Source organism: Enhydra lutris, unplaced genomic scaffold (genome assembly GCF_002288905.1).
Source record: "Enhydra lutris kenyoni isolate GAN:26980312 unplaced genomic scaffold, ASM228890v2 scaffoldscaffold17, whole genome shotgun sequence".
Classification (NCBI taxonomy): domain Eukaryota; kingdom Metazoa; phylum Chordata; class Mammalia; order Carnivora; family Mustelidae; genus Enhydra; species Enhydra lutris.
The window spans coordinates 45,837,154-45,909,242 of record NW_019154101.1 but is presented as its reverse complement, the minus strand read 5'-3'; the positions used below and the strand labels follow the sequence as shown (position 1 = coordinate 45,909,242).

The following is a 72,089-nucleotide window of genomic DNA, read 5'->3' as shown; positions in this document are numbered from 1 at the left end:
AATTGTGTAAACATTAAGATACCAAGAGTCAATATTCCCATCACTTCCTCCATGAAACTCAGGTGATCACCAAAGGCCTACAGAGAATTTCTGGCGTTCAATTTCTTTGACCTCCCCAAACAGCGCTTTCACACAGTCTAACCTGATATGAAGTGGGAATACAAGCAGCAGGTGAATAATTCAAACTAGTTGCTCAGAGTACATTTTTCCACTTGGAGAAAATCATCATAGGATTGGACACTGCTTCTAGACACAACATGATCTTTTCAGATCATGACCAAAAGGGGGAAAAATAGAAGTTGAAAGAAACAGTAGTTTGAGGATCACCTGGGAAGAAGACGTATCAGGTATGTGACAGAGCTGAGCCTCAACAGCAGGGTGCTCTGATGTAGACAATGATCCCATGATGCATCTTGTAAGAGGAGGTGGGACAGACCCTAAATGCAATATTCTGACAGCTCATGCCAAAGACTTCAAAATCTGGGAGAACCATAAGCAACAGAAATAAAAGGTCTTCCCGAGGCTATTAAATCAAAGCAAAGTGATGACCATTGAGGTTAGTAGGAATGTTATTTAACTTACATGTCACTTTTACTATTACTTTGAATCTTAAGCTAACATAACTTTATTGTAAGGTTTCTGTAAGAATTAAGTGAAATCATGTACTTATAGGACCTTGCATTCAGTCACTGCTATAAAGTATCAGTTCGCTTCACACTCTCTCCTGGCTTCTCAGGGTTTGATCACAGATCTTGTTAAGTGAGGGAGAAGTCTTAAAAGTACAGCCTAGAATGATCACTTGAATAGCCACTAGCAGGTCTGTGTCAAATGGTACCATTCAAATGTAAAGACTGTAACACTCTTCTTCCTCTTCTTTTTTTTTTTAAGATTTGATTTATTTATTTGACAGAGATTACAAGTAGGCAGAGACAGGCAGAGAGAGAGAGGGGGAAAAGCAGGCTCCCCGCTGAGCAGAGACCCTCCCCACCCCCATGCGGGACTCGATCCCAGAACCCTGGGATCATGACCTGAGCTGAAGGCAGCAGCGTAACCCACTGAGCCACCCAGGCGCCCCCGTAACACTCTTCTTTAGGATACCATGAAAGATTGTTTGCTCCCCTCCTTCCTCAACCAACATAAATTCTCAACAACAGTAACTTGGCTTCTACCCAGCACTGATCTAAACTAGTCTGATGAATGTCACCAATGACCTCCTCGGTTTCAAATTCAATGTAAATTTTGGAGTGCTGTGTAACACTGGCTTCTTCTTGGTGTTCTCTCTTCCCTCGCTCTTCTGCTGCTTCTCTTTCCTGGTTGATTTCTTCCTCCTTCCATCTTCCTTTTTTCTGGCTTCCCTTTTAAATGCCAATGCTCCCAGAGCTCTTAGTTCATTTTCATGAGTTTCTCCACAGCTTTCTCCAAACTCAGGACTTCCACTTCTACCTATATACATTCCTATCACCAGTACCACCATTCAGGTTGTATGCTCCAGCCTCTGGCCTGTAAATCCAACTGCCAAATGAGTAGATCCACTAGAGTGTCCTAAAGACACTTCAAATTAAACATGGCTCTTAACTCCCAACCCACTGTGTTCCCATGGCATTCTGCTGATGACTTACCTTTGCATTTATCACACTATACTTCTGGGGTTTGAAGAATACATTATTATTTTATTGAAGACGGTACTGTTTCTTGTTCAAATTAGAATTCCTGCCTCAAAGCACGGGCACATAGTAGGAATATATACTAAATATGAGTAATCAAGTACAAGTCTTGTTACTCTGATGCCTTTAATCTGACACAGAGCATCTCCATTCTGCAAGGAGTGTTTTTTTCTTTTCTTGACACCTTGGCAGGTCTGGGTTATGTTTTGGTTACTGGCTTGCTTTGTTTTCAACTTTCTGATTGTTGCTGGGTGATTTTCTTGGAACTCTCTCCTGGTTGCTATGCTTCACACACTCTGAGATTTCCACTTGCAGCTAAATGGTCACATTTTTTATCAGCCTCTTGAATGGAACAGGGTCTCAGAGAGGCTCAAATGCAACAACACATGTATTTGTGGGCTCTACCCAGTAGAGAAGGAGTTCGGAAGGAGTCTCCTTACCTCTGTCCGGAGTCACCCATCATGTCATATTTCACCATCTGCTTCCTCAGAAAGGATTTTTCTTTCTCACTGTTTAACCCTCCAGTGTGAATGTATATTCCAATAGTAATGAATCTATAAACTTAAGTAAGAGGTTCGTTAACTTCAAAATAAAGATTTTTCTAACTTTTGTGGGAAAAGTCTTTTTGTTGTTTTTCTTTTGAACTTTAAAACAGATATTCTATAACTGAACTTTTGTTTGTCTACCTGTTTTTAATGGAAACCTTCTACTGAAATCAGAACTGGGGAGAGACATCCAAATTATTTGCTTATAGTATAGCAATTATTGCTATTATTATATATATTATTATATATATAATTATTGTTATATAATTATATATAACATAATACAATAATAAAATATATAATAAATAATATAATATAAAATAAATATATTATATTATTATATATAATTATTGTATATATTATTATTAAGAATTATTGCTTATAGTATTATGCTATATATAGATTATGTTATGGTAAACCTTCTTTATCTAGAAATGTTGGGAACTATGATATTCTGATTAATTGAATACTGTAGTGAATCCATCCAAAAATATTTCTAAATGCTTTCTCAACCCTGTTCTAGACATCAAGAGAAAATCAGAAGAATTTTAAAATACATTTGGGGGTGAAAAGTCTAAGACAGATGTAATAATTTGTGAACAACTTAAAACAATAGTAGTAAACCAGATAAATCCTTAAATAGGCTCCTGAAATGGGCAAAAATAGTACTATATCCCACGAGTCAATTTATTCTCCCATTCACCAACACGAGTATTCAAGATTTCTTCATTCTCCTCAAAAAATTCAGATTCAGTGCTGTGGCCACCACTCCTGCCACTCCTAACTTCACCACTCTCCACCTTCACTCCTTCCCACCTTCCCTGCTCTCATGGTCCCTTCTCACTTTTCAAGGCTAGCAGCATGGCATCTCTTTCTTTGACTCTCTTCTGCCTCCCTCTTCACTTCTGTTTAAATTTAGATGTAATTCCCATACTATAAAATTCACTATTTTAAAGCATAAAATTCAGTGGTTGTTAGTATATTTATGAAGTTGTATAAGTATCACTGCTAATTCCAGAACTTTTCCATCACCCCCCAAAAAACATCTTGCACCCCTCAGCAGTCATTCTTCATCCTTCTTTCCTTCAGCTCCTGGCAACCACTAATTTACTTTGCGTCTCTATGGATTTGTCTATTATAGAAATATAAATGGAAACATGCAATAGGTAGCCTTTTGTGTGTGGTTTCTTTCACTCAAGTTCATCCATGTGGTATCACCACTTCAAGGTTCTTCCCTATGGTGGCATGTATCAGTACTTCATCCTCTTTATGGCTGAAAAATACTCCATCGTATGGATATACCACACATTGTTTATCCATCGATAACTGTTGATGGATATTTGGGATGCTTTCACCTTTTGGTGAAATAAATACTCATGTACAACTTTTTCTATGAACATGAGTTTTTAGTTCTCTTGGGTATAGTTCCAGGGTAAATCACATTGTAACACTATATTTAACCTTTTGGGGAACTGCAAACAGTATCTAAAGTGGCTGAGCCATTTTATCCTCCCACCAGCAGTGTAAGAGATTTCCAGTTTCTCCAAATACTCACTAACACTTGTTCTTTTCTTTTTTTATTTCTATAGCCATCCTAATGGCTGTGAAGTAGTATGTCATTGTGATTTTTTTTTTTTTTTTTTTTTTTGTCATTGTGATTTTGATTTGTATTTTCCTAAGGACTAATGATGATGAGTATCTTTTCATATGCTTTTTGGCCATTCATATTTCTACTTTGGAGAAATGTCCACTCAAATCTTTTGCCTTTTTCTAATTATTGCTGAATTTAAAAATTTTTTATATATATTCTGGATACTAGATCCTTGTCAGATTAATGATAAGAAAATATTTTCTCCCATACTGTGGGTGTATTTTCACTTTTCTTGATAGTTGCTTTGATGCAAAAAAAACTTTCTAATTTTTTTAAAAGATCTTATTTTTAAGTAATCTCTCCACCCAGTGTGGGGCTCAAACTCACAACATTGATATCACTAGCCATCAGGAAAATACAAATCAAAACTACAATGAGATGCCACCTTACACCAGTTAAATGGCAAAAATTAACGAGACGGAAAACAACCAATGTTGGCAAGGATTTGGAGAAGGGGAAACCCTCTTACACTGTTGGTGGGAATACAAGGTGGTAGAACCACTCTGGAAAACAGTATGGAGATTCCTCAAGATGTTAAAAACAGAGTTACCTTACAACCCAGCAATTGCACTATTTGGTATTTACACCAAAGATACAGATACAGTGAAAAGAAGGGGCACCTGCACCCCAGTGTTCATAGCAGCAATGTCCACAGTAGCCAAACTGTGGAAGGAGCCGAGAGGTTCTTCAACAGATGAATGGATAAAGAAGATGTGGTACATATACACAGTGGAATACCATTCAGCCATCAGAAAGGAAGAATACCCACCATTTGCATCTACATGGATGGAACTGGAGGGGATTATGCTAAGTGAAGTCAACCAGAGAAAGACAATTATTATATGGTTTCACTCATATGCGGAACATAAGTAATAGCATGGAGGAACATAGGCAAAGAGAGGGAAATCTGAAGGGGGAGAAACCAGAGAGGGAGACAGAAACATGACAGACTGTGAACCCTGTGAAACAATCTGAGGGTTTCAGAGGTGAGGGGGGTGGGGGATTGGGTAACTGGGTGATGGGAGTGCATGTGTTGTGATGAACACTGGACGTTATATGCAACTAATGAGTCACTGAACACTGCATCAAAAACTAATGATGTACTGTACAGTGGCTAACTGAACATTAAAAAAAAAAAAGAGCTGCATCCAGGCTGAGCCATCCAGGCACCCCAAAAAGTTTTTAATTTTGATGAAGTCCAATATAGCTATTTTATCTTTGGTTGCTTGTGGTTTTGGTGTTGTCTAAGAAGCCATTGCCTAGTCAAAGGTCATAAAGATTTACACCTATGTTTTCTTCTAAGAGTTTTATAGTTTCAGATACTACATATACATTTGATTCATTTTGAATTAATTTTTGCATATTGTGTGAGAAAGTGGTCCAGACTCATTCTGCATGTGGATATCAATAATGCTGTCAAACAATAGTGCTGTCCCCGCACTATTTGTTGAAAAGACTATTTCTTACTCCATTTGAATGATTTTGGCACCCTTGTCCAAAATCAATTGACCACAGATGACTGAATTAATTTCTGGACTCTGATTCCAATGCCATGATCTATAGATTTATGCTTATGCCAGTAACACATTGCTTTGATTTGTTTTTGTTTTTGTTTTTTTTTTGAAGTAAGGTTTGAAATCAGAAGTGTGAGTCCTCTAACTTTGTTCTTCTTTTTTAAGATTCTTTTGACTATTTGGGGTTCCTTGCAATTCCATATGAATTTTAGGATCAGCTTATCCATTTCTGTAAAAAAAAAAAAAAAAAAGGAAAGAAAAAGAAAAGACAGTTGATGTTTTGATTGGGATTGTATTGTACCTGTAGGTTAATTTGGGTTGTATTGTCATCTTAACAATATTAAGTCTTCCAATCCAAGAGCACTGGGTATCTTTCCATTTATTTAGACATTCTTTAATTTCTTTCAGCAAATTCAGTTTTCAGTGTACAAATCTTGTCTCTCTTTGGCTAAATTCCAAAGTATTTTGTTCTTGTTTATACTTTAAAAGTGAAATAATATTCTTAATTTCATTTTTGTATATTTTTTCTAACATATAAAACACAACTCACTTTTGTATAGTGATCTTGTGTCCTGCAAACTTGAATTTATTAACTATAATAGCTTTTCTTCAAATAGAGGCAGCTTTAATTCTTTCACTCCAATTGGATTCTCCCCTTCCCCCTCCCATTGAATAGAGACATTCTTTGCTTGTTCCTGATTTGAGAAGAAAGCTTTCAGACTTTTGCCACTAAGTATGATATCTGCTATGGGTTTTTCATAGATATTTATCACTTCGAGCATATTCCCTTCTGTTCCTACTTTGTTGAATATTTTTATCAGAAAATGCTTTTTCTGCTTCTATTGAAATGATGATGTTGAGGGTTTTTTTCCCTTTACTCTATAATATGGTATATTTCATTGATTCATTTTTTTTATGTTGAAACAGCTTCGGATTCCTGGATTAAATCCCACTTGATCATGTTGTATAATTCTTTTTATATGTTGCTAGTTTTGCCTTAGTAGTATTCTGTTGAAAATTCACAAGTGATATTGGTCTGTAGTTTTCTTTTCATGTTATGTCCTTACCTGGCTTTTGTATCATAGAATGAGTTAGGACGTGTTCCTTTCTCTCCTATTTTTTGGAAGAGTCTGTGAAGGATTGGTGCTAATTTTTCTAATAAATACTTGGTAGAATTCACCAGAGGAGCCAAATGGTCCTGGCCTATTCTTTGATATAAGGTTTTTGATTACTGATTTAACCTCCTTGCTTATTATAGATCAATACATATTTTCTATTTCTTCTTGAGTCAGTGTTGATAATTTGTATCTTCATAAGAATTTGTCCATTAAAAAAGAATTTATCCATTTTCTCCAGGTAATCTAATTTATTTACATGTAATTATTTATGGCATTTCATTTTAAGCTTTTTTATTTCTATAAGGTTGGTAACAATGTCCCCTATTTCATTCCTAATTTTAGTAATTAAATCTTCTCTCTTTATCATGATCAGTCTAGTTAAATATCTGTCAGTTTTATTGATCTCCTCAAAGAACTAACTTTTAGTTTCTTTGACTTCCTGTATAATGTTTCTATTCTCTATTTTCTTTATTTCAGCTCTAGTCTTTATCACTTCTATCCTTCTGCTTTCTTCAGGTTTGATTTGCTCTTCTTTTTCTTATATCTTAACATAGTTTAGATTGTTGATCTGAAATATTCCTTCTTTTTCTCCTAGCTTACAGCTATAAATTTTCCTCTGATTACTGTTTTGTTTTGTTTTGTTTTCTGTGTCCCATAGTTTTGATATGTTGTGTTTTCACTTTCATTCACCTCCAAATACTTTCTAAATTCCCTTGTGGTTTCTTCTTGGAATCATCAGTTCTTCAGATGTGTGTTGTTTAATTCCCATATATGTGTGAATTTTCAAAATTTCCTTTTGTCTTTTATTTCCAATTCCCTCCCACTATAGTTGAAAGAATATATTTTGTATGATTCCAATCGTTTTAAATTTATTGAAATGTGTTTAACATAATGGCCTAACGTAGTGGTCTATCCTGGTAAACATTCCATGCACACTTGAGAAGAATATATATTCTGCTGGTGTTGGTTTTTTTTTTTTTTCCTATAGATGTCATATCTAGTTGATCTATATTGTCAAATTTACTTCCTTGTTGATCTTCTATTTCACTATTCATTATGGCCAGTGACATATCAAAGTCTTCAAGTATTATTGTCACATTGACTGTTTCTCTGTTCAATTTTGTCAGCTTTTTTTTTTTAATTTTTATTTATTTATTTGACAGACAGAGATCACAAGTAGGCAGAGAGGCAGGCAGAGAGAGAGGAGGAAGCAGGCTCCCTGCAGAGCAGAGAGCCCGATGCGGGGCTCGATCCCAGGACCCTGAGATCATGACCTGAGCTGAAGGCAGAGGCTTTAACCCACTGAGCCACCCAGGCGCCCAATTTTATCAGCTTTTGCTTCATACATATTGAGTCTCTGTTAGGTACATAGATGTTTATATTTATTGAATCTTCCCAGCATATTGACCTTATATCACTATAAAATGTCCACCTTTCTCTTTAGTATTATAAATTATAAAACAAATTTTTATTTTTAAGTCCATTTTGTCTAGTATTAGTATAGCCACTACAACTCTCTTTTGGTTACAACTATCTCATTTCTATTCTTTAACTTTAAACATATTTTTGTCTTTAGATCTAAAGTGAGTCTTTTAGGCACATACTGTTGGATCATTGGTTTTTGTTTGTTTTTTTTTTTATTTGCCCTTTTGTTTGTTTGTTTGTTTGTTTTAAAATCTATCTGCCACTCTGTCTTTTAACTCGAAAATTTAATCCATTTAATGTAATTGTTGATAAATAGGATTTACTATCTATAGGCATCTATTAGGTCTATAGATAAATTTTATCTATTTCTGTTTCTAATTCTATTCTATTCTATTTCTATTTCTAATTCTTCTATTTTGTTGTTTTTTATACGTGTTTTGTGTCTTTTGCATTCTTCAGTTCCTCAATTACTGCCTTCCTTTGTGTTAAATAGATACTTTCTAGTGTTCTATTATAATTACCTTATAGAATTTATCTTTTACTATACACCTCAGTTATTTTCTTGTTGGTTTCCTTGGGGATTACCATTAATATCTTAAGGTCAGCTAATCAACAACCTTAATTCCGTATGTAACCTTAATTCCTCTTTGCCATGTAACATAATTTATTCACAGTTTTCAGAAATGAGGATGTGGAAATTTTGAGGAAACCATTATTCTGCCTACTATAGGCACCTAAAAGTCAGTATTTGCAAACTTTTTCATTAAATGCTGCCCACAAATATACAATCTCACACACACACACACACACACACACACACACACACATTCCACAAAATAAACAAGCAATGACAAACTCCTGGTATTCTCCCAGTGTTTCCATATCTCAGTGCCTGGCTGAATCATTTGTTATTGTGTAAACTAGACGTAAGTATTATCTTTCACAACTTCCTTTCTCTCACTCTGTTCATTATCAAATCCTAGTTGACTTACCTCTCCCCAAATTTTCTGTGTTTCTGCATTTCTACTTCTATCATCCTAATCTAAACAATTTTTACTAATCTCTTCCTCATTATTATGCCCTAAGAAGCCCTTTTAGACTTTTTTTCCTAATTGCCCCATCACAAATGTAAGCACCACAAATATAATGTATAGCTGTGATTTATATATTAAAAACAGTCAGTATATTAAATACAGGAGTTTTTTTATTCACTATCTGATTAAGAATGGCTAAGTTTTGAAGTTAAAAGGTAAATCAGAAAGCTATCAACATTTAACTTAACTTTAAAACTGTATTTGCTGAGTAACTCCTTTTTAGTAAATAAAAAAATTTATTAACTATTTATTACAAACCAGGTAGTCTGATTGACAATTTTGAAACACAATATGTCATTTAACATTTTTCTACAAGCTTTAATTTTTATCAAACTTGTGCATATACATTGTTTTAAATGTTAAATAAAGCTTACTATGGAAAAAAGCAATCCTCTACTTTTATCTCTCTTCCCTTCCACAATTTACACTAGGTAAATTTTAATGTAATTTATATGCTTATGTAAATTGCAATGTATCAAATGTATGCATAAATGCAAATGAGCAATTTATATAAATACATACTAATAATACATGTGTAATCAAGTTTTCTTAAAAATATCATTAAATTGTATTTGCCAGGGTGGCTCAGATGCTTAAGTGTCTGCCTTCAGATCAGGTCATGATCCAGGGGTCCTGGGATTGAGCCCGGAGTCCCACTCCCTGCTAAGCAGGGAGACTGCCTCTCCCTCTGCCCCTACCCCTGCTCATCTTATCTCTCTCCCTCCCTCTCTCTTCAAATAAATAAATAAATAAATAAAGTTGTATTTTCCAGCAAAAGTATAATTAAAAACTGAATTAATTTTTAAATTAATTCTTAGTTATTTTAATTTTGACTGACTTTTGCCTGATATTGGAATATAAAATTTAATTTAATTAGCTGCTAAATACCAATTCAAATATTGTTGACATTTTCTTTTCATCATTTGATAAGATGAATGATGAGTTGATTAACTTGTCAAATTAAATAACATAATATAAACTGCTTTTATTTAATTCTCAAAGCCCAATTCACATACAAAAGCATTATGATCAGATATATACAACATGTAAGGTAGCCAAAAGCAGCCCACACCCATGCTCAGACTATATCTTGTAATATAAATTGAAGATCAAATAATCCTGCAAAAGAAATCCCCAATTATAGCCATCCATTCTCTGTTGTTATGTGGCACTGACTTTGCATACACTTTGTGTATCATCCAAAATTCCATGCCAGTGTTGCTCATGTAATATCTCGAAACAACACTAAAACCCAATGAGAGACATTAAATACTGAGGAATAAGATTTTATCAATCCTAATTGGAGGGTTACAAACTATAATAATAATAGTTAAGATATTTTTTGCCCCCAAATGAACAAACGTTTGCCCTGTTTGGGGTGATATCACCCCCATCAAGAGATCGTGGTTGGGGAGTCTGGGTGGCTTGGTTGGTTGAGCATCCGACTCTTGGTTTTGGTGTGGGTTGTGATCTCAGGGTTGTGGTATCAAGCCCTGCGTCAGGCTGCCATACCTAGTGAGGAGTCGGCTTGGTATGCTCTCCTTCTCCCTCTGTCCCTACTCCCACTCCCAGGTATGCATTTCTCTTTCTCTAAAATAAATAAATAAACCTTAAAAAAAAGGAGGGGGGGTTAATAGCCTAAACAATCAATATATATCACTTGTATTCCTAAAATCATCTCCTAATAGCTCTCAATACCACCTTCTTACCTCTCTGATCTATTCTTTACAATGTTGTCAGAATGATTTTCCTGAACAAAATTTAATCACCCTACCTCTTTTCATGCTTTCAGCAGCTTTCCAAATAAAGCAAAAAGACCTAACAATGCCTACAAATTATGCATGATCTCGTCCTAGTTATCATCATCTCATCATCTCATCACCTCTCTGCACATCAGCAACACTGCTCTTGATTTCACTGAATACTCTCTTGCCACAGAGACGTTGCACATGCTGTTCTGCCTAAAGATCTTCTCTGCCTTCTTTGCTTACTTAAAGGCTATTTCTTCAGACTTTTGCTTAATCATTCCTTCCTCAAGGCATCATTTTCTCTTATTTCCAATCTTATCAAATCTGCCTTTAAGAAACTGTAACTCCACCATATGACACTCATCGCCGTTGTAATTTTATTTGTTCTGTAAGTTCTATAGTCCCTAAGTTTTATATCTTTTTTTCACCAGTATCTCCCCAATATCTAGCATAAATCTGGCACATAATAAGTGCCCAATAGTTTATTGAACAAATACATAATTGATGAATTAATTGTGTTTTAAGGATTTCAAAGGTTGGGGCACCTGGGTGGCTCAGTGGGTTAAAGCCTCTGCCTTCAGCTCAGGTCATGATCCCAGGGTCCTGGGATCGAGCCCCGCATCGGGCTCTCTGCTCCGCAGGGAGCCTGCTTCCTCCTCCTCTCTCTCTCTCTGCCTGCCTCTCTGCCTACTTGTGATCTCTGTCTGTCAAATAAATAAATAAAATCTTTAGAAAAAAAAAAAAAAAGGATTTCAAAGGTTAAGTAGTTTGAACAAGTAAAAAAAAAAAAATCATTGAGACCCATACCATAATTCTCAGCAAAGGCTTAATGAGGCAAAAGTGAAACTATAATAACAAGTATAAACTATAAAAATAAGCAATGTTACTCTAGACCTTGAGACTTCTATTAAATTATATTCCAGAACTCTTAAAGTCCAATTAAACAAATTGTGTTTGACTGAGAACTGCCATATTGTCACCTAGGAATGCTATCAAATATAGTAAATGCTAAGACTGTTCCAAATACAATAACCCTTTGATACTTCAGATCACATCCTGAGAACCTGCAGTGCCTTGGGGACATTGTTGCAAACCACAATTTTCACAGCACAACTCAGCAGTCACAGACAACAGGAGCTTGCTTTCAGCGATCTGTCAAAAATGCTGCATGAGTCTTCTGCCTCCCAGCCTTCTGCTGAGTCTGGGCTGACGACAATACCCTGGCATACAAACAGGCACGGAGAAGTAGCTCTTACAAGCCTTAGGGTGTGAAGGCAGCGACTAATCTCCATCCACAGAAAATGGCCTTCATGGCACTTATGGCACAAGCATTTAATGCTGTCAATGCTGAGGACAGCATTAATGTAGTGAATAGTATAACAGGTTTTAGTCAGAAATTTGGGACTTAGACCTATCATTAACCAGTAGCACGACCTTGGAAAATGCATTTGACCTCATTAGACCTTTGTAGAAGTTAAACCAGATGAGAGGCTGAAACATTGTCACTATTAACTCACCTGCTAACGATTTTCAATCGGGGACATTGTGTTTCAAAATATTATGTCTAGAAAAAGTTACTTAGTGAGCAACAATTGTTTCATTTTTTTTGTTTTGTTAAAAATTCTGACAAATCTCTAAGAAGGTTTAGGAATGGGTGGCCACACAGATGGAGGAAGCTGTGGGAGGCAGAGGGCAGCGTAGGTGATTGGGCCAGAAGGAGATGTCAATTTCATCAAGTAATTAAGCAACAATTTGATGTCTTGTTTTTAAAGAACAAAGACCTATAAAACTGCACACATTAGGTGGAGAAAGCCCAGAAAAAGTATGATTGTGTCAAAGCATTTTGAAATATTGAAAATAGCACATGACATCTTATTATTACCTTTGTAATTATTCAAAGATCTCAGACTGGATACACTGTACACTGTACAGTGACTGAAGTCCCTAGAAAAAGTGCACTCCAGAATGAATTTTTATTAAATGAACTTTGGGATCACTAATTCTGTAATCAAGTTAGGGAATTTTTTTAGGGGGGGCAGTAACCCCTTATACATATAACATTATATGTAAGAAGACAAATTAAATTAAATAGTTCCAGGGAAAATATATTTTTCTTGCAAATACGCACTTTATAAATATTTTCTCTCAATGCTTTAAATTCATTTAGATTATGCATTCTCAGTGGGGCACTGTTGCACCAAACAGGACAAAAACTGTTCCTTGGGGAGTGTTAAGAAAAAAACTCAATATTACAATAGAATGCAGCTCTCCAAAGTGCAACTCTACCTAATAAAATATTATTACTTCGTATTTTATTCCTTTTGTTGAGTTTTGAGTTTTTAGGGGTATCACATGAGCAGCACTGACATTGGATTCAAGGAAGGTACAAATGTATGCCAGGTCCGTTCCACAAAACTATGGCTAATAGAAGGCTATGAATCGAGGACTTTCTCTTGCTCAATTGTTTGATCTCAAAGTCACATTTCAAGAGGTAGCCTGAACATAGGTATGGGCTATGTGGCCTGGTGATGTTGTTCCCATGCTTTCAGGGGTGAGGTGGAATTTGAAAATTAAAGAAAAATAGTTCATATTTTATTGCTTAACTTGATAAAAATTATTTGATACGTAATCAGTTATGTCAAGTACTAAAAGAAAAACTTTCAACAATATCTGCATGATAAATTAGCAACTAAATTAAAAGTCACATTTTCACATCAAGCAAAAGCTTAAAGTTTAGTTTACTAAAAACAATTAAGAAATTATTTTAAAATTTTCACCAGTTTTACTTTTCCTGGCAAATAACACTTTTGAGTGATTTCTGAAAAAAAATCAGCTACATTGCTATCATTATTATGCATTTATATGTATTGCTAAGATTTGACCCTTCTCTGGAATTTAGTTGCTTTTGGCTTTTTTTTTTTTTTTTTGCATTTAACAACTCTCTCTTTTAATATATGAGTTCCTAAGTTTATGTAATTGTTTTTCCATATGAGGATAGAGATGACTGTCACACTTGCTATATCCTAACTAGAACAGAATGTCATTTAATTTTTCCATTTTGATAAAGGGAAAAATCAATAGTATACAGGGATTTTATATGTTTGATTTAAGCCTTTAAAAAAGGAGGAGCAAGTCAGCATCTGAAATGGAGATTACTTCTCCAGTCTAAAGACACTAACACACTAGGTTATGTATCCTAAAAGGGGTCTCAATACAGGGGAGTAGCCAAAACGAAATTCTTAGAAAAGGAGTACAATGCTGGGGACAATGCTAATTCTTAGATTTTCTTAGATTGTGGGACAAGAGCTCTTCAAAGCCTTCCTAAGTAGAGTCAGTTGATCCTCACCTTGTAACTAAATTTTCTCATGGCTTCCTTATAGGGTCAAAAGCAGACATGAAGCCTCATTGGAGTTCTTTTCTCCTTGTCTAGCAAGAGATATTAGTCAAAATACTGTAAAACACCAGACTAAATTAAAGATCTAGAGAGGGGTTCTAGTAAATGGAAGAGATGGATGGGATTTAAGGGGTTTCTCCTTTGGACAGAACGTGAGTCTATTCTGTGTGTGAAGAAAAAAGTGTGCACAGATATCTGGGTGGCTAAAGAGAGGCACTGTGGCTGGGATGGTAGTGTACTGGTATTCTATTGCTGCTGTAACAGACTGTTAATGTAGCTTAAGACTACAGGCATTTATTGTCTTACAGTTCTATAGGCCAGAAGAAGTCCAACATGTCTTCCTGGGTTAAGATCAAGGTGTTGGCTGGGCTGTGTTTTTTTTCTGGAGGCTTGAGGGGAGAATCTGTTCTCCTGCCTTTTCCAGCTTTATAAAGGCCATCTGCATTCCTTGGCTCATGGTCCCCTTTCTTCTCCAAACTCGGAAGTGGTGGGTTGAGTTCTCTTCACATGGAACCTCTCCGACACTCCTGTGGTCACATCTGCCTTCTGACCATAACCAGGAAAAGTTTTCTGCTTTTAGGAATCCATGTGATTATACTGGGCCCACCCGGAGAGTCAAGGATAATCTCCCCATCTCAGGGTCCTTACTGCAAAGTCATTTTTCCATTTTTACACATTCACAGAAATATCCTGGGAATTAGGATGTGGATATCCTTGAGGGACTGTTATTCTGCCTGTTAAACCTCCAAATCTATTTTCTTCTTCAAAAGTAGAACCTCCATGTTATTTACTGGAAGCAGGGAACATCATTGATCAGAAAGAAGACCATGTTTCCCTGCTTCCTTTAATACGTTTGATGTGACTAAATTCTATCATGGGATATAAGTGGAAGGGCTATATGCAGCTTCTGGAAGTTGCCTTAAAGAAAGAGAGCATTTCTTTCTTTTTCTTTTATCCTTCCTGCTGGCCAAAAGGTACACATGAGGAATAAAGTTGGATCAGTCATATTAGCAGATGACAAGCTGTAAAATGAGGATGACAGAAAGATGAGATAGGAGACAGCATCCCAGTTGGTCATGGAGCTACCATATAAACCTTGTGATTTTTAATTTTTTTTTTTTAAGATTTACTTATTTGAGAGAGAGAGAGCAGGGGGAGGTGAAGACAGAGAGAGAGAGAGAGAGAGAGAGAGAGAATCCCAAGCAGACTCCAAGCCAGGGCATAGAGCCTGATTTGGAGTTTTAATCCTACCACCCTGAGACCATGACCTGAGCCAAAATCAAGAGTCGGACGCTCAACTGACTGAGCCACTCAGGCACCCCTCAATCCTGTGATTTAAATGAGAAGGAGAAAATTAACTACCATCTTCCCAACTTCTGTTATTAGAGGGTTTTGATGCTCAAATGTATTCCTATCAAATATATAGGGTGCAATGACATTGACCATCCAAAGTACAGAAAACAAGATGATAAACAGATAAGGAATGAGAAATTGGGACCTGGGATTTCTCCAGGCTTTGGCCAACTAAAGAAAGAGAAGTCATGGATATGGCTATAGAAAACAAAACAAGAACAAAAACAAACAGCCAAACAATCAAACAAACAAAACTCACAAAGAAGGTAACCAAAGTGATCCAATGGAGGTGTAAGGTTCAAACATAGCAAGCAGCCTTTTCACTGTAAAAGCCTCTTTCATTGTTTTCCCTGGGAACTTTGAAAGAGTCAAATTTTAATTTTAAAAGTTAAAAGGGGGAATAGGATCCTAAAATCGCAGTGGTTTAAAATAACAAAGGTTTGGGTGCCTGGGTGGCTCAATGGGTTAAAGCCTCTGCCTTTGGCTCTGGACAGGATCCCAGGGTCCTGGGATCGAGTCCCGCATTGGGCTCTCTGCTCAGCAGGGAGCCTGCTTTTCCATCTCTCTCTGCCTGCCTCTCTGCCTACTTGTGATCTCCGTCTGTCAAATAAAATAAATAAAATCTTTAAAAATAAATAAATAAATAAATAAAACAAAGGTTTATTTCTCATTCACTCTATCTGTTCACTGCACGTCAGCAGGGAACACTGCTCATTTCAATAATTCAGGGATCCAGACTGAGAGAATTCATCTTACTGTATGCCTCTTTGTTCATAACAGCAGGAAAAAGAGCGAGTATGGTGAATCAGACACTGACTTTTTAAAAATGGGGCTCAGCATAGCACACTATTCACAGTAGCCAGGAGGTAAAAGCAACACAAATGTCCACAGGCAGCTGAATGAACAAACAAAATGTAGACTACTCATACAATGGAATAGTATTCAGCCTTAAAGAGGAAGAAAATCCTGTCATATGCTATAACATGGATGATCCTTGAGGGCATTATGTTAATAAAATAGTCCACAATGACAATAATGCGTGATTCATTCAATTTATACAAGGTACCTACAATAGTAAATTTTATACAGAAAGTACAATGGTGGTCACAGGGTAGAGGGGAGGGAAGGTAAAAAGGGAAGCTGTTATTTAATGGGTACAGAGTTTCAGTTTTGCAAAACAAAAATGTTCTGGGTTTCATAAGTACATTCATGAGAATATGCTTAAAACTACAAAATAGTACACTTAAAAGTGGTTACGATGGTAAATTTTATGTCATGTGGTTTTTACCACAGTAAAAAAAATGGTACTCAGGAAAGACAAGCATCACTTATCTTCATATTTAATTAGCCAAAGTAAGACCCATAGCCAGGCCTAACTTTAAAAATGGGAGGAGGAGAAGGATAATTGCATTAGAAGTAAAGCCGATGAACAGCACTGATTATTACCATAGTCTTCTCTTCTGGGCATGAGATATTTCTTTCATCCTCCTTCCTGCAAACAAAATGCATTTACTTGATCCCTTCTGAGCAAAGAGAACTCAAAAGTCCCAGTGATGATATCAAGATCAAAACCCAGGACCTCTGGGTGATGTGTGGCAGTCTTCATATCAGAGAATACTATCCTCTCCACCAGGTCCATGTACATCTCCTCTTGATCCAGAGATCTGCCTGGGAGTAGGATCAGGATGACTTTAGTAAATGCTTTAATAAAATAATCCTTTAGTAACAATAGGAAGAATGGGAAACACACAGCAGTCACTGGCCTTTTATAATTCTGATATTAGACTGAGCAGAAGTTTTAGTCCTCCTACCCCAAAGGTGAGGAATTGTCCTGAACGGGCTTCATGTACGTTTCCTAGGAGGGGCTCCCCTGTGTATTCATCTCCATGGTCCTTGGATTTTCCCTTTGGGAGGCTCCTCTTTTTCTATGATTCTTCTTGACCTTGTCTGAAGTAGGCAGTGGAGAATATATTTGCCTTAGAGATTGAGCAGTTTTCTCAGCATACTTCTCATCCAAGGGGCCAAGGGTCATTTTAAGTCTCAGTCACAGTGGCATTTAATCCAGGTTGGTGCCTCTTTTAGGTGAAACTGTCTTCCAAACTCAAACTTGGTTGACTTCTTATCTACTCCCGTGTTTCCTTTCTAGACATATGAATTTGTCATATTTCTGTGCTTTCTTGCACCAAGGCCCGACTCCCTCCATCTCTCCATCTCTGTCTGTCTCCATCTCTATCTCTACCTCTCTCTTTCTCTGTTTCCTTTCCTCCCTTCTTCCTTCCCTTCCTAATTGTAGGTTCCTTGACCCTAACAGTGAGAACACCTTTCCCCCAAACCATTTTATTTTATTTTGAAAGGAATTTCAGGTCCAACTGAAAGGAATTGCAGGCCACCACACCCTAATCCATGTTCAGTGATTTGCTTGCTACAAAGCTGAGTTTTAATAGTTCCTTGTGGCTCAAAGTATCAATTTTATCCTTTAATGTTTAGGTTGAGAACCAGTTGCATTTGAATCCCTGAATTTGTAGACTCTCTAGTCTTTTCTTTTTATTGTTGCAAACTGACCAATTCTTCTTCAAACATATCTCTTTCTTATAATATTGTGCCAAATGCAGTTGATAGCAGCAAATTAAATGGTAATATTAATGTTTTCAATCTCTTCCCTAAAATTAGGTGTGCCTTTTACCTTCCAATGTACTGTAGACAACACCTTTTCCAAATGTTTCGCCATCAGAAAATCCACTTCTCCAGTCTTCAGCAATTGTGTCTTTGATTCTCTCTGACCAGTTGTTAAGCCAATGCCACATATTTTAGGGTTTATTATTAAAACAGTAGCCGAAGCTCTTAGGTTCTAAGTTCTATGTCATTTCCGAATAAGACAGATAATCTCGTGATAATAAATTTCCCCCAAATATCAACAACTTAAATAAAAGGTTATTTTCACTTGTATCCCATTTCCATTGGAGGGGATTTCAAAGGGCTCTGTTCACAGTGGTCACTCAGGGACACGCACAGTCTACATCTCCAACATCTGTGCCCATAATCATAGGTTCAGATGGAAAAGAGGGTGCCCCTTAAAGCTGGAAATACCTTGTAAACAACACTAATAGAAGCTCTACAGCTCTGAGTTCAAGTGTAGGGAACAGAACCAATTATATCTAATTTAAGGGGGAAGAGATACATAAAAGGAGTCAATGGCTTATGGAAAGCTGGGAGGACTAATGAAACAGACTCCACCTTTAACTTTCAGAAAACTCCCGAAGTCGCACCCCAGAACCAGGTCATCAAAGGAGCATTGCTTCTTCAGAAGTCAGGACTCCACGAGCATCAAGAATCCATGAGAATAAAAGTACTTTCTCAATCAGGAAGCCACCATTGCTCCAGTTCCAGACCATGTCACACCAGCCACAGTCTATGTCTGCAGAGTAGATGCAGGGAGTCCTGCCTAGCAAAACCCACAAAGCCAGTGCCTGGGATCTCTGCTGATGTTGTTGCTGGAAAACAGAAAGCAGCAGACACAGCAGACATAGCCTAGTGTGGCCTCCTTCTAATCTCCACTTTCCAAATCTCATGCTAGTGCATCTAATTGGCCAAATCAAAATCACACCCAGAACCCGAGCTGCATGGGCTCTGGGCTGTGGTTTTTAGATTCTAGCATCAACAGTACAGGGAGGCATATGACAGCAAAGATGGAGTTGAGCAACAAGCCAACATATCCGTCCCTTAACACATGGCAGTAGGCCATAGTTTAGGGTAGCACATTCTACAACAACAATAAAACTTGTTTATAATGTTTATCTCTGCCTGTTGCAAAGTAATTTTAAGACAAACATTCATAATCAGGCCTTTAGAGATTCAGAAAAAGATTTTTCTGTGTTCTATTTTATAATCTAGGACGGAATATAATATACATTTTTCTGTATTAAACATTTTATTAATTTATTTTTATTTAGTTTATTTTTAAAATTTAAATTCAATTAATTAACATAAAATGTATTATTTGTTTCAGGGGTAGAAGTCTGTGATTCATCAGTCTTATATAATACCCAGTGCTCATTACAACACTAATATACTTTCTTCAAACAAAATATGCAAAGTACTATGCAGCAGGCATACGTGCATTCCTATAGTTTACTGTCTCCTATTTTCACACCAAATCTATGAGGGATTATATTCAGCTGTATGTCATAGGCACCCACCTATGATGGCCTGATCAAGCAGGTGCTTATTTTCCATGCATAAAAAGTACTGGAGTGTTACAATCCAGGGCCAGTACAGAAACTTGCATCCCCGTCTTTCTCTTTCATCCTCGACTTGTGTCTCTCGTCCTCTTGGACATAGATAAATGTTCTACTCTAGACATCATTACCAACTTCTGGGATGGAGGAAGGGGAAGAACAAAGGCAGAAGGCAGCTGTGGAGCTGGGTCTGCCCCTGATCTGTTTTAGGTGGTGTTGACAGGATGGACTTGAGATGGCTGCACACAACTCATTCACCAAAACAGTGTCACATAGCAACCTCTCCCTGCTGGGGAAGTGGAGAACTAAAGCTTTTGTTTTGCTTTGGCCAGGTTTATTGCGAAAAACCAGAATTCTGTCAGTAAGTCCGAAGACTAGTGTGACTATTGGGTTGGTAACTAGCAGTGTCTGTCTTGGATCAACATCATTATTGTCATTTTACAGCAACAAAAAAAGCAGATTTCAAAGAGATTAAGTAATGGGATCGCAGTTCAATGACTTGAGATTTGAGTTCAAGCCGTATGGCTCCAAATTCAGGTATTTTTGATGACCATTTATTTAAAAAATAGTCAAAACTTCAGAAAAGTTGCAACATATCCTATATTTAAAGAGGTAAACTGGATCATTTGGAAAGAAATTTTTTAAAAAATCTTTTAAAAGTTCCAAAGGCCAGAAGTGGGAATAGGAATGAGAGACGGGGAGAGGATGAGATATTCTGTGGGTATAATGCAATTCCATGCTTCAAAAAAAGCAATGAGAACAACTCTGTGTAAAAGCAACCTTAAAGATTATGGCACTTTTCAGGCTAGTGTTCCACTGCTAAGTCAAAATGTACTGCCTTGAGAATTATGACAGTTTTTAACCAAGCTAACCTGAAAAATCTTCTCCAATTGCCTTTCGGTGTTTTCCAGAATGATTCATTTGACTCTCATTTCCCTAAGCCTGGATTTTGTTTCTTTGTTTTCACTGAGGAAAGAAAATGGTTCAATCTGCCCTGAAAGGCAGGACCACTGGGCATAGTGACAAGAATGGGGCTATTGGATGTTTCTTGCAAGACCCCAAGGATTCTGAGGTTTGAAGAAATACGGAAGACATTAGAAATGGGTAGCCAAGATTGCCATCTTAGAAGGCAGGGTGTGGTCCTGAGAGTGTACAGGCATCGGCCTTAAACTACAAGAATGTATAACTGGGTCTGAGAGATCTACAACAACCCCTGACTGGTTTCTGGCACTTTGCAGCTATAAGCTTTTCCCCTAAAGGTATGACTGGTGCCCTTACCTTGCTGTGTCCTCACCACGAAGCCTCAGGCATTCCTGCCCTTAACTTTGACCTCCTTGAACACAGCTGGCTCTTGGCACCAGACACACTCCCAATCTGGCAGAAAGGGATGGCTGAACAAATGGAGCCCAATCCCTGGTTCTAGCTACTAAGCATGGCTAATTCATCCCCAAATAGTCATTGGGGAGCCACAAAGAGCAAATTAATTACACTCCGACGAGTTTAAGCAGCAACAAGAAGGAGAGGTAAATAACACAAGAGATTGAACCTGAAAAGGACTGGGGGTGGGAAACCTGTGTAGAACATACCTAGGGTAAAGAATGTGCACACAGATTAAATTTGATTGAAAGCTGGGAAAAACAACAAGTTGGTTCCTGTTAGAAGATCACAGAATGTCCTGGCCCCTTGCTGTTAATACAATTACAAGGTATGCTTGTACAATCGCTGAGATAATAAAACATTGCAAGGGTGTGGTTTGTGGAGCTTTGGGCAGGTTAGGTTCCCTTTGAGGATGCGGGGCCAGGAAATTTAATCTTGTTGGGGGCTCAAAAAGCTGCCTAGAGCACTGCCAGGGAAGAAGGGAGGAGGTACTATTCTAGGGATCTCAAAGTGTACAGTTTCTAATGACCCTACAGGCTCCTTGCAAGTACAGGGGGGAGAAGAATGCAAAGAAAGCATGCAGTGCCAAGCAAAGCTGGAACCGAGGAGAGATGGAGCACAAGCACAGGGGGAGGTCCACGATGGGGAAGTTTCGCCCACAAAATTAGGCTCCTTCTCTGGAAGTGTGGTAAGTAGGAAGCACACTTTTATATCATTTGAATCTCACTGCTGGCATTCAGCAGATAGTTGTTGAGAACTAGGCCTAGCCTAAAATTCTCGAGTTCTAATATAGGAATCGCCAGAGAAGGGCACCTGGGTGGCACAGTCAGTTAACTGTCCTACTCTTGGTTTCAGCTCAGGTCATGATCTCAGGGTGGGAAGGGAAACCCCATACCAGGCTCTGAGCTCAGCACAGCATCTGCTTGAGATTCTCTCTCCCTCTCCCCTAGCCCCTCCCGCTTGTGTGCACACTCTCTCTCATTCTGTCTCATACATACATAAGAAGATCATAGGAGAAGCTTGTCTGATGTGCAGACTCCCAGGTCCAGTCATTACAAATTCTGATTCAAATTGGGCTTGGGGTCTAGGAACCTGCAACAGACAGCTCCTGTGATTTGGGGTTGGTGGTTCTTAGACCTGGTTACTTTGTAAAAACTAGACATGGTCTCTCCAAAAGTTAGTGTTCAGCCAACTAGAGATTTGACTAATAAAAATACGAACAAAATACAGTATTACTTTGCCACCTCTTGTCAGTGGTTTTTGATGTTTTGTTATACTCCCCAAATCATTCACCTCTGGAATTCTTTGGCCAATTTTCTGAAGAACAATTTGTTCCAGAATTACAGAGCTACCAGAAGCAACAATAGATAGATTCTAGATATTAATTCTCCAGAAATTTGCCATTAATTAAAGCAAAACCCTGCCTGTGCCTGCCTAAAAGAGGAAAGAAGGGACAGATCAAGAGGGGGATTATCATTTCCCTTCAAAAGTTCCTTTCAAGATCTGAAGATTAAGTGCCCTTCTTCAGAGGAAGACATTGCTGGAACCCCAAAGATCCACAAGATTCACTGGGGCTGTGAAGGAGCTTTAAAGTTTTTTCACCAGTACCTATCCTAAAAATACATTTCAAGTCACAACCTAGAACACTCACACACACCTACACACACATGTATGCATGTGCACACAACTGTATATGTACGTGTGTGGTGTGTATTTATGTGGGAATGTATGAAAAATGGAAACATTTTAGAAAACACTACTTCCCTTTACCATGTGAAATGCACCCTGACATCTTTCATTCTCTGCCCTTTTTTTTTTTTTCCTCCCTTCTCCTTCTTCCTCTTCCTTAATAATAGCCATGATACCACCAATGGGTTTGCCCTGCTGTTTTGAAAAATGCTGTGGTAGGTATAAGATTCCAACTGTTTCGAGTAGGAAAGAAGAGAAGAGGAATCAGAATTGGAAAGAAGTCTCTTCCCTAATTTTACTTTCCTTCTCAGGCAGTAACTCCCTTCATTTGTCCATTGTCTGTCTTGACTAAGATAGTCTCCACATCTTGCAGGGAAGACTTTACTGGCTTACAGGTTGATATTTTGAAACAAGTGAAACATTCAGCAGAATATACTGATAAACAAATGAGTCTTCTTACCAGGTTTACCTTGCCTCCTCATCGTCTGGTATGAGGCATGCTCATTTCTGCTCAGGTGTCTCTATCTCCTAAATTGGTAATTCTAGCTACCCACTAAATCATTCTCTTTGCCTACTCCTCTTTACTCCACAGGTCTGCGCTTATTTTCTCAGACCTTAAAGCTACTGAAGGTACAGGGAGAACCCTCCATCCTGGAATGTTCTGCTCAGGCAGGTGCAATCCACTTCAAAGGAAAGAGAATTGATGTTGTTATTCACTTCAAAACTAATCTGTTATTTTCATCACTTGTGAATGAACTAAGAGGCTCAGATGACCCAAGGTTCCCACAACCAACTTTCTTTACCCAACTAGCAAATTTCATTTTCATTGAAACTATTTTATTATGTAGCAGTAAAAACATTCACAATTTTGTTTGTTGTTGACTGCTTAGTCTTGAAAAATATGAACTAAAGAAGCCAAATTGTGAACCGTTTATTGAAAAATTCACCCTAGATTGCCTTTGTTGTGAAACATTTTGATCTCAGAAAAAAAATTTTCAACCCCTATTGCAAGTGCTACCCAGCATCCTTCCCACATAATCTTATTAAAAATGTCTTCACTGGCTTTTTTTTTTTTTTAACCACCAAGCATTTTGCAAATAAACTTTTTTCTGAGACAACTCCATTATAAATATTATTTTTATGGTAAAATTATTAACCTCAAAGTTTTTATCCACTTCTCAAGAAAAGAACTGGTTTTTATCTGAGTTATTTTGAATATATTGTGATCTACTGAATGCCTGAGAGCAAGAAACCTATCAAGACAAATCTGTCAAAAGGACCAACTTGAAAAACATCTCAGATTGGGGCAATATGAGCATAAAAAATAGTAATAATGGCAATAGGTTGAAGCATATCACATATATAAAAATCCATGAGTTCCTAAAGATATTACAAAAAGAAAGTCATTGACCACCTCTGGAGTTTGCTAGGATGTCAATTCATTATTTTGGAAATGAATAAAGAAAAAAGCCAAACGTTAAAATTAACTACTTGATGACATTATTTAATACATATTTGCAGCTTCTGCATGGCCAAAGTGGACTTAGCCATGTTTGTGGTGTGAACTTTTGCCTTTAATAGGATTATGAAATTAAGCTTGCCCAATTTTGCTTTTCCTATAATTTCTTAAGAATGAAATAATTCAGTACGGTCTTTTGTATTTGACTTCCTTCATGTGGCATCTTGTTTTTGGCATTTGTTCATGCAGGGATATTTTGTTCTGTTTTATTTCTGAGTATTATTCTATTGCACATGGTTACCACAGTTTACTTACCCATTCACTAGTGCTTTTCCTATACCTGATGAAATGATCATTTTGGTTTTTTACTTTATTTTATTAATATAGTGAATTACATTGGTTGGTTTTCAGATGTTAAACCAACTCTGAATTCCTAGGATAAACCTCACTGGTCATGATGTCTTATCCTTTTAAATGTTGTTGGGTTTGATTTACTAAAATTTTGTTCAAGATTTTTGTGTCTATGTTTATAAGGGATATTGGTCCATGGCTCTCTTTTCTTTTGAGATCTTATACTGGTTTGTCATCAAGGTAAAACTGATCTCATAAATTCAGAAGTGTCTCTGCAATGTCAGTTTAATGCCCTGAAGAACTTTGAGAAACATTAAATTATGTATATTTTAAATATATTTATTTAAATATATGAAATATATGTTTCAAATATAAAATAATCTGTTCTGACCTTGTTCATCCTTTTTTTAATTTCCATAACAAACATATCCTATTCATCTTCAAGCCTAGTTTAAAGTTGGCTGAATTAGCGAGTGATTTGTAATCACAGATTTTAGGAAACTAAAACTATGTAACTTTAGAGATTATTGTCACTAGATATCTAGGAAGGGAAGCCGAGACTCTGAAATTGCCACACTCTCCCAGAACAGGTTATCTTCTCACTCTTACAGGTCTCCATCACCTAACATTCATTACAAGCCTTTACGGGGTAGGAAACTTATCAAGTGCCTTGATGTGTCCAAACTTACTCTTTTTCCTGACTATAAAGGCCCACACTGTTCCTACTGACAGGATCCAACTAGGGAGCAGCAAAACAATGAAACTCCAGGACCGTGGGGCTTGGGGGTTACTAGTTGAACTGGGCATGCTCAGTCACCAGGCAGATTTTTTTTTTTTTTTCGGCGAAGTGGAAACTACAACAGCGCTTACCGTGTGCACTGAGGTGGGCGTGCCCTCGTGGAATTTAGAATGTTGCCGCAGCCAATGGGGCCTCGCGGCCGGCTGTTGGGGCTCCTCATTGGAGGAGCGGGGAGGCGAGCGAGTAGAGGGCCCCCGGAGGGAGCCGCGGAGGTGCAGGTCGGAGAGGCCGGGCTACGCCGTGCCCTGCGCTTGAGCAGCTGCAGCGGCGGCATCCAGCGGCGGTGTCTGCAGTTCCAGCCCGTTGCTTTACTTTTTAGCTGCACGAACGTAGTCATGCCGAAGAGAAAGGTAAGTCTTACGGAGAAAGATTTCAAAGGCCTTCAAATTGTGCTTCCAGCAGATCTTGTCATTGCGGTGGATTGCGCGGAATGCGCTCGGTAGTAACTCGGGTTAGCGAATCTCTTCGCTTCTCCACGCTTGTTGTCAGATGCCTGTTGCGGACATTCCTCCTTCCCTCTCTCCCTCCCTCCGCCCTCATCGATTTCTCACTGTTACTTTCTCTCCAGCGACGCGGCTTCCCTTCTTTTTGAACTCGTGCTAGCTGGAATGGTTTCCACCTCGAACAACGAGAAGCAAAAAGCTTCCCATTACCCCTTCCAGGAGGGGAGTTTCCTCTTTGAAACTGCCGGGTTGTGATTAGTGTGGAGGGAAAGCCGTGATGGGGGGGGGGGGGGGGGAGGGAAACAAGTCCATGCATAAGGAGATCGGAAAAAAAATAAATAAGTCGGGCAGATGTTGGGGTTGTTCCCAGGTGGGCCTAGCCCACGGCTGGGCGCGCCGCGTTGGCTCTGAGGCCAAGGGAAGGGAAAGCCATGTTTAAAATAGCACTCACCCCCCTGCTCGCCTCTGCTGCAGACCCGTATGTACCAACTCCCGTGTCAATCAGGGCTGGGGACTGCGCAGGCGGGGCCGGGCGGCCGGGACCTGCCGGCACTTTGCGGCGGGAGCGGAGGAGTTAGCCACGCGCAGGACGGGACAGCGCTGGGGGCGCCCACCGGGACTCCCAGGGACCGGGGCCGCCAGGGGCCGGGGCCACCCGCTCCCCTCCGGCGACCCAATCCCACACTCAGCCGGGAAAGGCGGGGTGCGCGTTCCCCGGCGCCCCTCGGTACTCACAGGGAACTGGGGACCATTTCGTCTCAGCTGCAGCACCTTGAGGTCTATTACGTCCCCTTCCGCGCGGGCTCGGGACACGAAGTATCTCGCACCGCCATGCACGTTTCGCTCGGAGTCTGGCCTCGACTGACTGACTGGTCATTGTCCTGGGGAGGGAAGGGACGGCTTTCCTCCACCCTGAGAAATCCGGTGTGTGGCAGCTGTAACCTAAGAAAATGTTTTGCACCCTTCCATTGCCTGCCAGCAGGGTAAACCAGCCAATGTCTTAAATTTGAGGCAAAAATTACAAATATTATCCTGATTTATCAGTTAAAGACTGTGGCCTGATTTGTGTCAGTGAATGCATTATTTTAAAATATCGGAGTATTAAAAATACAGAAGCTTTTGCTTCCTTATCTGCCATTACCAAGAATTTGATGGGAACTTGTCTCCTCTACTTTTAAAAAAATACAACAAAAGTTTGTTTGCTTTTTGGTCTTAAAATTTATTGTGCACATACTATGTGCTTCATACTGTGGGAAGAGTTTGACTTGTATTCTTTCTTTTACCGCTCAGAACACCTTGAGAGGTGTTAACGCCATTGAACTAGGGGTTAAAGACCTGTTTCCCAACGTTTCACTGACCAATAGCTAGTACCAAAGATTTAGTGGTTGGTGGGTCAAAATGAATTTAGGAAATGCAAAGAGATTAGGAACCTGAGAAGTTGGGTGGCATATTAAGAGTACTAATACTTGAGGTTCACTATTTAAATTTGTTTATGAAGATGTTGCTTTCCAGGCCTGTTTTACTAGAACTAGAGTATTTAAAATGATACCACCATTTTCAAAATTGAACTGAGGTTTAATGACTAGGGTGGGAATTCTAGCAGAGTTAAAAGAACCAATCATCAGGAGATGAGTTATGGAGTGAATTCGTGCCATCCCTTTTCCTGAGAATTATTAACAAGTTTAAATGAACAGTAAGGTAGATGTGCACAAACCCATTATCACAATAGACCCTGATGCGCTGGAGTCCTTGTTGTTTAAGGGCCAGAGTTGGTGAAACCATTACTCTTACTTGATCTCATTGTTCACCTCTCTTAAGGAAACAGAAGGGAAGAAAAGAACAGTACTGGCTTTTGGTTGTTTTATTTTTCTGGAAGGCCCTGGAGTCCCTGTGAAGAATCTAGCCAGGCATCCTGGGATTGGGGCAAATTTGTGGACAAGGGCCTGAATGTCATCCTGACGGACATCAGCATGTTCTTTGGAGATGGAAAATCTGTCCTTGATTAATAGGAAGGCTTTTCGTTTATACCTGGAGCCCAAAGTTGATACCTGGACAGAAGCAGCCACAAATTTAACATAGTTACCATGGCCATGCCATCTATCAGTCACACCTTAGAGCTGCCGTATGGAATCCTGGAGGTCACTGGAGCTTACACTGGAAACCACTATCATTAGGTAAAACCTAGCTAGATACGAAGAAAAGAACTGAAGACAATCTGTGCCTAGCACTTCAAGAGCTGTAAAGCTGGGGCACCTTCTAAAACATTTACATATTGCTCCACATTCTTTTTCTTGACTAAAGGACTGCCTGTCCTACATTAAAATAAATTTTTAAAAGTGCCCCCTCAATACTTTTTTGCCATCTTGGCCCCTTTTTCTCAACTTTTTCCAGAAATCAAGAAAAGTTGTTTGATGAACACCTGTTTAGGCTGTTCTGCAGAGTAAAATCTGGAATCCTAGCACTGCTTTAATGTCATGGGGATACATAGTTCACTCTCGTGGAACTTATATTTACATAATTCATTGAAGGTGATAAGAGTAACAGGCACAAAGCACTTGAGTAACATTAAGACTGTGTGTGTGTGCGTGTGTGTGTGTGTGTGTGTGTGTGTGTATTCATTCCAGAATATGCTGTTCAGGTGTAGATTGTAAACACTGTAGGGTTGATAGGGAAAGAAGGTCGAATTTGGGCTGATCTTGCAAGTGTAGGTAGGCGTCAAATATATACAGAGAAAAACAGAGTCATTTTCTGTAATCAGGCATTTGAATGCCTCTTCTGATTGTATCTTAATATATGCAGGGCTTGGTTATACAACTTAAAGGCCATAATATCCACATTAATATAAAATGTTCTTTTATTTTTTTAATCATATCTTTATTTTGTCTGTATCTTTATTATGATAGTTACAGTTATATTAAACCAAATGTTTTTTTTATAACTGTGGTAAATATTTTTTGAAGCAATATGCACTCAACAATAGAGAATTCTCTAGGTAGCATTAGATCTCTGAGTTTGCTAAATTTGAAAAAAGTTCAGCTTCCAGTATTTATTACCTAATGGGTGATGGGTCACCCACCACTTTTTAGTAGTGAGTGGAATAGCAGGGAAAATGATAATATGCTTGAATGCATGTGGTGGTAAGATCATGAGTGACTGAGTTCTAGACTGTTCTGGTCAGAAAGCCATGAATGCCTGCTGTAATCACGTTATTATGTGATGATATGATGTTCTACAAAGAGGAATCAGCCAGTGAGGCCTAGAGTCATGGTCCTGGTATGATTAGCAACAGCAAACACATTTTCACATCCTATTTTTTATTTTTCCAGTACCTCATCACTGAAATTATTGGAAATGTCTTGTGTATCACATCAGAAATATTCTAATGAGGCAATTTTCCATAAATTTGGGATGTAAACATTAGTGTCTCTTCACACTCAAAGGCCCAAGAAAGAAAAGTCTGTCTCTAGCTTTGAAATTTGAAATGAGGTTTTATCTCTTTTCTTAAAGTAGAGAGTCCTAGTAGTGCTGGGCTTGGCACAAGAGATGCTTAACTAACAATATTCAAGGTTTCTGATTAATGTTTAAAAAAAGTATCACATGTCATAATACCAGAGACAGACTCTGTAAATTAAAATACAGATGGATGTGACTGCATGAAAATGAATATTTCAGTATGACAAAAACCCATTGTTAACAAAATCTAAAAACTTAGGAAAAACTGGGAAAAAGTATTTGTACCACATATCACTGAACAAATTTGCTATTTTTAAAAAGATAAAAGTGTCACATGTCCTTATGGAAAAGGTGTATATCCTTATAAGAAAACAGCAGACAAAAAAAAAGAAAAAAAGAAAACAGCAGACTCAGATGAAATGTTCAGTTTTGCTAGACAACAAAGAGATGTATATTATTAAGAATAAGGAGATGTGATTTTTTTAAAGCCAATCTGGTAAAAAAAAGATTGGAAGTGTCACTGCCAAGTGGTAAATGATACACTCTAGCAACAATCAAGCAGTGTGGACGGGAGTATAATTTCCCTTAAAAAAAGAAAAAGGCCTTATTTAAGGTATGATCTACTTATCATAATGTCCATTCGTCTATTCAAAGTATGCTAATCAGTAATTTTAATTAAATTTATAAAGTTGTATAACATTACCGTAATCCAGTTTTGAACCATTTCCATCACTCTGAAAAGGTTTCTCGACTTGTTTGCATCTAGTTTCTGCTCCCACCCCAGTTCCAGGCAACCACTAATCTACTGATTCTATAGATTTGCCTTTTCTAGAAATTTTATATAAAAGGAATCAAACAACATGCAGCCTTTTGTGTCTGGTTTCTTTCAGTGTAACGTTGTTGAGGTCCATACATGTTGTAGCATGAATCATTACTTCCTTCTTTTCTGTTGCCTAAAGATATTCCATTTTTTATTCTTTCACAAATGGAAGGACATTTGGATTGTTCCAGTTTTCAGTTATTATGAATAATGATGCCGTGAATGTTGATGTGTAAATCTTTGATGGACATATTTTCATTTATCCTGGGAAGTTTCCTAACTGTAGAACTGGTGGGTGGTAAGAAAGTCTATTTTTTACATTTTAAGAAACTTTCAAATTATTTTCCAAAGTGATTGTACATACTGTCAGTGGATGAGGGTTCCAGTGTCTCTATATCCTGATATTGTCACTTTTTATGCCTATAGCCATTCTGATTAATTTAACTTACATTTCCATAATAACTAATGACAATGAGCATCTTTTCATGCGCTTACTAGCATGATGTTATCTCTTAGGTAAAATGTCTATTCAGATATTTTGCCCACTCTTTTTTTTTTTTTTTTAAAGATTTTATTTATTTATTTGACAGAGAGACACAGCGAGAGAGGGAACACAAGCAGGGGGAGTGAGCAGGGTTCCTGCAGAGCAGGGAGCCTGACGTGGGACTCGATCCCAAGACCTTGGGATCATGACCTGGGCCGAAGGCAGACTCTTAATGACTGAGCCACGCAGACGCACCTTGCCCACTCTTTAATTGGGTTGTTTGTCTTACTGAGTTGTTAGAGTTCTTTAAATATTCGAAATACAAGTCCTTTATTAGCTGTATGGTTTGTAGATTCTTTCTCCCAGTCTGTGACTTTTAAAAATAATTTGTCTTAATGATGCCTTTTGATTTTGATAAAATCTACTTAGCATCATGTCTAATAAATCTTTGCCTAAACCACAGTTACAAATATTTTCTCCTAGAAGTTTTATAGTTTTCACTCATATTTAGTTCTGTGGTCCACTTGGAGTTAATATTGTATCTAGTGTGAGATAAAGGTTTAAATTAGCTCTCTCTCCTTTGTTTTGGTTTGGTTTGGGTTTTGGTTTTGGTTTTTTGGTTGGTGTTTTTTGTTTTTTGTTTTTGTTTTTGTTTTTTGCATGTTGATAGCCAGTTTTCCCAACACCAATTGTTGAAAAGATCATCCCTTTCCCACTAAATTGCATATATACCTTTGTGGAAAACCAATTCATCATAAATATAAAGATTTCTTTCTGGGTTCTCAGTTATTTTCCATTGTCTGTAAGTCTGCCCTTCTGTCATACCACATTATCATGATTATTATGGTTTTATAGTAAGATCTGAATTCTGCTAGTATCAGTCCTTTAGTTTGTTGTTCTTTTTCAGAATTGTTTTGTCTGTTACATTCTTTGCAGTGTAATAGACAAAATACCTGCAAAAACACCTGCCATGATTTTAAAAGGGATTGAATTAAATCTATAAATCAATTTAGGATGAATAGCCTTCTTAACCATATTGAGGTTTCCAGTATGAATATGAAAGGGCCTAATCACATTTGGCATGCCATCTCATAAATGCTTGCTGAGTTTAATTGAGTTAATATTGATATGGTACCTATGTTGAGTAAAGGCTCCAGAATGACGGCTTTTACATTTTATTCATTGATTCACTTATTTCATGTTAAATAAACATTTATGGAGCATCACCTTTATGCAAAGTACCATCATGTTGGGAAAATAAGTGAATTGGGTTTTTTTCCAACCCTTTTTGAAGTAAGTAAATGCCCTCATTTGAAGGATCTTTTAGTCTGATAGGGAAGGTAATATACATATGTAAGTAATTATAATTCATGGCAAGAATTAATAATGAGCCACAAAAAAGGCTGAGAATTTAAACGTTTGGCCAGACCACATGTGCACAGAAGAAACACTGACAAGAAGTTGTTTGGTTAAGAGGGTTGGAGGTTATAGCTTTTTTTTTTTTTTTTTTTTGAATCTCAGGAGGATGGGTGCTAGTTTGTTATTAAAGGTGATCTGTCATGGGTCTTTTCTGTGAAGTCTTGCTTTCTTTGAAGTATAAGGAAGTTAAATTCAAGGCCTGTTAGCAGTTGAGATTACATTGTGTGCAGTAACTGCCCTACTTCATTAGTAAGTGACTTCAGGGCCTTTATGCCTTTCTTGTAACCACTTTCTAGTATTATAAAGGTGGTTGTCTGACAAGCACCATGTTTCTAAATTAGCACACATTATTTGATTACCTAATACAGAATTAACTTCGTAATCTTCCTAATTTGACTTGACCGTGAGATATTTGATTTTCAAGGAAAGAAAGTAGTAAGTTTAATTATTTCATATACTTGGTGAAAGTGGAATAGTATAGTTCGGACACGTACAGTTTACTAGCTGTATGATTTAGGGGGCATTGCTTAATTTCTCCTAAACTTGGAAGTTCCTAATTCTCTCAGACTCTGTTTTCTTGTCTGTAAAAGAGGGAAGCAGATATATTCTACCTCATTGGGTTGTTGGGGGAGTTAAATGAGATGGTGAATGCAAAGTACTTAGCATAGCACCTGGCGTGTGTAAAACAGTCAAGGGGTGTTCATTATTGCAACGATGATATTTTCAGTTATTCAGAGAACTACAGTGAAATAGCAGGCTTCTGATAAGTACCATGCTTCCATTTTGTAGGAGGACAAACAGCATACACGGTGTATAGGGAGCCGGTAGAACTCACCCTGCATGTTTAATTAACTGCAGTTCTAGAAGGAGATGTTCAACAACCAGATAACAAATGCAGTGTTTCTGAAGGAACATAGCTTTAATCTGGTGCATTTTTACATGGTTAGCTTTTCTCAAAGAAAAAATATGTTTAAAAATATTTCCACAGAACATTAAAATTCCCTTGGCAAATCAGTTATCGAGTGATCCTCTTTTCCTGTATTTTCTACCTAAAACACTGCTTATGTTTACACCAAAGTTAAATATATTCCACTTTCCTGCAGGGTACAATTTGGAAACGGTGACTGAAATAAACAGCATTTTAGCTGTCTGCTTTCACAGTACCTAGTATGTTGAAATATGATGTTAGTCTCCTGAGTAATTTAAAAATCAGTGTTGAAGATAACAAACCAAATCAAAATGTTGCATTCCTTTTTCACTGGCTGCATATTTTTTTGCCCATTTCACTGTGTTCTCAGAAGAGTTCAGTCACATCAATTGGTGTGATTTGGTTCAATCGGTTCAGTTGGTGATATTGGTTCCTGGTCAAGGTATTTATCGAGTCCAGTATTATATCTGTGGACATATCCAGAAATGGGGCCATTTAGACATGCTGAAGGCAAATGCATATTTGATCACACATAAAGTAAATGATACACATATTCAGAAGAGGGAAATAGGAAAAACGTTTTTAAATTTCAAAATTGGTTGCAAAATTTAATACTTAAACAGTAACAACATGTAAATATATTTATTACTATTAAAATCGAAATAGCTGCCGTTTATTGAATGCCTGGCTGTACCAGACCTTAGCTGTTATATGCTTTATATTCATTAGGCATCTTATTTTAAACCAAAGTATGTGAAGCTGTTAGAGACAAACATATATAGGAAGTATTATCGTGTAATTTCATATTATTTCATGTTATTCTCACAAGTTATATGAGGCTATTCTCATCTCAGATACGATAATGACAGCCACAATAAATAACATTTAGATGGCTTCCTACAACTCAGGCACTGTTCTGAGCACTTTGCATTAATGAATGGAATCCTCCCAACGACCCACTAAGGTGTACGTACTCTTCAAACTGCCATCTTACGGAAGGCCCCAGTGATAAGAAATGGCCCAGCTGGGACTCCAGTCCTGGCAATCTGGCTCCAGAGCCTGTGTTTTTAACTGCCAAGCCCTATGGCCTCTCATACACAAAAGAATATGAGGATTTAGTAAGATGAAGGAATTCCCCCCAGGTCACGCAGCTAGGAGGTAATAGACCCAGGAATTCTAAGCCAGCCTCTTTTACCCAAGAATTTTGCTCTTAACCATCACACCAACAATACTTCCATAAATGTTTATTTCTGAGAACCTCGTGTATTTTTACTTAAACTAAGATGCCCGGTGAATGAAACAAGGAAGAATCAAGAGTTACATAGATACGCGAGTGTTCATTTAAGTAAATGTTGTCTTTATTAAGACATAGGCTGATGCCATTTTTTCTAGGTTCCTGTCCAAGTTACCCAACAAGTCATCATTATCTGTGATCGTGCCCTCAGGTTGGTCTCAGGGTCTAGGCCTGTGCTTCTGGGAGAGCCACGTTGCCATGAAGGCTTCTGGATATTTCAGTTAACTAATGGACCTTAGGGCCATATATAAGATAGGTATGTGAACAGTGTCCTCACCCAAGTATTGATATCTTTGAGTATCCAGACTCAGTGTTTCCTCTAATTACCATAAAGTGCTGGATTTACTATTTCCAAGATATATTGTCTTCACTAATTTGTTCTATATAGAATAATAGGGATACACTCTTGTGAACAGAAACATGTAAGTACCTGGCATAGTATACAATATATTGAGAGATTGTAATGTAAATATTATGTTTTTTTCTACTTAGGCATTGGATTTTAAAAATGAGCAGGTGCTTTTGTTTTTAGAACTCTTCGAATAAGAATAAAAGCTTTATAATTTAGAAAATCTTTTGGACCTACGACTGAATGGATTTTTATTTCAGGTTCTGGATTATCAAGATTAATGTGTAATTACAAAAGTTATTTTTAAGAGGTATGCTGTTAGGTGATATTATTTTAAAATTGTATTTTGATTATTGTGACCCCATGCAAAGATAAATACCAAGTCTACCCTGAGAGGTGTTGAGTTTTGCTTTTGGGGTTTTTTTTTTTTTACTTTATTTTATTTTTTCAGTGTTCTGAGATTCATTGTTTATGCATGGAGAGGAGAAGGGTGTTGGGGGAAATTGGAGGGGAAGATGAACCATGAGAGACTGTGGACTTTGAAAAACAAACTGAGGGTTTTGGAGGGGAGGGGGCTGGGGGATTGGGTGAGCCTAGTGGTAGGTATTAAGGAGGGCACATATTGCATGAAGCACTAGGTGTTGAGTTTCTTATATATTTTTATTTTCTCTCTTTCTCTTTTCTTCTTGAGTATAAGCTGTATTTTTTTTACAATACTGAACAGAATTAGTTAAATTCTACTTTGTGGGAAGTCATGAGTATTAAGCATGGTGTATGTGGAAGATAAAACATACCAAAGATTTGAGGTGATCAAAATGTGAAGCCTTGAAGACTCCTTCTGAAGTTCTACATGTGTTCCATATAATACATTTTTAAAAACTATATTCTTTCTACTTCTCATTGCTTTCCTTTACCTCTCCTCTTCATTACAATTTTTAATTTTATTATACCCCTTTTGGTAGTCACATGCAATCACATCAGACCTAGCTGATTATCAGTTTTGCAAAAATATAAGGAACATCATAACTGTATTTACCATTTGCTAGAAATTAATTTATATCTGGGCAAATAGGAAAACAAAGTAACCATCTGGAAAGATCCCCAGGTGTAAATGTTGGAAAACTTGGATCCAGTGTGGACTCCACCACTCTTTACCAGGGCAAAGTCACCTGACCTCTTTGAACTTCTATTCTTTGTCTGTAGAATGGGATTGTTAGGGTCACCCATGTATATTCCCATGTTATCGAGAGGACCAAGTACAACACAATGTACAAGTCTCTGGAAAATGTCAAGGGCTATAAAAACTAATAGAAAAGATTTGGTGTTTTGTCTTTAGTCTGAATAGTGAGATAAAGATACTTTTGTCTGTGTATGTGACCATTCAGAAATCCGAAATGGTACATTTGTGTGCATCTCAACATACAGTATTTTTAATGAGAAATTGTTTATTATTGTTCATGGGTAATTGTTTAATGACTCAGCAATGAAGGGCATAGGAAACATTCCACTACATGTTATGTGCTTTTCGGTAAGATCTACAGATTAAAATATTTCCCAATCCGGAAATCTTTTGCTCTTGTAGCATTCTAGATCTGCACCCAATTTTGAAATTCAGAAAACTGACACAAACCACTCTGAGAGGTGTAGTGCTAAGGAGAATGAACTCTGAGCCATCCTACCTGGGTCTGAATTCCAGGTCTCAATTTACCAGCAAGAATACCAGCTAGGTAATCTTGAGCAAGTTACTTAACCTCTCTAGTCTCAATTCCTCATTTATAAAACTTCACAAGATTGTGGTGAAGATTAAAACATTTAGATCATTGCCCATCACATAAGTGCAAGACACATTATTTCTTCTTCTTCTTCAGTGTCCTTTGTTTTATCCTTTTCCCAGACCCCAATACCTAGAGCCGTCCCTGTAATATACACAGGGACACTTCTGCAGTGTGATTAATAAGGACATGAACAGCTAAGTAAGTCAAGAAGATGAGATCTTCAGGCCCATCATCCTTCATTTGTACTCATGAAGAAACTCGGGCAGAGGGAAGTGAGATATGAGCCAGACTGGAATTCAGGCTTTTGATTTCAGCCAGGTGCTTTCCCATCTGTACAAAATCTCTCACATGAAAAACATAAGTCAGGTGGAAGAGGTGATTTAGACCAAAGAGATGTGTGAAATGTTTAAGGTTGTTTATTTCATATTAAAGATGTACTTCCGTTATGCATTATATATACCTATGCTAATAAAATATAACCCAACATCCTAGAACATGGCTTTTTTTTTTCTTTGTTATCTTTTATACCTGAATCCCCTGAAAGTGTTTCTCAGAAAAGAGGTAGTTGCTATTTATTTTGGGTCATCCAATCTTTTACAGACAAGTTTTTAACTCAACTGCTTTTATTTCTAACAACAAAATAATATTTGGGGAAGACATACTAGTCTGATGTGACCTCAATAAATGAATTTGGGTTTATAAAAGGTGATGAAATTAATAGACATAAGCAAGGAAGGAGGTAGCTGAGACATTTAACATTAGTTTGAGTAATAACTCTCTTAATGTGATCTCTCATTATAAGTATTGGGTTTTTAAAGATTATTGTAAAATTATGCAGTATTGGAGGATCCCAAACATAGATCTGCAGAATGAATGAAAAACAACCATGCCAATGTTAAATAACGATTCTTTTGGCTTAAATAAAAATTTTAATGTCTGTTTCATGTATCATAGGAATATTTGAATTTAAGAGTACTACCTATTATTTGGAAAACCTCGAGAATTTCATTGGCAGTGCCCCCGTTTGAGGGGGAAATTAACATTATTTTAATCAAATAGTTGAGTTATATATTCATTTTAGCAGTAGAGCAACAGAGTTCGTTATATGCACATTTCTCTGTGTGGGTTATTTGGATCTTTCCTCCTAGAATTTCCTCTGCTAACCAGCTCACTCTTAGACTGCTTTTCTCCAGTCTTGGGTTTGTAACAGAAAATGTAAATTAATTTTTAATGAAATTCTAGATAATAATAAAGAGGCTTTAAAAAAAATTGGCCAGTTGGGGCGCCTGGGTGGCTCAGTGGGTTAAAGCCGCTGCCTTCGGCTCAGGTCATGATCCCAGGGTCCTGGGATCGAGCCCCGCATCGGGCTCTTTGCTCAGCAGGGCGCCTGCTTCCCTTCCTCTCTCTCTCTGCCTGCTTCCCTTCCTCTCTCTCTCTGCCTGCCTCTCTGCCTACCTGTGATCTCTGTCTGTCAAATAAATAAATAAAATCTTAAAAATTATAAAAAAAAAAATTGGCCAGCAAGTTAGGGAAGAATCACCTCAAAGTAGGTTAAAAGAAGTAATTATTGGTTTAATTGCATTGATTTATCTGCTCCCAGCTTTCCCACATTAGCATGGACAGCCCAGGAGTTGAGACTGGTTTTGTTCTATGGCTGCTAGAAAATGGTTACTTGAATTTCATACAGACTCTAGACTCTTAAGTAATTCACTTAATTTATAAAGCAATATCCCTTGTCACTGTCAATCTTAGAAGAAAATCTCTAAGGGCCTACACTTACCAACAAAGAATTTTTGGAACTTTAATATAAGGCCCTGCACGGGTTGCTGAGAATCCTGAGCCTTCCCCCTTTCTTGTCTTGTATGGCTCAGAATGATGGCACAAGCCTGGTACTAGCATTACACGTCCCAGCCATAGGCCACACCATCAGTATCTGTCTGCTCAGTTAAACCCACAGGCGCATGCCATTTGAACTGTCCCCAGGTAACTGCTGAGGGATATAAGGATTTTCCTGTCTTCTCTGGTATCTTCTTGAGTTTGGAGGGAGTTACCACTATCCCGTGGTAACTGCTGTTTTCGAAGAGAAAGCAGCTCGGCAATGGGGTAAAATTTTACCTGTTGATTCCTTCTGGATCATCTGTGGAACAAAAATTTCAAGTTTCTTCCTGCTAAGGACTGCTGGTTTTGTTTAATCTTCAGGAGAATGCGGTTGTGTCCCCTTAAGGCATTTTCGCATCCTCACGTGCAGGGCTCAGGCATGTCTGTGTAGGGAAAGAATGGGGATGGGACCGGGACCGTTGGTCCACTGCTGAAGGAATCCATCCTCCCCATCAGCTCTCCTCCTACGCTAGCCCAAGGAGCATTCTGCATCCATGGGGTTGTGCTCTTGGCTTACCATCTTGCTCGCTCCAGTGTCTTCCTATGGACCCAGCTTGAAGCAATTATGAATACATGTCTTGAACAGAAAAGAAAGAAGCAGTATATAAACCAGATTTATAAGTCATTTAAGAAGTGCAGAAAATGCTGTGGATAAGCCTAGTCATGGAATTTGTGTTAGGGCACTGTTAAACCAGACTGAATGGAACAAATTTTCTTCTAGTCTTTTTTTCCCTCAATATTGCTAATATTTTTATTTGGAAAAAAAATAAATACAGAAAAATCCAGAAAATAATATGTTCATTTACCTGCCTCTCAAAATTCACAAATTTTAATGTTATCATTTTGCTTCAGATATTTTTGAAATAAAGTAAAATGTTACAGATAAAGTTTATGTTTCCTTAGAAATATCCCCTTGGTTCCCTTCCTTTATCATCCTCCTTAGAGGTAACCATTATCATGAATTTGTTGTGTATCCTTCCAGTCCATGATTTTATACTTTTTTGATATATGTGTCATATATAAATCCTTAATATTGATTTGTGCATGTTTTAAAATTTGTAAAAGTGGAATTATATACAAACATTATTCCATTTTTCTCTTTCTGTTACTTGACATTATAATGGATGAGTGTAATTTGTTTAGGTATATTGTGATTGTTAATGTATTTGGACTTTTTTCTAAGGACTTATTTTGTAGTTTTTATTTATTATTTGTTCTTTTCTTTCCTTACTTTTTGTTAAATTTTGCTTTATTCCACTCCTCCTGATTTGGAAGTTTATAGATCCTGTTCCTTATGTTAAAAAATTTAAGGGCTATCTTTAAAATTTATTTTAACAAAGTCTAAAATGATTCTGTGTCTGTATCATACTCCAGAACAAAACCAGGGTTCTAGCATGCTGTAACTTCTCAACTATTCATTCTGCTCTCATTTTTTGTGGTTATTATGGTCTAGAATTATGCTGTCCAGTATGCTAGCCACTAGCTACATGAGGCAGTTAAGTACTCTAAAAAAGAGAATGAGTTGAATTTTTTAAATTTCAATTTTAATTGATTTAAATTAAAAAACCTATATTAGATTAAGTTATTGAAAAAATTTAAATATGTTTGGAACAACCTGGATATGTGAAACTACTATAAATTTTATGAACTCTTAAATATAGATCAGGTAGTCTGGTGAAAACCTAGCATTTGAATGGAGATGTGCTTATGTAAAGTGTAAAGTACATGCTGTATTTTGAAGATTTAGTATCAGAAAGCTTTGTAAAATAATACTTCATTAATAATGTATAAATTGATAACACATTGAAATGATACAATTTTAGATAGATTCAGTTAAATAAAATATTAAAATTAATTCCATCTATTTCTTCTTTTTTAATGTGGCTATTAGAAAAGCTGGAATTACATGCTGTATTTCTATAGGACAGCACTGGTCTAGGATTTCTGTTGAAACTCTTAAACACAAAAAAATAGGTGTTATTATCTACAAGTAATAGTTAACTAGATTTACCAGTATTTCATGCATTACTTCAGATATACTTTGCTTCCATCTGAATTCATTTTTCTAATTGCTAAATTTGATCCATTAGTAACAGGTCCTTATTAAAAGGAAGGTTCTGTTGATAGTTAACTCCCTTAAGTATTTGTATTCTGAGATATCTGTATTTTTCCTTCATTCTTAAATGATAGCTGGTTCTAGGTTGACAGTTATCCTCAACTACTTGAACATTACTCCATATTTCTTGCATTTGTAGTTGCTGGTGAGAAGTAATTCTTTGTAGATAATCCATCTTTTAATTGATAATTTCTAAGATTTTTTTCTCACTTTACTGTAGTTTTACTACATCATGCTTCATTGTATTTATTTGTCTTGTTTCCAGTTTGTTCCTTGGCATAAGCTTTTGATCTGGAGACTCATGACTTCAATTTGGGAAAATTCTCAGCCACCGTGTCTTTGCCTTCCTACTAGTACGTCTGTTCCTGGCTTCTGAAATGTCTGTTAGGTGTATGTGGAGTTTCTCAGTTAACCACCGTGTCCACTAACCTCTCTTGTGTAGTGTTCATGCCTTTGTTGCTCTCTGTTGCGCTGTGAGCTAATTCCTCCTCAGTCTATGACAATTTTATTATTTCTTCTGTCCCTGGTCTAGAGCTTATGTTTTGAGAGGTTTTTTTTTTCTTTTTTATTTCAGTGAGCCTACTTTTACTTTCAGAATTTGTGATTCAAAAAAATTCAGCTACCTGTTGATTTTTGCCAAAGTTCAGGCCTTCTTGGCTAATTCTTTGTACCCATCTGGTCACCAGGTGTTCAGTGATCCACCTTCTTGATGACTTGTCCTCAGATCAGCTCTCAATGGTCTTCTAAACTTCTAGAATCCCATCTGACCACCATGTATGTCTGCCATTCCCTTCCTGGCTCTCAATTCACTACTTTGTACTCAGGTGCTGAAGTAGCCTCAGATAGGTGAATGAGACCTTTTTGTTTGGCTGTGGTTCTCTACCCTCTTGACCATTCTGGATTCGAACCAGATTACCACAAACCTGCTCTATCCTGGGAAGTGAGATGAGAACCTTTCTGCCTTGGAGTTCCTCAGACTCACCTCATCTTTCCCATTAGCCCACTAGAAAGTTGAAGTACATCTGAGATCATCACTATACATCCCGCAATCCCCATTTCCCCCTTTGTCTTTATTCCTCACAGTCTCTTGGAACAAAACCTTTGGGCTTCTGTTTTAATCCCTTCATACCATACCCTCCTTCCTGTCCCCAGACTCATGGCTAAGTGTTAAAGGTAGACAGGGTGTGTGATAAGACAGTCTGAAATGGTAATTCCATCTGAAATTACTCTGTGTTACCCTGTTCAACAAAAACAGATGACAAGGTTACAGGGAATCTGGATGTGTTGACCTTTAAGGTTCTGTTGAATATAATTTGACATTTGATAGTTTAAGGACTCACTAAGATACTTATTTCATTGCATAACATCTGTATAACAATTCAGCGTCTACGAAATGCTCTACCGTCTCTTAGTCTTTAGGATAATGCTTGGGAGTTTAATTCATTATCATCTGTCATTCATGGACAAAGAAACTGAATCACTGGTAAGTCACTGGCCCAGATCACAACTCCTAGGTAGAGAGCCAGCATTCAAGCCCATGTCCTGACGGGCATTCATGCTAAAGTACCACACTGATCCCAGGGTAAAGATCATCTGGCTTGTTTCTGACTAAATTGTTATGTGCTTGTTAACAGAAGGCCCTTGAGGAGAGATTGCCAAAGAAACCAGCTTTGCCTTGAGTTGTAGTTCTTCACATTTCCAGTCTTATATTCATTCATCTGAAGCCATTAACATTTTCACTTATACCTGGTTTTTTGTGTGTGTGTGGCGTCTTTCCAGGTTTCTCTTTTTTTTTCTTTTTTTTTTTTTCCAGTTATTTGCATCTGACTTAGGTCAGTGTTTAGAAAGTAATCTCCCAATCATATTGCTCTCACTAATGCACTTCAGAGAAAAATACTGAAAATTATGTCATTAACGTCCATTTTTAACTTTTTTAACATCGGTTAACATCAGAATAACTGTGTGCTACTTCTTTAAATGCCTACCAGTTACAGGTGGCCTAACAGGTGTGAAAGCGAGCCCAGCACATCTTTTTTTTTTTTTTTTTAATTTTTATTTATTTTTTAAATTTCTTTTCAGTGTTCCAGAATGCAGTGTTTATGCAACACACCCAGTGCTTCATGCAATACGTGCCCTCCATAATACCCACCACCAGGCTCACCCAACCTCCCACCCTTTTGCCCCTCCAGAACCCTCAGATTGTTTTTCAGAGTCCACAGTCTCTCGTGGTTCATCTCCCCCTCAATCAACAGAGGGTCTCGTTTGTGGCCAGAAGGGTCGAGTTTGTAGCATGGAATAGAGCAAAGCCAAATGGTCCACGTACAGACTGTCTTCATATGCTCGCACTTTGTAAGATTTTACTGTCTCCAACTTGGCCGGCTGATATAGCAAGATCTGTGAATTAGAAATTCCTGTGCAAGAGAGTGGGGAACAGAAAAGAGAAGCTCTGTTTCCCTTCATGATAAAGAAGGTTTCAGGGAAGAGGGGAAAATGTTGGTTCATTTGGGAAATAAAAACTCCATGAGAAGCGCCTGGGTGTTGCAGTCGGTTAAGCGTCTGACTCTTGGTTTTGGCTCAGGTCATGATCTTGGGGTCCTGAGATTGAGTCTGGCAAAGGCAACGGGCTTCCCACTCAGTGGGGGGTCTGCTTCTCCCTCTCCTTCTGTCCGTTCCCCCACTTATGCTCCATAGCTCTCTCTCTGTCTCTCAAATAAATCTTGAAAGAAAGAGAGAGAGAGAAAAAGAAAGGAAGGAAGGGAGGGAGGGAGGCAAGGCAGGAGGGAGGGAGGACTCCAAGGAAGAAAGAGCTCACTCTATGCACATGCATGCGAGGTTCCAGAGAGAGGTGAACTGACGGACTGTGGGTACCAGGCAGCCCTCAGGGAAAATTAAAGGTTTACTAGGTTGTCTGCCTTGAAAAAAAACTTTTGACTTTCTAAACGACTTTATCTACTTCTGATCTATGTTTTACATGTTATTTTATAATCTCAGTTTTTTGAATTTAGCATTATTTTATGTGGACTTTCTATGTATTCACACAGCCTAACTATTTTTAATCCCATTGAATTAATAATTACATAGCTTACTTAAATATTTCTCTTTATTTACTGATCATGGGAGTTGTTTCCAGTTACTCCATATTAGAAACAGCATAACTAAGACTGTAATTTTACAGCCTTTCTTTGAGTCCTGGTTCCAAAACTGGGATTACTGGATCATTATGTAAGATTAGTCCTGTGTGTCTTTCTCAGATTGCCAGTTTGTTCTTTGAAAAATATCATATTAATTTACAGTGTCACCACGGCCCACCAGACAGTGGGTTTTATGATCTTTAAAATTTTTTCCTCATTTTAATAGATGAGGCATTACCGCATAGCTGTTTCATTTTGCTCAAGCCAAACATTATGCTAAATGTCAGTTTGCTCTTTGTATGTTTTCTCTTGGAAACTCTATTCATATTTTCTGCCCACCTGTGTCATAGAGATTGAATATTCACCTTCCACCTTTGTATGTTTTAAAGTATGTGAAATAGTGCAATTTTCTAATTAGTTTCATCATTTTCATCTTACCTACTGCCTTTAGCCAATAAAAATATATTGGGATCTGCAGCATGTCGCTTAAATCCAAGAATATTTTCCCCACAGTTGTATGCACAGTTGTACGCACATAAAGGAGTCAGGTGTGAGCTGTCACCAGTGTGGGCAGGTGCTGCCCCAGGGGCTGGGTCAAAATCAGGAAATAAGTCAGCTGGGGTGGCAGGGCGTTGGGCTGTCCTGCCAAGGCTGGGAGTTCGGTAGAGATGCTGGAGTTGATGATGGAAGAATAATAATCAAGACACATTTGTCAAGTCGTTTCAAGAAGTGGGCTAGAAATCAAAGCGAGGCGAATATGGAACAAAAATATGCTTTTGTGCTCAGGCCGAGCTTTCTTAGCAGCCTCATCTTAGAGAAACAAAGCGACTGGAACTTGTGGTGGATTCCTGGCACCACTGCCTCTGGCCGCTGGGTCCCTATTCTTTAGTGATGGAATCATCAAAAATCAATGCAAATGGCTTAGGGTGAGTGCACATTAAAAACAGGGGTTCCTATCAGTTCTTGCACCACTCCGGTGTTAAAATTAGAGCAGTTATGCAGATAAATGCTGTGTGTGTGTGTGTGTGTGTGTGTGTGTGTGTGTGTGTGTATAAAATGTCTCCTCTTACAAACTTACTTTTTCTCCACAAAATATCTGTTGACTTATGTGGTCCTGTGAATTGAAATAGCTATTTTTTTTTTTTCCAAATCTGCCTCAAATGTGTGCTTTCCCTTTTAAATACAATTCACTGAAATATTTTCTTTCTAGTCTCCGGAGAATACAGAGGGCAAGGATGGATCCAAAGTAACTAAACAGGAGGTAAGTGTATCCTTGACATCCTGTATTTATTTTAACTGGAATTTTTTAATATTGTTAGGATTGTCTATATCTGAATGCATACAATTCTGAGTAAGGTTGTTGAGACTACATAAGCCAGAGATAAAAGGGTCACTGTGGAGTGTCTCTTGGCCTAGGTAAATTTCAGTTGAATACACTGATGAGGCATTTTTCCACTTACTGTGTTGTTTATGTTTCTACCTGTTGGTCGTGCTATCTGTTAGAGTGGATACTGAGAATTCCTTCTGGGCAAAGAGCGAGATAAGAGGTAAATTCATCAAGGAGAACAAAGTCTGCCTTTCACACCAAGGAAATGAGACTGTTGATTTAATAAATTGTCTTCTCCAGTGAGTGAACTATAAATTTCTTTTTTTGGTTCTGAATATTTGCCTAAAAGGAATTATCTCTAAAGTAAAAAACTGTGAAGGATGCACAAAATGTCAAAATATTAAAGTTCTTTTTTAATCAAGAAAATTCTTAGAGCTAAGGATAATTAATTAGGTAACAATTCAAAGAAGCTCTGTATTAAAGTACAGAAACCTAAAGCTAAGAAATGGAGAGAGATGGTTGCATCCATGATATTATCATGAACTTCTAAAAGGAGATGGATGAAAAAGTGGCAGATTAGATGCTGACTCTGATGATAGCCATTCACTTTTGCACAGAGCTTTATAGTGTGTAGAAAAACTGCAGCTCTTACCCTTGAGCTTATAAACTAAAAGGGGTCATGTGAGAGACAAACCATATCTGGTTAGATTCTTTGATTGGGTGATTCATACTGTGGTTTAATAATTCAGAGGAGTTTGTCATGATAGCTGAACCCCTCCACAAAATTTGTGCAAGGAAATGTGTTCTGCCAAATGGAAAATCTTGACCAGAATCTATAATTAATTTAAAAGCAAAACGGGGCGCTTGGATGGCTCAGTCCTTAAGCATCTGCTTTCGGCTCAGGTCATGATCCCAGGGTCCTGGGATCAAGCCCCACATCAGGCTCCCTACTGGGCAGGAAGCCTGCTTCTCCCTCTCCCACTCCCTCTGCTTGTGTTCCCCCTCTTGCTGTCTCTCTCTCTCTCTGTCAAATAAATCAATAAAATCTTTAAAAAAAAATTGAAACAAAACAAACAAATCTTCCTGTGGCCAAGGCCCCACCATCCATTTACCCAGCATTCAGTGTCTAACAGTTTGGGAGGTGAAGTTTGTGGTCCCATGTCGAGTTACTGAACAAACACTAGAATCAACCAAAAAAATGATAAACGCATGGATTTCCTTGAAAATGGCAAAATGTAATTTGTAGGACAGTTGGCTAAGTGTAACAAATCTTAATGTAATTTTTAGATTTGGACACAAAATGCATTTGGATTTTTCCTGAGGAACTGCTATTTAAATTGATCTGTCAGTCAGAAAACCTAGAAACCATTACACACAATAGATCTTGGATAGTGTAAACAGTCTTTCCGATCCTTCTACACAGCAATCAAGCTGGTTAGAATATATGTAAGAGATTTTTGCTTATCCAGGTAGCTGTCTTATACGTATTATTTTAGCTCCAGTAGTGTAATTATTTGTGTTATTTATGTATTTTATATTATTATTTTTAATATTTTACTTTGTATTATTATATGTATTCTGTTACTGCTAGCAAAAATCGTTCCTAGAAAAAAACTCTTTCCCTGTCATTTAAGCCGAAACCAGTTTAAAACTCAGGAATTGTCTTCAGGACATCAACACAATTGTTTGAAAAGTGAAAAGGTCAGTCAGTTAGCTGATAGGTTAGGGTAAGAACTTTCAGACAGTATATTGATTGATTTTTTTCCCCCCTAGTGAATTGACTGAATTTTCTAGTTATGTCATTGAATATGCAAAGGCTTGACTATAGGGAATCAGACTATAGATATCAGTTATAAAGAGGGATCCTCTTTTGAAAATCCTCTTCCACTACCATGATATTTCAAAGGCGTGGAGCAGAGTATAGTTTTTGGACAATAAGCGACCACAACAATTTGTTAAAAGCATTACACTTGGCAGTTCACAAAGCCCTTTCATGTTCATTATTTTACCTGATCAATTACAATAACCCTGAAATGAGGGCAGAGCACATTCATTCCTCAACAGAAATGTATCATGCACCTATAATGTGCCAAGCACTGTTCTAGGCTTTGGAGATTTCACAGTGAACAGAAGAGGCCAAAATCTCTTCCTTCATGGAGCTTCCATTTTAGTGGAAAGAAATAATGTCACTGGATATTTGCTAAGAGAAAAATAAAGCCAGGAAGGGGAATAATGAATATCAGAGAAATGCTGTGTTGGAGAATAGGCATATATTATTATTTCCAGCTTTACTGGAGGAAACAAGGTCCTGAGAGAAATACATTATTTTCCACAGATGTCACAACTTGTGTATTGCAGAAACAGGAAAGATATTTGAGTCTCCTGATTCAGAATCCCCTGTCCTAATGCCACTTTTGTGGTAATCATAAATCTGGTTATCCAGTGCCATTTTTCTGTCTTCTTCATTCCCCAGCCAAGGCTCCGATAGCCATCTTTCTCTGCTTCCCAGTTTTGCAAAAACCTCATTTCTACTTGGCTGCTCATTTGTCTTTGGAAATTCAAAGCAACTTGACTTCTGGCTTTTGTCTTCGAGTACACATGGTCCCTGACTTGTGATGGTTTGACTTATAATTTTTTGGCTTTACTGTGGTGCAAAAGCAATACTCAGTCAGTAAAAACCACGCTTTTTCCCAAGCTAGCTATGTGTGATATGATACTCCCCTGTGATGCTGGGCAGTGGCCATGACCTCCCAGTCAGCCCCATGATCATGTACAACCCTTCTATACCCAGACAACCATTCTGGTTTTCACTTTCAGTGTAGTATTCAATAAATTACTTGGGATATTCAACACTTTATTATAAAACAGGCTTTGTGTTAGATAACTTTGCCCAGCTGTGGGGTAGTATACATGTTCTGGGCACATTTAAGGGAAGCTAGGCTAAGCTATGATGTTTGGTAGGTTGGGTATAAAAAATGCATTCTCAGCTTATGATATTTTCAACTTATGATGGGTTTATGAGGATATAACTCCATTGGAAGTTGAAGAATCTGTACATGGTTAAGCTAAGGAGCGTTAAGAAATCTTATTAAAAAAAACAGACTTCCAAATCCCATTGGAATGGCCTATATGTTTCAGGCAGTATTCAGCAAAGTCCAATGGTTCTACTTGAATCCAGCTACCGCAGTGAACTTTGTCATAGTGAAATTAGACTTACATGTTCTTTTGCAACCAAGATGCTAAAGTAAAAGATTCTGTCTCTTTTGGAGTAGCCTTCACCAGGATTTGCTCCAACCCAGGGAATGATCACTTAATCAAATGCTTATTGAAGACTTTCATTGTGCTCAGCACCTATACACCATAGTGACAAACCCTCCCATTTCTTGTTTCTGTAATTCTTGGGGACATGTCATTCTGAAAGTCTTTCCTCCTCTAAGAACCACCCTTTGGCCACTTTTCCCAAGGATTCACAGTCAACAAATTGAGAAAAATTCTTCCTTTTTTTTTTCCTGTCCTGCTCAACGGTCCGAGTCTCAAATGAATACTTAAAATTCTAGTTCTTTAAGGAGGAAAGAATAGCAGTCTCATCCCTTTTATAGCCAATAAATACAGCCCATTCATTTATAGATTTTGAGGCTGTGCAGGCTGGTGGAACTTTCTAGGAAGGTGAACACACTTGCATGCATAACCATGCCGCTGCCTGAGTGAAAGGTTCGTCTCAGCCTCCACTGTTTGCTGTGAAAAAGAAAATTTCTTATGATGGTTACTGGAAAGGAAAATTCAAGAAAAGTCCTTTTTTTATAGCATAGAAAGAAGAGCTGGTAAATTTTAGACAGAAAGTCATAAAATGATTTTACAGTTAAAGATGTGCTTTTTAGAGACGGTGGTTTAGACAGCCTGGAGAGGCAGATCTTGTTTTTGCATTAATTTCCTGGGCTTTTTATTTTGAAACTCTTATACTGGGCCTGAATTATAAAAAGATAGGGAGTCCTTTGGATCAGAACAGCTTTTGGGCCCTGTAGAATAGTGCTTGCTTGGGGTTGGACTATCTCTGGAAATCCCAAAGGGCTCTCTGACGGCTACCTCTTCAGTATGCTCAGGGGTTCACATGGAGAGGAAAGGAGCTACAGCACCAGAGTGGGGCAATTTTTCACATGATTTGGCCTCACTTCTGTGAGATTTTACTCAGAACCACTACTTGGAGGATAGGAAGGCAATAATAAGTAGTAGTTAGTATATTTGGCCTCTTTTCAGATCCCAACCTGGACAGTAAGTGAGCAGTGGCCTCAGCCCGGCTCCCCTCAAGTTCCCACTACTACATGTTTCTGGTGCTTATGCATTCTGTTCACCTCAGCATTTATTGAGGGCCCCCGCTAAGCACTGGAGCTACAGAAATGCAGGAGGGGTACAGACATGAGACAGATGAGGCGAACAGTGAGGTAAGGCTGAGGAGGTACACATACGTTGGCACAGCTAGAGAGGGAGTCAGATAAAGTCCCTTCATCCCTCTTGAGCATAAAGGCTGCCATTTTTTCCTCTCAGAGTGTCTCCTTCTGAGCCCTCTTCTGCCAGGTGTGCGTCACTGGGGAGAGAGGGGCCAGCTCTTGAGGTCATGCAGAAGCATCTGTGCTGAGTTCTGTTTGGTAATTAGTGGATGCTCGGAGAGCATTTTGAAGAAGCACGAGTTACTTGCTGGCTAGCTTAACTGCGACTGTTGTCTTTCCTTTCGTGATACTCAGTTCATTGCAGTTAACCCTCCTGAGAAAGGCATCATGGGATTTGGGTCCTGGTTCCCTCTGACTCGTGGGTGCGTTGTCATGAATGCACCCATGGTAACCCAGCAGACATAGTGCTGTTTCCTCCGGAGCATGTGACACAGGCGCTCCTCCCGTGCTAAGCGTTGAGCTGTACATTCCCTTACCCCATGCAGAGAGTATATCGTGGCTGCCTTCACTGGTGCCGTCTCCTAGTCTCTGCACCTTCTGCTCTTAAGTCCAACTCTGATTTTTCCCTTGAGACCCCAGGGTTAAAATTATTCATGGAGGCTCTGGCCCTTCATTTCCTTCTGTAGTTTAAAGAAAGATGAGTTTAGCCTCCTCCGGCTATTTTCAGGAAGAAAGTTCTTAGACGTGAAGATGGCAAGAAATATTTCTTCCAGTTTGGCCTGACCAGCTGACCTGCACTGACCTAAGCACGGCTTCAAGAATTCCATAATTCCTTGCCATTGCGGCCTGGGTTCCTACTGACCATTTCTGCTGACCCCCTTAAAACAATTATTTGAAGCACATAAGCTATTGTAATGAGGCAAAGTCTGCATAAGGCAGCAAGAATTAGGGAAAAGATCAAGTCCATTTTTTCAGCACAGCCTTTTGAGAATCTACTATACGTTTGGTGGTACGTACACTGTGTTCTGCCAGAGACAGAACAGTGAGTACAACAGACAAAAAGTATGGAGTATTTATTTCTGGAACACTTTTAAAGAAAGGCAGTTGTACTTTCAGCATGTGAAATCCCGTGGGGAGCCATCTTTTGCTGATGGTAAGGAGAATATCAGTTCTGTGTGCTTCTTTCTGAAATGCCTACAACAGTTTGGCTATTTTAAATTTTCTTTGCAGTCTCATTTGCTTAATTTGTACCGTCCTTGAAGAGAAAAAGATTTCCTGAAAAATGCCATTCTCAACCCAGTTTTTCTAAATTTTCTAAACTTCCAAATTAAAAGAAAAGATTAATGAATTTGGGGGCGCATCTGGGTGGCTCAGTCAGTTAAGCATGTGCTTTCGGCTCAGGTCATGATCTCGGGGTCCTGGGATGGAACCCCACATCTGCTCAGCCGGGAGTCTGCTTCTCCTTCTCCCCCTGACCCTCCCCTCTGCTTATGCTCTCACTCTCTCTCTCTCTCCCTGAATAAATTTTTAAAAATCTTTATTAAAAAAAGATTAGTGGGCTTTTTACTCTGTCTAAATCTTTAATTAAACATACACATTTAGCAAATAAATAAATATAAATACCTGTTACAGGTAAAAGAAAGTCTTTCTTGTTAACTGCCTAAGATTTATCCTCATTCTCCTTTCAAGCATAGTAACAAGTCAGGGAACTCCTATTTCTGTTTCTACACAATTGTATATGTCTTTTTTTGTATTAATGTATAAGTTTTAGTTCTGTTTGTAAGGAACAAGAGTCAGACTGGAACTAGTTCTTAAATAGCTCCTCAATGCTCCCGTTGCTCATTTTATCACAAAAGTAGATTATGAGTCGGAACCTAAATTAATCTTCCTTTCTTCTTCTTACCCACAATACCCTTAATTAGGAGAGGCCATTTCTTTGAACAGTGTGTCTACACATCTTTAAAAACTTCCTCTTGAGTATTATGGTACCCAGGGTGCTCAAAATATGTCTTACTGTGCTGACCAGGAGCCATACCATTATGGATCTTTCTGGGCTTTTTCTACTGCAGCCCAGTAATGGGAGTCATACCATTACACTCTTCCAACAAAGTCAGATATCAGGAATGAATTTTTGAAAACCAAATTGGTTGGGTATAATAAGAATACATATTTTTTTCATTTCCTTTGTAGCCCACCAGACGGTCTGCCAGATTGTCAGCGGTGAGTACTGTGGAACCCCCTTCTTGTTACTTCTTATGAGTCCATGTTCCCCCTCCATTCAGGACAAAACAGCAGAAAGAAGATTAAGGTGTTATTTCCCTTGAGTTTTTTTTATTTCCTTTTTGGAAATTACCTAGTCAGAATTTCTAGTAAACATGACCAGTGTTGCCAAGCAGTTCACTTGAGCAGACAGGTCAGTGAAAAGTCACACAGCCAGCCCCATTACCAAGAATATAAAGCCCAGGAAGTTGTTGGATATTGCTAGATCTCTGCAACAAAAGAAGCACGTTAAGTCAAGTCCTACCTTCTGATTCCACATACGATGTGCTCAAGTGGATAAGAATTTGGAGTCTCCATGGCTTACGCTTCCATCAGAATGTGCGGAAAGCTATCGGAATCCATGTGCTAGAGCCTCATTTCAGAACCAGAGAATCTTTGAAAAAGTAATCCTACTTTGCCACTCAGAGTCTCCCTCTGTGGGTGAGGCCTGGGGCAAAGAGAAGGGTTAAGATCATTGGGTATGACCAAGCTCTGGCCATGAATGTGCTCCAGCCCTTCTCACTGTGCTGTGCTCCTTGCTGGCTCTCATGCTCCTCCTTGCTGTCCTGCCAATGTACCAGTCCTCATTCTGCCGAGACAGGTGGTCAGCCTGGCTCTCCGATGTAGGAATTTGGTTAAAATAGCTGCAGCCCATGTTGCACACTAAGATACAGGGAGAAAGGCATTGGCTTCTTGGCTGCCAGGATATGCTAGCTATTTTGGCCTTTAGTGAAGCATGGATTTCATCCTTGGCCAACACCTGTGCCTGGCACAGAGTAGGAAATCAATGCAGAAATGTTTATTAGGACACTGACAAGTTCAGAAGTATGGCCAAGTTTGGGTTGGGTGAGGCAGTGTTTCACATGAATAGCAACCTAAGGAAGTGATGTCAGAGCCGCCAGAAGGATTAAGAGCCGGGACATGTGTGGGTACACAGTGAAACTGGATTCTACGGAAGCCCCCTCAAGATGGTGTGCTCTGTCCAATATTAACTTTCACCATGGTTCAGTAGTTCTATTTTAACTTTTGTTAGGGTTATACATTATACTACAAGCCACTGTAGTCCATGGACCTGTAGCCCAGTAAAGACCTCATAAGCCAAATAAAAACCAAAATTTAAAACCAGGATTGTCCTGAGCACCATAAACGCGCAGTATAAGCACCTTCCACTGAGATCATTGCCCGTGCTGCTGACCCAGAGCCTCCTCGGTGGCCAGTGGGACTATGGACTGTAGAACCTCCTCCTTTCCTGTCCCATGAATGCACTTGAGTGCTGAATTGGGGAGAGGTCTCTCTTACAGAAAATATATAAGAAAATTATTTGCTGTAAATTGTGAAAAAAAACACATGTTAATTCAAACAATCAAAACCTGAAATAACACAATTTTTTAAATCCCGAAAATGTAGGAACTCTGCAAGTTGCTGTATTTGGGGAACAGACTATAGATTTAGAGTAACAAAAACACCCCTTCCTTCTCAAACCCAGTTTTCTGGTGTTTTGGGGTTTTTTTAATTTAAAAATTCATGTCTAACAGTCTGTCTTCTGGAATTGCACTGTCTACGATTTTCCTTTATGCCATTGTTGAACAGGGCCAGATTCAATTATGAACCTGAGCCACCTAGAGACATTGGGGAGGAATTTTTCTCCAGAGGGGGAGACCCTGGGCAGTGTTTTCTGCTTAGAAACCTTTCTCCTTAGTGCTCCTAAAGTACACTTATTTTTTTCTAGCTTGATGAGAGAAATAGTTGCCCTAAAATAGCTATAGAAAACCAGAGGCTTAAACCCATTATCTTCCCCAGTGTCCCCACATGCACCCTGGTCTAGGAGCCCTGAAAAGCAAGAGAGAGCTGAAGCCCCCTATGGAGGGGACCTTAGCCACAGGACAGGCACTGCTCATGGCAATGGGGAAGAGAACCACCCGAATCAAGAGAAAAATAGTCACTTCGCGGACTCTTCAGCTACGTTTAAGAAAAATCTTAAACTTTGGATGCTAACAGTGGACATTTTATCATTATAATCATGTTCTTAATAAAGAGCTCCAGGGGCAAGTGAGCCCAGTGTCTGGGCGGGCGAGAGATTCTTCTCTCACCTTGAGCTGGCATTGGAGAGGATGAAAATAGGAAGAAGCTTGGCTACAGAACTTGAAATCAACATCAGAAATGGAAGGATGGGGAAATGATTTTGAAATGCTTCACAGGCAGCAGTCTTCGTTACCGGATGGGCTTTGCCTGCGATTGTGCTGTGATTTCTAGACTGTTGGGAAGGCCAGTATGACCGAATTCATTGAGTCATTTGGCCGAGGGCCTGAGTCATTCCTCTCGCCGATGTGCTGTGATCAAAGGAAGTACAGAGACATCAGAGATGGAAGCTTAAACCTGTTCCTGGAGAGCTACTCTGGACTGGGGAATAATGAGTCGGCTTTTAAATCTCACCTGCTGTTCACTTGAGAACCCGGGATGAAAATAGTTATGAAATGCACAGATCTTTATGCTATTACCTGATGCTGAAAATAGAACGAAATATTTTTAAGTGAACAGAATCATAGTCAAAATGGACTGTTGTCTTTTGCAGTCTTGCTGCGTTCCTTTTGGTCCCAAGGGTTGTCTTTTTTCAGTATTTGTGTGATTTAATTTATCTTTACAGAAACCTGCTCCACCCAAACCTGAACCTAAACCAAGAAAAACACCTGCTAAGGTAAGAGGTGCTCCCTCCCCACGTTGGCCTTTTAAACAATGAGTAAATTATAATTCCATATCTAAAAATCATCCAAGGAGAGATCACATTTACCAATTCAGGCTCAACGTACAACTAGAAAAGTGTCACCATTGTTAACAGTCTTTCTCAAAAGGCATAGAGCACAGTTTTGTGCTGTACCAGGAATGTGTTTCTCATTCGGTCAATAAAGGCAAAGGAAGTCAGAGCGTGTTGCTCCGAGAAACCTCATGTCCAAGAGGGGTTTGGTAGCAGCACACAGTTCACATGGTGGCTCGGGAGGCATGAGGCTGGACCCTGGCCATCCAGGTGCCCGCAGCTCCAGGGGCTGGGGGAGGGGTCCTGACTGCCTTTAGCTAACTGGTCTTAGGCTAGTCTGATGACTCATCGTACAATAATTAATGCTAGCAAATAATTAACATCCGCAAACATTTATGTGGCTCTTCTACTATGCCAGACCCTGTTCTAATTGCTTTTCTTATGAAGCCTTCACGTCAGTCCTACTGAGGTAGGTACACACACCGAGTTTTGCAAATGAGGAGACAAGCCCAGAATTATTAAGCTTATCCCAAAGGGCTTTTTTGTGCTCTACCCTTCAGAGCACTGTTGTGAATTGTTTGAAACTACCCATATTTGGGGGCGGCACCTGGGTGGCTGAGTCAGTTAAGCTCTGTCTTCCGCTTCTTGGGATGGAGCTCCACGTTGGACTTCCTTCTCCCTCTGCCCCTCAGCCCTCTCATGCTCTCTCTCTCTCTCTCTCGCTCTGTCTCTCACGTGTGCGCTCTCTCAAATAAATAAATAAATACTTTTTAAAAAAAGAAACAGAAAGAAAGAAACTACGTGTATTTGTGGCATTGAGTAGATGATTCTGAAGCAGAACTCACTTCTGTGGCTTCATCTTAAAATGAGGAACTTTTCTTCATGTAGGGCTTCATTTTCAAGCATTTTCTCAGCCTTCTCGTCCCTTAAGCCCCTCGTCCTCACATGAGGGTTTTTCTCTTGCTGGCTCCTTCCCCAGCTTCTGCCTCATCCTTCCCACAGCCACTGCTCTTGACTGGCAGAACCCCTTCTCTGTAGCAAGAGAGGAGGCCCACTGAACAAAGGCATAAGGAAAAGCCTCATCTTTTCCACAGAAGAGAAAGTCAGTGGACCGTCCAAGCAGCCCGTTAACATTCTCACAGGGCCTCAGTGTGACTCACTTGAAGCCCTGCAGACTTGGCTTCCTCTCTGCCCCCCACAAGCCACCATGTTGGCCATAGCTGCGCTCCGCCTCGTGTTTGGGCGAGGCCGACAGATCTTCCCTGACCTCACATCCCGTCTAACACACTTTGTTTCCCTGTGCTCTGATCCTCTGTTAGAAAGAACCGGGAACAAAGATTAACAAAGGTGCTAAAGGGAAGAAGGAGGAAAAGCAAGAAGCTGGAAAGGAAGGTACTGCACCATCTGAAAATGGTGAAACTAAAGCTGAAGAGGTACTTGCCATGACTACCTCCCGCTGATTGACTCAGTGTCCTAACAGAAATTGCTCAGTGCTTCAGCCAGTGATAGCACGTTCATAATGTCTCTTCTTTATTGCCCGCAATGTTATTGCAGATCCACATCTCTCGCTCAACTGTTAATGTCTCAACCTCCAGAGGTACCCCACCCAGCACACTGTCAGTAAAGGGGCAGATTGAAACAGTGAGAGTTAAGGGTACAGTAGAAATTCTGCATGTTTGCAGTGACTAGAAGCAGATAGTAGTGTGGTGTTTTTCTTTTAATCATGGACAGTGGGAGCTTGCAGGTAAACGTCTGTGGCCGTTTGAAAAGCAGAAAGCAATAAATGCGGCAGAGTGTTTGCGTGCTGTATTCCTGCCTTGTCTGCTTTACACCCAGAGTTGAACTAGGTTTTGCAATAGAGCTGCTAAAAAACAGATGTTCAAAGCGTGTGTGTTGGCTGGGTAGACTTTTCTTTGGCTTCTAGTAGCTTTAATAGTAACTGTCTCTTTTTTTTTTCCCCCCTTTCTTTTTCACAGGCACAGAAAACTGAATCTATAGATAACAAGGGAGAATGAATTGTCGTGAAAAATTGGGGTTGATTTTATGTACCTCTCGGGGCAACTTTTAAAAGCTATTTTTACCGAGTATTTTGTAAATGCTAATTTTTTAGGATTCTGCTAGTTGGCATACAAAAATATATAAGGACGGACATTTTATCTTCTCATGGTTGTGCTTTTTGGAAATTTCCATCATCCTCAAGTGAAATAAATATCAGTTTGATATTGGAAGCTGTGTGTAAGATTGATTCAGCATTCCATGCGTTTGCTTTAAAAATCGAGTCCTGTGCAAACTGTGGTGTTTTTACTGTGCGTATTTAAATTTTTCATGCAGTTTTTCTAGAGCAATAATCAGTGGTGCTTTTGTACCTAGGTTTTATGTGATTTTAATGAAACATGGATAGTTGTGGCCACCTGCTGACTATTTGTGGTTTAAAATAAAAGGTTTTCTTGCCTGCAAATTACCTGCCTCTTAGTACTGTCTTTACTAAACTTGGACAGGGTTTCATTTTGCTGTTGCAGAAGACTTGAAGAATAGTTACAGTTTGTGCCATAATGGTATCTCTAAGAAGTCAAATAGGATGATTTCTTAATTGTTGGGCCTTTACAAATGTTATTATTTTAATAAAACCATCTATGAGAGCTAGCTTGGAAGGACTGCATCTAAAACACTTGATGCCAGAAGTGGTCAACAATGATCACCATATAATAAGCTTAATAAAACGCTGCTTTTTAAAAGGTCTTTATAAACAGAATCGAGTTCTCTTAAACCAGAGCTGGTGAAAAACCACAAACTAGGGCTGATCCTTGAAAATCTGTCACTTTTGGGGTGCCCAGTGGCTCAGTTGTTAAGCATCTGCCTTAGGCTCAGGTCATGATCCCAGGGCTCTGAGATCAACCCCAGCGTCAGGTTCCCTGTTCAGTGGGAAACCTGCTTCTCCCTCTCCCTGTGCAGCTCCCCCTGCTTGTGCACTTTCTCTCTCTCACTCTCTCTCTCTCTCTCAAATAAAATTAAAAAAAAAAATAAAAAAGAAAATCTGTCACTTTCAAAATACACTAAGTCACATTTTACTAAAATACTTTCCCATTTGTTGAAGACTTCACCACTTTGAAAACTCTTTACCCATCATGGCCACATTTTAGCCTTGCATCAGCTGGAGAAAGGAAGTGGCATAGGTAGTATTAGAGCTTCTTTCTAGGCTAAGAAAAAGGGACTCAGATGCATATGCCTTCAGGAATGAGAAAAACCAGGATTCAGACCTGGTCTTTTGAATTTTAAACATAGCCTGTCTTGGTCTGTTCAGGTTGCTGTAATAAAATACTACAGTTTTGGGTGTCTTATAAACAAAAGAAACTTATTTCTCACTATTCTGGACACTGGGAGTCTAAGCTCAAGTTCTTGGTATGGTTAGGTGAGGACTGGCTTCTGGGTTGTAGACGTCTCGCTATGTCCTCCCGTAGTGGAAGGGGCTAGGGAGCTCTCTGGGTCCACTTTCCTAAGAGTACTAATCCCATTCATTAGGGCTCCACCTTTCCCACTTTCTAATACAATCATCTCTGGGGGGTAGGATTTCAACATAGGAACTTGGGGAGATCACAAACATTCCAACCATACTGGGGTCCTCTTTCTGGAGGGACTTAGGAGAGCTAGGAACAGAAAAATTATTTGTAAATGTAATTTTTAAAAATTTCTTTGCATTCCTGAGAAGTTTGGAAACCACATGAGCACCCCAGGATCACTGGCGTCTAGGGATTCCTCTTAGATGAAGACTTGACTCTTAAGATGGAAGGTAGCACCTGTACTGCTCAGGACTCTTGAAACAAGGCCATTTTTCCTCGGGGCCTTAGCATATAGTGGAGGGCTCAGAACTTGTGTAACTGTCCCCAAGTCTGTTGTGAGTCAACTGCGTTTACCAGCCATATTATATACAGCATAATCTTGTTCATAGTTGTTTTTGGCTTCTGATTATAACATGTACCTTAATTTGTGTTGGACATGTGAACACAACTTTTACCCAAAGGAAAATAGCTGGTATCCTGTGAATACTTTATGAAAATATTTTCAGTGTGCAGTCAATACGCAGGTGAACTATATTGCTGACTAGCTTTCAGTTCACAAATGCAGCATAAACTTCACAGGTCTACTTTTTAGACAATGACAAAAGTGCTACAGGTGATTTTTTTTTTTTTAACCAGACATAATGATAGTACATAAAGAGAGATGTCAAAGTCCTCCTTTCTCCCACTCTTGTGTTCTAGAGGTAACACCTCATAGTGCTTTCTCTGTGTATATATGTGTGTATGTATATGAACATACTTGTCCACACACATATGCACATGTCATATGCACATTCAATTTTCAACTTATTAAACCAGTGAATTGGAAATAAAGATTATTTCTAATACTGCAGTGCTGCCAATGATAACTACAGTAAACATTCCTTTATACAAAGCTTTAGCCTACTTAGATATTTCTACTCAACTAAATAATTTCCTGGAAGTGGAATGTCTGGATCAAAGGGAATGTACATTTGACATTTTGACTATTGCCAAAAAATTGTACCCATCCATTTCCATCAACAGCATATAAATGCCATCTTTTCTTACCTTTGCCAGCACTCTCATTTTTGTCAGCCTAGTAAATGAAAAATAATGCCTCACTGCTTTAACTTTAGATTTGTTACTAGTAAAACTGAACTTTTCATATATTTAATGGTCATTTGGATTTCTTTTGTGAATTATGAGGTTTTTTCTGTCTTTCTGTCAGGGATCAGTGAGTTTTAATCATTTGTGAAAACATATCATTATTCACAATGACCATTAACGCTATTACTTTTACTCAAATATGCAAAAATCAGGGATTCTTAGGTCATTGGTATGTGTCTATTAACGTTTATGGGTATTGGGGCACCTTGGTGGCTCAGTCAGTTAAGCTCTTAGCTCAGGTCTTGAGCCCAGGGTCATGAGTTCAAGCCCTGCATTATTAAAAAATATTAAGTTTATGGGTATTATTGTTACCATATTAACAAAGTGAGGGAATACTATAGGGCAGACAACTACCAAAATAACATAAGAGCCCCAGTTTGGTTCCCCAAAATTTGATCTGATGGATACACTGCTGGCAAACAGATAGAAATTTTGGGGATACCCATGACTACCACATAGCTTACCCCAGGAGTGAATTTATACATGTTAGATAGTGGCCTCCTTTTCCAAAACAATGTCTGCTAATCTGATGGAAAGTCATAACCCTATGAAATCTACAGTGACTCTGAGTTACTGGCATCCCCTCTAGTTAAGCAATGCACTGCTTCTACGATATTATGTGCTAGTCCTAATATTCTCCCTGGAGTTGGCGCCATGGATTGTGGTGGAATAAGAGTGAGCTCAGAAACAAGTGGCCCTGAAATTACCATTTTTAGGTTATGTGAAAAGATAATCTGAAAGGCAATAAACAATAGGTGAATTGCCCCATAAAATCTTGAATGTACATTTACATAATTAAGGAATTTGAAACAAAGTTATGAAACAAAGGCTTTTTTTCCTGTCCCCAAATTTTAGAGGACTTCACTCTTGGCTCAAGGTACAAGTGCTACCGTTTTGCCAATCCTAGCAGTCATAGGGAAGTCATCTCAACCTTTAGCTATCACATGGGCTAACATGTCTTCTGAATGCTTTTCATTTAATCATGAGTTCCAAGTTTTTATTACTATTTTCTGTTTATTATTTTATTCTGAACATTGATTTAAATCTCCCAGAATAACTTTAATGATTATATTAATGATTAATGATAATAAATAATTATGATTTATTTAATGCCCTGTGGTAAGTACTTTACATAAATTAATTTGGGAGAAAATTTGTGAATTCTGTATTAAAATAATACAAGTAAAAATGAACCCAATTTTCCAGTCCCAAATAGAGCTCAGGTTTATTTAAAACTGCAAAGGGAACTTTGTGATTATCTCTCCTTTAATAGGAGAAGAGAAAATCTTTGAAATCCAAGTTTTAAAATGATATTTATATATAAACTTCATGACTTTGAATGAAGCAATGGTTTATTAGGTATGACACCAAAAAGTACAAGCAACCAAGCATCACAAAAATTTCAAGAAAGAAAAAAAAACAGAATGGGAGAAAATATTTGCAAATTACATCTGGTAAGGATCTCATATCTAGAATATGTAAGGAACTCTTAATGATTCAAAACTAACACTGTTTTAAAATAATGTTAAGATGAGCAAAGGAGGGGCACCCAAGTGCCTCAGTGGTTAAGCAACTGCCTTTAGCTCAGGTCATGCAGGATCAAGTCCCGCATCGGGCTCCCAACTCCACGGGGAGTCTGATTCTCCCTCTCATCTTCTCCTTGCTCATGCTCTCTCTCACTGTCTCTCTCTCAAATAAATAAATAAATAAAATCTTAAAAAAAAAAAAAGATGGACAAAGGATTTGAAAGCTGTTTTCCAAAAACGTACATCAATAGCCAATATGCAAATGAAAGGATGCTCAACAATTAGTACTTAGGAAAATGTGAACCAAACCATTAAAGACACCAATTTACATGCATTGGGGTGACTTTAAAAAATGAAAAATAGCAAGTGTTGGAGAGAAAGTGAAGAAATTAGAGCCCTTTTTCATTGCTGGTGGGAATGTAAATAAAATGATGCAACATCTACAAAAAACAGTTTGGAAGCTCCTCAAAATGTTAGAGAGTTACTGTATGACCCAGCAATTCCACTCCTAGGTATGTACCCTAAAGATCTGAGAACAAACGTTCACAAAAAAGCTCATATGTGAATGTGTAAAGCAGTGTTATTTATAACAGCCCAAAACTGGAAACAATCCTGATGTCCATTAACTGATGAGGGCATAAATAAAATATAGTAAGTATATCCATACAATGGAAAATTATTTGGTGAAGAAAAAGACTGAAATGCTGATATGCTACCACATGGGTGAACCTTAAAAACACCACGCCAAGTGAAAGAAGGCAGTCACCCAAAACCACTGATTATACGATGTCATGTATATGAAATGTCCAAAATGGGCAAATTCGTAGTGGTAGACAGTAGATACATGGTTACCAGGCACTGAAGAAAGGGGAGAGTGGGGATTGGCTGCTACTAGGTACAGCGTTTCTCTTTTTGGAGGGATGACTGTTCTGGAATAGTGGTAATGGTTGCACAATCTTATAAATATACTAAAAACCACAGATGTGTACACTTTAAAAATGATGTTTGCAAGGCTGTTGTAAGCACAGGACTTAGAATTAGGAGGTCTGGTTTTAAATCTCAGCACTATCTCTCGCTAATTGTGTGAAACCCAATAGGTCATTTAACTTCTGCCTCTCAATTTCTCATCCTCAAAATAGAATTAATATCTGTTTGACAAAGCTGTTAGGCTCAAATGAGATAGTCACTATGAAATCACTCAGTGCAGTGCCCAAAATACAGTAGGTTTTCCAGAGATGCCAACTGAACTGGAATTGGAAGAATACACATGAACTGAGTAGGCTTTGATGAATGCATATCATGTATGTTCATTTTAGGCAGTCAGCCTTCAGTCAGCCCCTTTTGAACAGTGCAAAAGGAAGAATTGTGTTCCACTTAGAAGCCAATAGGGTAGAATGGTTAAACTTACGAACTCTGACACCAGACTGCCTGGGTTCAAAACCTCTTTGGTACTTACTATGTGTCCATGGACAGATTACATAGTCTCTCTATACTCTGTAGATCTTAGAGTTCCCATCTATAAATGGAAATAAAAATAGTACCTACTATCTAGGATGTTATAAATGTTAATGATACAAAGTAAGTGCTCAGGAAGTATTATATTCCAGGTCAAAACATGGAGCAGATGAGATGTTAAGTCCTTGAAGGAAGGAATCATTGTCTCATTCTCCTTTGTGACACCTAGTAGAGGTCCAATGAATGTGGTCTTCCAGAGACAGGGAAGAACCAAGTTCAGGGCTGTTAGCATTGCTATATCCATCTCCAACTTAAGCTAATTGGATGGTGTAACTCAAATATGCAAAACAATTGTGGCCAGTCTTCCTTGGAATTAATATAAAAATTAAACCATCTTAAGGAAACAAAAAACAAAGGAAACAAAAGTGAGAATGAACTTTTGGGACTTCACCAAGATAAAAAGCTTCTGCACAGCAAAGGAAACAGTCAACAAAACAAAAAGGCAACCCACAGAATGGGAGAAGATATTCGCAAATGACACTATGGACAAAGGGCTGATATCCAAGATCTATAAAGAGCTCCTCAAACTCAACACTCAAAAAACATAATCACGTCAAAAAATGGGTGGATGACATGAACAGACACTTCTCCAAAGAAGACATACAAATGGCTAACAGACACATGAGAAAATGTTCATCATCATTAGCCATCAGGGAGATTCAAATCAAAACTACATTGAGATACCACCTTACACCAGTTAGAATGGTCAAAATTAACAAGACAGTAAACAGCAAGTGTCGGAGAGGATGTGGAGAAAGGGGAACCCTCTTATACTGTTAGTGGGAATGCAAGTTGGTGCAGCCACTTTGGAAAACAGTGTGGAGATTGCTTAAGAAATTAAAAATAGAGCTACCCTATGACCTTGCAATTGCACTACTGGGGATTTACCCCAAAGTTACAGATGTAGTGAAAAGAAGGTCCATATGTGCTCCAATGTTCATAGCAGCAATGGCCACAATCACCAAACTGTGGAAAGAGCCAAGATGCTCTTCAACAGATGAGTGGATAAAGAAGATATGGCCCATATATACAAAGGAATATTACGCCTCCATCAGAAAGGATGAATACCCAACTTTTGTATCAACGTGGACAAGACTAGAGATTATGCTGAGTGAAATAAGCAGAGAAAGTCAGTTATCATATGGTTACTTACATGTGGAGCATAAGGAATAACATGGAGGATATTAGAAGGAAGGGAAAAGTGAATTGGGGGAAATCAAAGGGGGAGATGAAGCATGAGAGACTGTGGACTCTGAGAAACAAACTGAGGGTTTTGGAGGGGAGGGGGTGGGGGGATGGGTGAGCCTGGTGGTTGGTATTAAGGAGGGCACATATTGCATGGAGCCCTGGGTGTTGTGCATAAACAGTGAATCTTGGAACACTGAAAAAATTAAATGAAATTTTAAAAAATTAAACCATCTTTACTTCATTTAGTTGGTATTTAAGCTAAAGCCTTTTAAAACACTATTGCTATAACTTTAAGAACATTTTTCTGTTGGTTGTGGTGTTCTTATAACAATACCTGTTTAAGCTGTGTACTCACATACTTTTAGACCCAGCTTCACTTTCCTAGAAAAATACACAACAATATGTAATGCCTTTATTTCTAGATCACAAAGCACTTAACAATTAAACAGGGAATATTTATTTAGAGATAAATACACCTGGACCTAGGTTAATGGGTCTTGTTGAGTTCCTTGAAGCTAAATCATCAACTCTGAAGATGGAAAGAATCCCTGAGGTCATCTAGTTGCCTCTGATGTGGCTTGGATTCCCCTCTATAACAGGACAAGCAAAGAGTTCCTCAGACTTATATCTGGTCATAAAGGAGTTATCCCTCAAACAGCTCTGAGGCTTCTTATTGTTGAGCCAAGATCTACTTTCACTGGGCCCGGGCACACAAAGAACTGATTCTTCCCCCAGCAGTCCCTCAAACATCTGAAAATGACAGTTATATTGCCTCAGAAACACCTGGTCTCTCTCACACATCCTCTTAGATTATGGTCATAGGACATAGACCTTTTTAAAAAAGTAATGCATTTAAATTGGTCTCATAAATTCATATGATTGAGAAATAGAAGCAGAAAAATTTCAAAACGATGACGTGAAGTTGAACTATATGAAATGCCTATCTTCTTTTCTCCTACAGACCTTCCAAAACAGTGGTTTCTTATGGTTCAACCTATACGTTTCCTCAGTTTTCTCCCCTTTTGGAAGCTTGATTAGTGAGTTCATCCTGATCTCTAATAAGTATGTTTACAGGGCAAAGAGCACTTCAGGACTGCACCAAGTACTGTCTTCCAGATTTATCCGTTCATCAAAAATATATTGAACATCTAAATGATGGGCATTTTGCTAGGCATTAGGGGTTCAGTGGTGAGAAGGTCAGTGTCCCTACTCTTAAGGAGCTTAGACTCTAGTGAGGAAACCAATGTTAATTACTTAGTAACACAAAAAAATGTGTATTTACAAGAGCCATTACAGAATTCTAATCTCTTCATGGTAAACCTTTCATGTAGTCCCTCTAATGGACTCCATTTTAAGAAAGATGTTAGCCACAAATGAACCCACAAGAAACTAAGCTAACTTACTGAATAGCATTTTTAAAGTATTAATTCACCTGGTTGCTATAAAGTGCCTGTGAGAAATGACAATTTGGGCTTGGTATAATAAATGTTTAGTTGCTCTTCCAGGAAATAATTGGTCCTGAGTACTTCTCACGGCTCTTCCACTGATGTCTTTTTGACTAAAAGACTCTAGTCACTTGAATCACTGGTAAGCTTTGAAGGACTCGACAGGTGAAACAGATTTTTGAAAGAATGGAGGATGCAAAGAGAATGGTGTCAGAGTTGGGAATCACAGAACTGGATTCACCTTTGTGGGCACCTGATGTAGCTTTCCTCTTAGAGCCAAGTCTCCTTTGAATTCTAAAACGATTGCTTTGTTTTTTCTTCTGCACAGTTTTTGAGGTCTTTTACTAGTAGGCTCCAAATCAGAACAAGAGGATTTAAACAATATACGTTTACTTTTTGTGATAGAATTCAGCTTAAGAAATTGGTAATGAGTGGGTCCCCTGGTGGCTCAGTCAGTTAAGTGTCCAACTCTTGATTTCGGCTCACATCATGATCACAGGTTCATGAGATCGAACCCCAAGTCAAGCTCTGCACTGAACGTGGAGCCTCCTTAAGATTCTCTCCCACACCCCATCTCTCCCTCTCTAAAAAAACTAAAGAAATTTTTTAAAAGAAGTCGGCGATGAATCATACTCTTAAAAACTGGTTTACTGAGCATGTACAAAGTGTCAGGAGCTGCAATGACCTAGTGACTATTAGGCAGCTATGGTGTTCTGACCACTTTGCTACAGAAGTACTAACAAACTCAAAAAGTGATGTAAATTTTGGCTTTGCTCTTAGAGATAAAACAGGCCTTGGCTATATGCATTTCCGGATTTTTTTTTTTTTAACAAGAAGTTGAATGCTGATTCTTCAAAACTGACCTTCAATAAAATACTCCATTAACCAACAACTGTTGAATGTCTACAATGTGCCCCATGGTGGATAGCAACAGAAGGAAACTTCACTGACCTTTTCTGTCAGAATGAGTTGCTTTTCCTCTGCATTCTCATAGCACCTTTCCTGACCTATATTTTGTACTTATTTTATTTGTCTGTACTGTAAAATGATGTTTCCTGGTCTGTTTCTTCAAGTAGAATTTGAGCATCTGGAGGCACGGAATTTTTCATCCTTATTCTCCAAAGCACCTAACTGGTGTTTGGTACATAGGAATTACTTAATGAATGTTTACTGAAATGTTTCAGTGGACTGAATTAAAAGTCCAAACTCTTCTTTCCACTTTCAAAGTGCTACTGACCAAAAAGGAAGGCAAAACTATGGCACATAAAAGAGGAAAAATACTCTACAATATTAAGTGTTAAATGCGTACAGTTCGGAAATACTTTGAGTGGCTGTGGGAAGGTTCAATGGTGGGGAGAGTGTAGAGGCTCTTGATTTCTTAAGGTGGGTTGGATGAGTCAGAGAGGAGCAGAAGGACCCATCAGACAAGGGAACAGCCTTTACAAAGGCTAGCGTCAAATATATCTGGAAGAGGTTCATCTCACAAAACTATGTTTTAGATACCTGAATAAGTTAATTCACCATTGCCTGCTTCCATTTCCTCTGTAAAATGATTGGGTTGGATTTGATTAATGGCTTGTAAAGCCACTTTTAAAGCAGTAAGAGACCAATAATTCTCCCTTGATAATGGTGGGGGAAACTGAAGGGGGTGTCTGACTCACCCTCTTGACCCATCACCCCATCCCTTGGGGCTGCTCCTAATGTTCATTGACTGAGCCCCTGGAACACAATTTGAAGACTATTGAACCAGGGGATCTCTGAAGGCCTGGGTGACAGGTTAACTCCTCCTCCCAGCTGTCAACATGCACAAAAGACAAGGATACATGATGACTGAAGAAGAGGGTTGATGGTGGGAAGCAGAGAGAACTGAGACTAGGAACATAAATCACTTAGCACTGTGCCTAGCATACAGTAACAACTCAGGAAATATGATGTAAATGTATGGGGAATGTGATAGTGCAGGCTAGGAATGTAAAATCTACACGGTCATGGAAGCACTTAATGGCAGTCATCAGTATTTGGACCTGATTAAGCAAGAAACATGGAGCCACTCTGGATTCTTCCACAGAGAAGAGACAGGATGAGCACAGTGTCTAAGGAAGAGGAGTCAGGCAATTAACTGGGTCCCTCAATTACTCCCGTTAGAATTAGAATATAGTCTGGATATTGCATTTTACAGAATTATTTTTACAGAATTTTACAGAATTATTATGGTACTATAGTTATTCTTAGGAAATATATGCTGAACTGTTTTAGGGATAAAGGGTTGTGATAATGGCATTTTCAAATAATTCAGATGCATACACATATATGTGTACATATATCCATCTACATAGATACAAGTATGACAAATATTAACTATCAGATCTAGTGGTTGGTATACAGGAACTCCTTGTAATTTTTTTCTGTATGCTTGCATATTTTCATAATAAAAAGTTAGAAAAGAAGTGGGAAAAAGTGGGGAAAAGAAGTGTTTTTTCTTTGATCTTTTTATAGGAGAAAGAGAACAATTAATAATGATAATAAATAATGATACTCATACACATTAGGAGAGTACTTACTCCGTGACACGTTGTAAGGTAAAAAAATTTGTCTAGACCCAAAGCTCCTGAGAAGTAACCTATAAACTCTCGGAATATCCCAAGTGAATATTCCAATGGGCCCCATGGGCCGTGGTTATCAGCCCAAACTGGGGTGGGAGAGATGAGGTGTAAGACTGGAGACTGATGGGTAATCAATCAATCAATCATCCCTCTGTAATAAAGCCCTAATAAAAACTGGACACCAAAGCTCTGGTGAACATTCCAGCTTGGCAGTATTCCATGAGTATTATCACACATCAATACCGAAAAGGTAACACATCATGAGGAAAATGGAAGCTTTGCCTTTGCCTCCACCCTATGTGGCTTTTCCTATAGCCTTTTCTGATTTAGACCCTTTCCCTTAATAAATCATAACTGTGAGTGTAACACACTTTCAGTGAGTTCTTTGAATCCGTCCAGTTTTATCACGTTATCAACCCTGGAGTGGTTTGGAGAACTCCAATTGCAGTTGGCCTCAGAAGTGAGGACAGTCTTGGGGATCATACCCTTAGACTTTGCAGCTTGGCCAACACCAAGCTCAGACATTCTTCTTAGTGCTTTTGTGCAAGTATTTAATATTCATAACCTAAGCATGAATGAATGGCAATAGGACCTACAATTTGGCTGATTTCACAGATAAGGAAACCTAGGAACAGATAACTAATTTGCCCAATATCATACAGTGAGGAAATGCCAGAACTGGAATTTAAACCCTGGCAGGCCATGCCAGAGCTACCGCATCTTGTTGATAAGGAAACAACTCTCCATCAGGAATACAAGTGAAAAGAATTCCAGAGTATGTAAGTCCAGGGAGCAATGTAGATTGAGTCCTGTGTCCTCATTCTCTAACTGCAGAAATGTGAAATAATAATAATGGACCTTCAGAATAAACACCCTGAGGCACAGCAAGACACTGCCCCAAAAGAAAGATTCAGTGATGTGTAATACTACCCACTTTGTTTTCTAAGACCATTAAGTGGACTAATTAATTTTATAAAGGAGTCCAAGAGTTCTAACAGAATGGGCTTTCTCATAAACTTTCCCTTTAACCGATCAGCAAGATCTCCACATTCTCTGACCATTCTAGTTAATAGGAAGCCTGCTGTAAAATTTCAGTGGCATGGAAAAAATGCTTTAAAAAGAGAGAGCAGTCCCACACCTCTCTCCACTAATTGATAATTAACAATAATCCAAATCTAAATGACATGAGCTTCAGAACTCAAAAATAGGAATGGCAAAAATTTCAATACCCTAAAGAAATTATATGAGGAAAGATCTATCTAACAAGTGAAGCTCCTATATATTCTTCTTTTGCAGAATTCAAAATGCTCCAATAGGAAAGGTCTAATTTTAACAAACCACAAATTCCAAGACTCGGCAAGCACTTGTGTAATTTTGTAAATCAACTAGCTGAATATGCGTTAAATTTTAATCAAATTGTTACAAAAGCTTCCAGACAAATGGTACTATATAGGTGCAAGCAAAAAGTGTGAATGACTCTTTATAGTAGTCACCAAAGTTGGGCATTTGCTCTTTGAATATGTGCATTGATGTGTGAACAATGCCCTTACACAGGTTGTGAGGATGCTATTCTCTTGCCGCCCCAAAAAGCCTGGAGGTAAGCAATTCACTAGTGGGGGGAAAATTAGGCAATGCCAAGAGTCCATAAAAACAAGAGAGATCTGAGAGATTAAGCCTCTGGTGTTGCTTTATCCTGCTAACTGGAGCCTAATGGCCAAACGAACCTCTTGAGAAGTTTTAGTTTGTGCTCCTCTATGGCATTTCTTAAGTGGCTTATATTTCATCTAAAACATAAATCCCACAACTCCAAACAATGTGTCTTGAGATAATGCTTTGCTCTGGTCTCTACTATGATCATTTTCCAATTTTTCCAATCATTAAAAAAATTTTATTCTAAAACATACTTAGGCACGGTCCTGAAACCTTAGGTAGGAAAAAGAGAAACAAAATGAAGAAAGAAAAAAGAGGAAACGGTGTTTACATGTTGACTGATCCGTAAAAAAAAATAATCAAAGTGCCTACAACGTAGGGATATTATGAAGATGAAGCTAATTGATATTTTTTAAAGGGCTTGGGACAGTACCTGGCACATAGTAAGCTATATAACTTTGTTTAATACAATTTTTTAACACAAGCAAAAGAAACTTTTCAGGCACAGGAAGAATAAAGTGAGTGAACATCAGAAACCTGGCTTTGTTCTCCTTATAAGTAATTAAGTACCATGAGTCTGTTCTAGTGGCAGAGAGAATTGAGGTGCAGTGGGAGAAATGTGTTTCCAGCAAGTCTTAGCTAAGTGTGTTATTCCTTGGTTTATTTTCATTATATGAGTTTTTTGATTCTGCATACTTTGAAGTTTGCCTCAAGGGAAAAAGTTGAATTGGGACTCTTTGTGACTAGAATCTTTGGCCTGGAAGGTTGGCACCTTCAACTGTTTCTCATGCCAAGCCTTTGAGATTCTGTTCCCATTCCAAAAGCTGACAGGAGCTTCCTTGAAAGTTTTTCTAAAAGAAATGAATGAGACTAAACTCCAACAGATTTCTGCCTTTATGGACCCTTAACTAGCCTAATTAGCTTGGTGAATTAGCAGTACGAAGGCCAGAATGCAGAGTGCAGCAGGCCCCAGCGCTGGGGGTGGAGACATGGGAGGCCCCGCGGAACACGAAGTGAGACCAGTCCTATGGCCAGTGGGGGCCACTCAAGAAAGGCTGCCGTGAAAAGGCTGAAGAAAAGTTGCTGCCATCTTTTGGCTGATTGCACAGGAACATGGATTTTGAACTATGAGCCATGCAAATTTGTATCTAGAAAAAGTTTTGTAATGCCAAACCCAGTGAGCATAAGATATTACATCATTTCCACTTTGGGAGTGAAAAAAAGAAGGACAGTTTTAAGGTGGTTCTGAGTAGCTCTTTTCCCTCCCCAAAGGGAGGGAGAAATGACTGACAATGGAAAGTGTCATTAAGCAGTGACAGAAGGGACTCATGTCAAATGCAAAGAAGAACTTCCGGGCCTTCTCAGAACAGTTATACTAGACCCGATCAGATCACCTACTTTGTATAACAAATATTTGTTAACATCCCCTTTATCATACTGAACTAATGCTCATAGATAATATAATATACCTGTAGGCATAATTTTAAAAACTCAATATACAGGGGTGCTTAGGTGGCTCAGTTGGTTAAGTGTCTGCCTTCAGTTCAGGTCATGATCCCAGGGTCCTGGGATCGAGTCCCACCTCGGGCTTCTTGCTCAGTGGGGAGCCTGCTTCTCCCTCTGCCTGCTGCTCTCCCTGTTCATTCTCTCTTGCTCTCTCTGGCATATAAATAAATAAAAATCTTTTTTAAAAAATCTCAATATATTGCTCTCACTGCACAGGGCAGAAGAATTTAAAATAAATTTATAATAAACTATTTCTATATGTAAATGTTTGATCATGACATAAGAAGACATACTGGAGTAGATAGATGCACAAAATAAGTTTAGATATAAGAAAAATAACACATATTCAGTGAATGAGTAACATACTTCCCTTTTACTGGAAACCTTGCAACCGGTCTTAAACACGTTTATAGTATGCGTAGAATCACCAGGCAGCAACAACTGCAGTTGCCCTGAGACTCAAATACTCCAGTGGCGTTGCAGTTGGTGATGTGGTTTTCTGAAATGTGCACAACACTTGTGAAAGCTCCAATCTAAGCACAATGTTTAAAACTGTGCAAAAAGCATTCAGAATATTCAGTGCCTGGGGTGTCTGGGTGGCTCAATCAGTTAAGCCTCCGACTCTTGATTTAGGCTCAGGTCATGATCTTAGGGTCATGAGATTGAGCCCCACATGGGGCTCTGTGCTGGGTGTGGAGCCTGCTTAGGATTCTCGATCTCCCTCTGCCCCTGCCCACCACCACCCCCTTCTCTTAAACACACACACACACACACACAGAAACTTATGAGCACTTATGAGCAGTGGGGACATGAATGTCCAGTGGGGACATGAGAAGGTTGTAAGAGATGTAGGATGATGCTACGCTGCATGGGACTGTTCACACATTGCAGGATGTCCAGTATCCTGGGTCTCTGCCCAGGAAATGCCAGTAAATTCCTCTAGACCCATCTCACCCACCTCCCAGCTTCTGGTCATTGTGACAACTAATGATGACTCCATGAAAGACCAGAATACCCTCTGAGGGCATGGGTTGGCCTCCATTAAGAAACACCAGTCTAGAACCTTAGTAACCTCTCAGTAAAGTCCGGATGGGAATGAATCTGGGTGTGAGGTTAGGAGTTAAGTGGTGGGGTCTCTGCTCTGGTTTGGGGCCTGGGGGCATGGAGGGTGCAAGTTCACAAATAAGCTTCTTTCTCTGTGTTTCTCCATTCCAACTTTTTAATTTTAGTGTACTTTATTTTTTAAATCAAATGTTTCAAAAGCCAAGTAGTACCTAACAGTTAGTGCTACACACTTCTCCACCAAGCCCTTTCCCAAAGGCATATACTTTCAGATATTTCCTTTGGTATATGCATCCATAATTCTAAATAATGTATTTTTCTCTCCCTAAGGATTGATATTTTAGCTCTATGGTCAAATAATCTTTGAGAAAGCAAGAAAAAATATACAGTGGAAAAAAGACAGTCTCTTCAATAAATGGTGCTGGGAAAATTGGATAGCTACATGTAGAAGAATGAAACTCAAGCATTCTCTTACACCATACACAAAGATAAACTCAAAATGGATAAAAGACCTCAACGTGAGACAGGAATCCATCAGAATCCTAGAAGAGAACATAGGCAATAACCTCTTCGATATCAGCCACAGCAACTTCTTTCAAGATATGTCTCCAAAGGCAAAGGAAACAAGCAAAAATGAACTTTTGGGACTTCATCAAGATCAA

General features: G+C 38.6%; 1 protein-coding gene across 2 annotated transcripts; it reads left to right on the top strand.

The window, feature by feature from the left end:
* Nucleotides 1-25,368: 25,368 nt before the first annotated feature.
* Nucleotides 25,369-56,691, top strand: LOC111147626 (high mobility group nucleosomal binding domain 3). Of its 2 annotated transcripts, none has more exons than XM_022503804.1 (6): nt 25,369-25,766; nt 44,717-44,767; nt 51,409-51,438; nt 54,122-54,172; nt 55,549-55,621; nt 56,206-56,687. In XM_022503804.1, exons 1-6 carry the CDS (start codon nt 25,527-25,529, stop codon nt 56,217-56,219), a joined length of 459 nt encoding a protein of 152 aa, XP_022359512.1. In that variant the 5' UTR covers nt 25,369-25,526; the 3' UTR covers nt 56,220-56,687. The 2 variants fall into 2 exon arrangements, with proteins under 2 accessions (XP_022359512.1, XP_022359513.1); XM_022503805.1 differs by having other exon boundaries at nt 25,630-25,766; nt 55,549-55,662; nt 56,206-56,691.
* Nucleotides 56,692-72,089: the final 15,398 nt, after the last annotated feature.

What these genes read in the sequence shown, in the direction of transcription:
- LOC111147626 (XM_022503804.1), top strand. Translation starts at nt 25,527, where the DNA reads ATGTTGCCGCAGCCAATGGGGCCTCGCGGCCGGCTGTTGGGGCTCCTC. An exon ending in TAGTCATGCCGAAGAGAAAG is followed by an intron (nt 25,767 to 44,716) that starts GTAAGTCTTACG and finishes TTTTCTTTCTAG; the next exon opens with TCTCCGGAGAATACAGAGGG. An exon ending in CAAGAAAAACACCTGCTAAG is followed by an intron (nt 54,173 to 55,548) that starts GTAAGAGGTGCT and finishes ATCCTCTGTTAG; the next exon opens with AAAGAACCGGGAACAAAGAT.